The sequence below is a fragment of the Phacochoerus africanus genome, chromosome 4 (assembly GCF_016906955.1).
Source record: "Phacochoerus africanus isolate WHEZ1 chromosome 4, ROS_Pafr_v1, whole genome shotgun sequence".
Taxonomy (NCBI): Eukaryota; Metazoa; Chordata; class Mammalia; order Artiodactyla; family Suidae; genus Phacochoerus; species Phacochoerus africanus.
In genome coordinates, this window is record NC_062547.1 from 52,781,090 (window position 1) to 52,838,300 (window position 57,211).

General features: G+C 43.6%; 2 protein-coding genes across 3 annotated transcripts; both read right to left on the reverse strand.

The window, feature by feature from the left end:
• Positions 1 to 24,945: 24,945 nt before the first annotated feature.
• TRIM11 (tripartite motif containing 11) lies at positions 24,946 to 35,060 on the reverse strand. 2 transcript variants are annotated; one of them, XM_047776350.1, is made up of 6 exons: positions 34,373 to 35,059; positions 31,657 to 31,752; positions 30,739 to 30,969; positions 27,287 to 27,309; positions 27,100 to 27,200; positions 24,946 to 26,552 (listed from the first exon to the last, which is right to left on the reverse strand). In XM_047776350.1, exons 1-6 carry the CDS (start codon positions 34,778 to 34,780, stop codon positions 26,005 to 26,007), a joined length of 1,407 nt encoding a protein of 468 aa, XP_047632306.1. In that variant the 5' UTR covers positions 34,781 to 35,059; the 3' UTR covers positions 24,946 to 26,004. The 2 variants fall into 2 exon arrangements, with proteins under 2 accessions (XP_047632306.1, XP_047632307.1); XM_047776351.1 differs by lacking the exon at positions 31,657 to 31,752 and having other exon boundaries at positions 34,373 to 35,060.
• Positions 35,061 to 35,948: 888 nt separating this feature from the next.
• On the reverse strand, positions 35,949 to 41,299 carry TRIM17 (tripartite motif containing 17). The gene is made up of 6 exons (XM_047776352.1): positions 40,871 to 41,299; positions 39,297 to 39,392; positions 38,569 to 38,799; positions 37,168 to 37,190; positions 36,976 to 37,076; positions 35,949 to 36,654 (listed from the first exon to the last, which is right to left on the reverse strand). The coding sequence occupies exons 1-6, from the start codon at positions 41,297 to 41,299 to the stop codon at positions 36,107 to 36,109; spliced, it is 1,428 nt and encodes a 475-aa protein (XP_047632308.1). The 3' UTR covers positions 35,949 to 36,106.
• Positions 41,300 to 57,211: the final 15,912 nt, after the last annotated feature.

Sequence of the window (57,211 nt, forward strand, 5' to 3'; positions counted from 1 at the left end):
CACTTGGTCTATCGTTCAGGATCAGCTCAGGATAGAAAGGCTAACACAAGACTAGCTGCAAGCTGCTGTATGTCGACACATGTCGATTTCGACACTTCATTTTTCACGCTGGTACCCCTCGTGTGAACACGCCTTCCAGTACCCCGACTCTGTGCCACATACGACCTTCCTTTTGTTCAAATAAAGGACACCCAACCCCTCCTTCCCCAGGACACAGGGACTAGTCCAATTGACGTGAGCAACATGAATTAAATTTATAGGACTTTCTCAAAACTGCTTGTGATGCAAGATACTAATTCCAAGTAATTGAATATGCCACAAGTACGCAAAATGATAAATCATGCATTTACAATGAATACCTACCTCATTATAATAGATGTTTGAGAAATCTTACAGGGCGAGTATAATATTTTAATCTGCCATTCTCCTACCAGTGAACATCATGTTACTTCTAATTTTTGGCTATTACAAATAATGTTGAATGAGCTTTTCCATAGTTACCTTTTATTATATGTGCCATTTGTATTTCACTTTTCATGAATTATCTCTTTGTATCCCTGGGCAATTTTTAAAAATTTCAACTGCTTTTCTCTTTTTAGTAAGTATTTTTTTACTTTTATGAGTATATTAACTATTTATCTAGCAAATATGTTCCTCCAGATATTTAATGTAAAAAATACTGCTAATTATATTTGATAGATTTTCTTATAATGAATTCTAAAATTCTGAAGGCATTATAGTTTTAATAATTTCCTACACATACCTGAGAACAGCACAGTGGATAAGCACATGAATGCATAAATTGATGCACCAATGAATAATTCTTGGGGCCAAATTTTTTCCATCTTTATCTTCTGCCATCCTCAGCATCATGGTTTGTCCTCAGTATATCTTCTCAAGGTCACAAAATGGCTGCAGGGAATGTATGTATCATCCTCAATCTCCAAAGCTGGATGGAAGAGAAAACATCTACCTTCATCCCTCCCCCCCCTTTTTTTTGTAAATCTATGCATAATTTTAGCATAGACTACCAATGCACACATCTTAAGTGTACAGTTTGGTGACATTTTAACAGTTTTATTGAGGTACAGTTTACATAGCATAAAACCCACCAAATGCAAGTTAAAGTTTGGTAGGAGTTCCCTGGTGGCTCAGTGGGTTAAGACTCTGGCACTGTCACTGCTGTGATTTAGGTTGCTGCCATGGTGCATATTTGATCCTTGGCTCAGGAATTTCTGCATACCATGAGCACAGCTAAATAAATAAATAAGTTTGGTGATTTTTAGTAAATGTACATTGTTGTGCAGTTATACCAAAATCCAGATTTAGAATGTTTACTGAATTCCTAAAGTTTTCCTTATGTCCATTTCCAAGTTAATACCCTATTTCAGGCAACCAAAGTTCTGTTTTCTGTCTCCATGGTTTTGTCTTTTCCATAAATTCCATATAAATAGAATTATACAACATGTGATATTTATAGTGAACTTTTCTCACTTAGTATAGTGTTTTTAGATTTATCTATGCTGCAACTTGTTTAGTGTGTTTCTTTTCAAAGCTAAACAGTGGATATACCACATTTTGTTTAACCATATGCCCATTTATGTACGTTTGGGCTGTTTCCACATTTTTGCTATTATATAAAAGGCTGCTACAAATATTTATGTACAGATCTTTGCATGAACATACATTTTAATTGGGTATATACCTAGGAGTGGAATTGCTGGGTTCTATGCAAGTATATCTTTAGTATTTTAAGAGACTGTCAAAATGTTTTCCAAAGTGATGGTGCCATTTTTCACTGCCACTAGAAGTCTATGAGAGTTTCACTTTCTTCACTCCTTGCCAGCACTAGCTATATTTAGTTGCTTCAATTTTAGACACTCAGGTGTATCATGGTATCTTTCTGTGGTGTTAATTTGCATTCCCTCATCGCCAATGATGTATATTCTCATGTATATCTTTGCTAGCCAGGTGTCTTTTGTCTGTATGTCTGTATTCAAAAATTTTGCCCACTTAAATTATTATTATTGAGTCCTAAGGGTTTTTATATATTCAGAACACATAATACACACACACACACACACACACACAGCTCCAAGTCTTCACAGACCATTATGAAGAGTAATAGTTTTTCATTTTGATAGTCTGATTTGTTTTGTTAATTTTTTCTTTTATGAATAGTGCTTTTGTTGTTAATCTGAGAAATTTTTTACCATCAAGGTCACAAATATTTCTTCTGATGTTTTATTCTGGAATTTTTATAGTTTTATAGTTTTATCTCTATGTACTAATTATATTTTAATGTATTTTAAATATGGTGTGTTTCTCTCTTTTCTTTTTTCTTTCTTCTTTCCTCTCTTCTTTTCCCTTTCTTTCATCTTCTTCTTTCCTTTACTCTAAGGATGCTCAGTTGTTCCAGTACCATTTCTTGAAAAGACTACCCTTTTCCATGAATGCATGGTTCCACCTTGCTTCCACCTTGCTGTTCTGTTTACCTGTATGTCTAAGCTGGTACCAATACCTTGCTGTCTCTACTGCAGTTTTAAGTAAGTCTTGAAATCAGGAAATATAAGTCATCTGACATTCTTTTTTTAGAATCACTTTGAATATTCAAAGATACATGTTATTTTTATTAATTTTAATATCAACTTGACTAAACAGTTTGGGATTTTGATAGGGCTTAAACTGAATCCACAGATTAATCTGAGAACAAATGACGTCTCATCAATATTGAGTTTTCGGAGTTCGCATCATAAGGCAGTGGAAATGAATCCAACTAGGAACCATGAGGTTGCAGGTTCAATCCCTGGCCTCACTCACTGGGTTAAGGATCCGGTGTTGCCATGAGCTGTGGTGTAGTTTGCAGACACGGCTCGGATCTGGTGTTGCTATGGTTGTGGTACAGACTGGCAGCTACAGCTCCTAGTCAGCCCCTACCCTGGGAACCTCCATATGCCATGGGTGCAGTCCTAAAAAGGACAAAAGACAAAAAAAAAATTTTGAGTCTTCCAATCCAGAAACATAATTTAGGTCTTATTTAGTTTCTCTAAGTAATGTTTTGTAGATTTTCTGCTTACAAATCTTGCCCTTCCCTCACTGAGCATATTCATAAGTATTTTGTTCTTTTTTAATGGTACTATGAATGAGATTGTTTAATTTCAAATTTGGAAAAAAAAAACTGATTGTCATAAATTGATCCCTAGCTAAAATTGCTTATTGTTTATTGTTTTTTTGCAGATTCCTTAGGATTCTTATGTGCATGATTATGTTATCTGAAAATAAAGACAGCACTGTTTTTCACTTTCCAATCTGAATGCTTTTTATTTCTTTTTTGCTTTATAAGACAGCCTAGAACTTTCAACATAATGTTCAATAGGAGGATGAGACCAGACATCCTTGTTTTGTTCCTTGTCAGAGTGGTAAATTATTCAGTTTTATATTATTACATGGGAACTATAGAATTTCTGTAGATGTCCAGTTCTATTCATTTTCTAGTTTGGGAGAGTTTTATCATGAATGTTGTTGGATTTTGACAAATATTTTTTGTAGTACCTTGTTGCATTTATTTTCTTTTTCCTTTATTCTACTTATATTGTGTATTATATCAATTGGTATGGGGATGTTTAAATCAATTGTGTATTCCTGAGATAAACCCCACTTACGTGCATCCATCCATCACCCTACTCAAAATGAAGAGCATTTCTGGAGTTCCTGCTGTGGTGCAACAGCATCAGCAGCAATCTCTGAAGCACCAGGACATGGGTTCAATCCCTGGCCCTGCACAGTGGGTTAAAGAACCAGTGTTGCTGGAGCTGTAGCATAGGTTGCAACTGTGGCTCAGATCTGATCCCTGGCCCAGAACTCCATATGCTGCCAAGTGACAAACAAAACAAAAAAACATTTCTATCACCCCCAATTTTTCCTCATCCCCCTTGAATCTCTATACCCCATGGACCAACTCTGTTCAGATTTCTTCATCAAGTTTAGTTATACCATCTTTAAAATTCATGTAAATGAAACCATTTGTTATGTTTTCCTTTGTATCTGGTTTCTTTCAGTCAACTGTGCCTTTGAGATCAATATGTTATTATGCATATCAGTATTTTGTTATTATTGCCAACAAAAATTCTGTAGTAAAGACAAGCCACAATACATTCGTTCATTCATTCTCCTGGTTATAGACACTGGGTCCATGTACCATTTTAGCCTTCTATAAACTTTCTTTCATAAGTGTTTTTCTTGACATATATTGTAATTTTTTTTTTGAATACACACCTAGGAATAAAGTTGTTGGGCTATGTGGAACCATACTAATACATTTATCATACACTTAGATGGTAACTAAACATTCTTGTAATTACTTTGTAACATATATGTATATATATATCAATTCATTGTTGTACACCTTAAACTTATACAATGTTATATGTCAATTATATCACAATAAAACTGAGAAAAAAATTCAAACAATTTCCAAAAGTGGTTAATCAATTTTCAATCCCACCAGCAATGCATGAACATTCCAGTTACTCCACATCCCTGCCAATATTTCACATTGCCCACCTAAATTTTAGCCACCCCGTTGTTAGCAGGAGGAAGTGAGAGGTGGCAGTGTTTGTAAAGGTGGTATGTCCATGGATAAGAGTGAGGAATACTATTTCAAAAAGTGCTGACTCCCTTCAGATTTCCCCTTGCAAATCAATAGCCAGATTGTATCAGATGCCAATTCCTTACTTAGACACTGGGAGGGAATAGAATGATGACTGGCATAATCTGAAGACTTGTTTGCGCTAAGGTGACAGAAGAGCCTTTGTTAATATCTGGCCTTTTCTGACACCATTGACTGGTTAAAGGACACTGTAAATGGATGGGTTATAACTTGTACAAAATCAACTTCACCCCACGAGCATTGACTCCACAGGATAAACACAGAGTGGGATTCATAGTTCACAGAGCAGCACTTGGGATGTAATGAAAGGTTTGAACTGTCAAAAAACACTCAGAGGCAGGTATTACTTTTCCATTTCACAGCCGAGGAAGTTGAAAATTGGGTGAGTTTTCTTCTGCCTGAGGATAATAATCTAGACCCTCAGAGGGCAAGTCAAGTGCCTTTGTATAGAACTAGGAGAATAGAAATAACACACACAGAGGGTCCCTATTTCCAGATGGACCACAGGGGAGTCTTCTAAGGCTGCCAGAACCCATACCACTGACCCCGAGTTTTAAACCAGAGGAATATGATTTCTTAAAGTTGTGGACACAAGAGGTTGAGATCAATGTTCAGTAGGCCTGGTTTCTCTGAGGTCTCTCTTCTTGAGTGTAGACAGCCCTCTCTCCTGTGTCCTGCATGGTCATCCCTCGTTTCTGAATTTGTCCTACTCTCCTTTTGGATGGTGTTGATGAAAATAATCAATAATCAATCTATAACAGGAATAGAACAGACTTTTATTTGTGCCAAACTGAGGATAGCCTGAAAGACAGCCTCTTATATAACTCAGAGGAACTGCTACAGAGAAGTAGTTTTATGCATTATCAGAACAAAGATCAAACAAATTGGGGATACATTCCTTCAAGGTTTGAAGAAAACAAGATCTGCACATACACGGCAAGTCAGTATGGCCTTGGCACCTGGGGAGGGAATCTTAGCATTGGAGGAATCCCAGAACTGGTATCCCAGGAAGGGAGGCATTTAATCTCAAAGTGATTATATGTGTGTGTGTGTGTGTGTGTGTGTATGTATACATATCTATCTATATCTATATCTATCTATACCACACATTCTTTTTTATATTTAACAAGGATAATCTTATTTTTGGTCAATGTGCACTTTTCTTTAATAATAAGGCAGATCTGCAATATATGTTTGAGGGGCCACAAACAGGCTGTTCTAGTTAGAACAAAATTGAAATTAATTCATGTGTAAGCCAAAATGACTTCCCCATACCTCAGTATTTGAAAATTTCTTTTATCCTAGGAACATTTTTCATATTGGATTATGTTCCACCATAGAGATTGCATTTTATCTTAATCATTTCTTTATGACCAAATCTCCAAATGTGAATGTTCACATTCTGAGGTTCTGGGGGGTTAAGGCTCCAACGTATGAATTTTTGAGGAAACATAATTCATCTGTAACACTGGCCAGTGAAGGAGGAAATGAGGGACACTACTATGGAAGCGAGTGTTGGAATGAAGAAAATGATGGACTAGAGAGACAGGTAGGAGAGTTAACAGGGTGACTAGTTGTGAAGAATGAGAAAGAGTCCAGTGCTTGAAAGTCTCCAGGTTTCTGTCTGAAGCAAACAAGATAGATGTTGTGACACTGATTTATAATGAGAAATACATTTCTGCCCTTTGTCACATTCCTGGCACAGAACTCCTAAAACCCTTGGAATTTACTAATTAGTGAGAGAGCAGTAAAAAGTGTCTTTTGTTATGTTAATTAGATGGCTTTTGGAGCTCCCCTTAAGGACCAGGGCTGGTTGCTAGGGGAAACAACCCTGGGATTAGAGGATTGGAATTTTCAATCCCATTTCTCTGGGAGGAGAGAGGACCTGGAGGTTTAAACAATCACCAATGGCCAATGATTTAATCAAATGTTTCTGTAATGAAGGCTCCCCCCACCCCCCCAAAAAAGACAGGGCTAGAAAGCTTCCAGGTCAGGGAACACATAGAGGTGTGGGGAAGGTAGCATGCCTGGAGGGGGTATGGATTCTGTGTCCCTTCCCTATTTCTTGCCATAAGCATCTCTCCCATCTGGCTGTTCCAGAGTTAAGTCCTTTAATAATGAACCCATAATCTATCAAGTAAAGTATTTGTCTGAGTTCTGTGAACTGCTCTAATCAAGCCCAGGAAGAGGTTGTGCAACCTTCTTGCAGGTTAGAAGTCCAGGTAACAACCTGGATTTTCAACGATGTCTGAAGTGGGAGTGGGGTTCTTGTAGGACTGAGACATTAAGCTGTGTGGTTTGATGCTATGTCCAGGTACATAGTGTCAGAACTGAGTTGAGTTGTTGAACGTCCATGGAGAATTGCATTAATTGCTTTGTGGTTGGTGTGGAAAATAACATAATGTCTTTTCTATCAAAGGAAATCTTAGTTACTCCCTTTTGCTCCAGTTTTAGCTGAAACAACCCTGGGATCCCCTTCCTTTTTACCTTTTTTTCCAGCAACAATTTGTTTCAATTAGCCAACCAGGAAGAATGTGCACCCTGACCTGACCAAAGGGAAGGGGACAGGTAAATTACCTGCATTAGGGATAAATAGGGGAGGGTCCTTTTTTCCATGCACACGCTTTTTGGAGTACCCATGCCCTTCTGCAGAAGTAAAGATCCTTGTTGAGATTTCTCCTTGTCCATGTATCTCACTTTCTGACACTGACGACCCAGGTGAGAGTTATCTTAATTTCCAATGTTAGGGAAAAAAACCCCACATATTTGAACTGGGTAAAGAATCATAATGCTATATAACTGCTTTGCATCTTATATTTCCTCTTAATTTTTGAAGTTAATCCTTTAAGTCAGTTTTGTATACTGATTCTTTACATTCTTAGCTCTATTGTGTTCTCTTGAATGAATGCGTAATAATTCCTTAATCAATCTCCTGTTTATGCCCATTTAGGTGGTTGAAAAAGAATGTACCATAATGGTTAATAGCACAGACTGGAACCCCTTGGCTGGATTCCAAGTCCAACTTGCCAGTTAGGTGTTAGTTTGCATCTTATTCTTCTTTTAGATTTTTAATGTGCAGGTTAGAGATAAATGTTTGTACTTTTTCTTCCTTTTATTACACATACTCTGCTTATTAGCTCTTATACTGTGATATATGTGGTGAGTTTTTTTTTTTCCATTTTATTGTCTTCTAACTAGGAGTCATTGAAGAGACCACTTTATGCTTCTCAGATTTTTTTTTTAAAAACAGGCAGTTCATTTTATTGCTATTTAGGATAATCTTTAATGAGTTTTGAGTTTCAAGGCCGTAATCCAAATTTACTTTTTTCAAATGACTAACAAATTATGCCAGCGTGAGTTATGAAATTATTCATCTTTCTTTCAAAATATATAATGCTAATTTTATCATATACTAAGCAACTAATGCACTTGAATCAATTTCTAGACTCTTTTATTATTGATATCTATTCCTTTGCTAGTAAAACCATGTACCAGACCCTAAGTCCTTGTGTTTTAAAGTAAAAGACTTTTCCTTTAGCCTCCCAGGCCTACCCTCAGCCTCAAAAGGCTGACTCAAGAATTAATGATTAGGAAATATTGTTACAGATAAAAACTGGTTAAAACAGTTTTTTTATGTTATGCCCTGCCTTGTCCTATTAACTTATTATTAATGTTTACTTTCTAGTTAAAGTTATATTGCACCTAGTGTTTTCTTTTGTAATTGAAACACTCCGTTTCAATTACAACATGCATTTTCCATGAGCAGTCTTCTTTCCAGAGAGAAGGTCAAGGAATGATAACCCCAAAGACAACAAAAAAACCCATCACGGACGACTGACGCAGATAGATTTTGAAACTCTGAAATGATCTATGGATGAAGAATAATATAGACACTTAATCAATAACCCTGTCTTCTGAGCTAAACCTGTAAAACCCCTTATTATTCCCTTTTAAGAGAGGACTAGATTTTGAGGAATTAACTTGCTATGTCCTCCTTTGCCTGGCAAAGAGATTATTATCCAAAACCAGACAAAGATACCGTGAAAAAAGAAAACCATTAGCCAATATCTTTGATGAATTTAGGTGCAAAAATTTGCAACAAAATTTTAGCCAACCAAATTGAACAACATATCAAAAAGATCATACACCATGGCCAAGTGGGATTCATCCCAGGTTCACAACAAGGATGGTTCAACATACACAAATCAGTCAATGTCATACACCACATTAACAAAAGAAAAGTAAAAAATCATATGATCATCTCAATAGACGCAGAAAACGCATTTGACAAAGTCCAACATCCCTTCATGATCAAAACTCTCACCAAAGTGGGTATGGAGGGGACATTCCTTAACATAATCAAAGCCATTTATGACAAACCCACAGCAAATATAATACTCAATGGAGAAAGGATGAAAGCCTTCCCACTAAAATCCGGAACAAGACAGGGATGCCCACTCTCAACACTGCTCTTCAACATAGTTTTGGAAGTCCTAGCCACAGCAATCAGACAACAAAGAAATAAAGGCATCCAAATAGGAAAGAGAAGAGGTAAAACTGTCAATGTATGCAGATGACATGATACTATACATAGAAAACCCTAAGGACTCAACCAAAAGCTACCTGAACTGATCAACAATTCAGCAAAGTAGCAGGATTAACATTCAGAAATCAGTCGCATTTCTGTATACTAACAATGAAATATTAGAAAAGGAATGCAAAATACAGTACCTTTATAAAATTGCACCCCCCCAAAATCAAATACCTCAGAATACACCTGACCAAGGAGCTAAAGGACTTATATGCCGGAACTATGAACCATTAATTGAGGAAAATTAAAGAAGATGTAAAGAAATGGAAAGACATTCCATGCTCCTGGATTGGAGAAATTAAAATTGTAAAAATGGACATACTACCCAAAGCAATCTACAGATTCAATGCAATCCCTATCAAATTACCCAGGACATTTTTCCCAGAACTAGAACAAACAATCCAAAAATTTATATGGAACCACAAAAGACCCAGAATTGCCAAAGCAATTCTGAAGAACAAAAACCAAGCAGGAGGCATACCTGTCCCAGACTTCAAGCAATATTACAAAGCCACTCTCATCAAACAGTGTGGTATTGGTACCAAAACAGGCAGACAGACCAATGGAGCAGAATAGAGAACCCAGAAATAAACCCAGACACCTTTGGTCAATTAATCTTTGACAAAGGAGGCAAGAGCATAAAATGCTTGTCTATTCAGCAAGCATTGCTGGGAAACCTGGACAGCTGTATGCAAATCAATGAAACTGGAACACACCCTCATGCCATGCACAAAAATAAACTCAAAACGGCTGAAAGACTTAAATATAAGACAAGACACCATCAAACTCCTGGAAGAGAACATAGGCAAAACATTCTCTGACATCAACCTCATGAATATTTTCTCAGGTCAGTCTCCCAAAGCAACAGAAAGTAAAACAGAAATAAACCAATGGGACCAAATCAAACTGACAAGCTTCTGCACAGCAAAGGAAACCAAAAAGACAACTTACAGAATGGGAGAAAATAGCTTCAAATGATACAACTGACAAGGGCCTAATCTCTAGAATATACAAGAAATTTATACAACTCAACAGAACAAAAGCCAGCCACCCAATTGAAAGATGGGCAAAGGACCTGAATAGACATTTTTCCAAGGAAGATGTACAGATGGCAAACAGGCACATGAAAAAATGCTCAACATCCCTGATGATTAGAGAAATGCAAATCAAAACTACCATAAGACACCACCTCACACCAGTCAGAATGGCCATCATTTAGAAGTCCACAAATAACAAATGCTGGAGGGGGTGTGGAGAAAAAGGGAACCCTCCCTGCACTGTTGGTGGGAATGTAGGCTGGTACAGCCGCTATGGAGAACAGTATGGAGGTATCTTAGAAAACTATACATAGAACTACTATACAACCCAGCAGTCCCACACTTGGGCATATGTCCAGACAAAACTCTTCTTAAAAAAGACACATCCTCCCGCATGTTCATGGCAGCACTATTCACAATAGCCAAAACGTGGAATCAACCCAAATGTCCACTGACAGATGATTGGATCAGGAAGAAGTGATATATATACGCAACAGAATACTACTCGGCCATAAAAGAGAACAAACTAATGCCATTTGCAGCAACATGGATGGAACTAGAGACTCGCATACTGAGTGAAATCAGTCAGAAAGAGAAAGGCAAATACCATATGATATCACTTATAACTGGAATCTAATATACAGCACAAATGAACCTTTTCACAGAAAAGAAAATTATGGACTTGGAGAATAGACTTGTGGTTGCCAAGGGGGAAGGGGAGGGAGTGGGAGGGATCGGAATTTGGGGTTAACAGATGCAAACTCTTGCTCTTTGAATGGATTAACAATGAGATCCTGCTGCATAGCACTGAGAACTATGTCTAGATACTTACATCTCAACACAAGAGTGGGAGGAAAAATTATGCATAAATTATGTGTAACTTGGTCCCCATGCTGTACAGTGAAATAAATAAATAAAAGAAATAAAATAAAAACTTATCCAAGGAGATGAAAGTCTTGTACGCTAAAATTGCAAGTCTTTTTTTTTTTTTTGTCTTTTTGCCTTTTCCTCAGCCGCACCTGCAGCATATGGAGGTTCCCAGTCTAAGAGTCAAATTTGACCTGTAGCTGGTGGGCGCAGCTACAGCCACAGCAAACATAGGATCTGAGCTTCATCTGCAAACTACACCACAGCTCATGGCAATGCCAGATCCCCAACCCACTGAGTGAGGGCAGGGATTGAACCCAAAACCTCATAGTTCCTAGTCGGATTTGTTAACCAGTGAGCCATGACAGGAACTCCTAAAACTGCAAGTCTTATATGAAAAAAACTTATTAACAACAAATTACCTGAGAAAGAAAGAAAATGATCCTATTTTAATAGCATCAAAACCAATAAAAAAAACCCAGGAGCTAATTTAACAAAGGAGGAGGTGAAAGAGCTGTATGCTGGAAAACTTGGAGATGTATCCTGTATTCATAGATTGAAAAAATTAATATTGTCAAAATGTCCATACTACGCAAAGCCATTCCTTTCAAGATTCCAATCGCTTTTTTTCCTGAAATGGGTAAGAAAAAAAAATTCTGAAATATATAGATCCACAGAAGACCCCCCCCAAAGAGCAAAAGAATTTCTGAGAAAGGAAAACAAAGCTGAATGCATCACATGTTCTAGTTTCTAACTGCATTATAAAGTTATAGTAATAAAATAGTATGGTACTGAATAAATACATTAATGAACGGAATAAAGACTCCAGAAATAGGGAGTTCCCACTGTGGCTCAGCAGTAACAAACCTGACTAGTATCCATGAAGACATGTGTTTGATTCTTGGCCCACTTAGTTGTTTAAGAATCTGGCATTGCTGTGAGCTGTGGTGTAGACTGCAGATGTGGCTCAGATCTGGCATTGCTGTGGCTGTGGCATAGGCCAGCACCTGCAGCTCTGATTTGACCTCTAACCTGGAAACTTCCATATGCTGCAAGTGCGGCCCTAAAAAAGACTTCAGAAATAAAGCCATGCAAGTATGGCTTACAAATATTTGACAAGGGAGTCAAAAAGCTCAGTGGAGAAAAGACAGTCTCTTCAATAACGTGTGCTGGGGAAAGTGGATATGTATGTATAAAAGAATGAAATTAGACCCCATGTTACAATTCTCACAAAAATTAACTCAAAATTGATTAAAGACTTAAATGTAAGACCTGAAATCATAAAACATCTAGAAGAAAACCTAAGGGAAAAGCTTCTCGACATGGATCTTGGTAATGATTTTTTAAAGAACACCTAAAGGAGAAGCAACAAAACAAACAAACAAACAAAAAACAAACAAAAAAAAGTGATACTACATCAAACTAAAAAAAACTTCTGCACGGCAAAAGAAAAAAATCAACGTAGTGAAAAGACAACTAATAGAATGAGAAAAATATTTGCAAAACTATATATCTGATAAAGGATTAATATCCAAAACATATATTAGTATGAGTTATACAGAACTTAGCAACAATAAATAATCCAATTTAAAAATGGGCAAAGACCTGAATGGATATTTTTCCAAAGAAGATGTTCTAATGGCGAAACAAATACATGAAAATGTGCTCAACCTCATTAATAATTACGAAAATGAAAATCAAAATTCCAATAAGATATAACCTCACTCTGTTAAGTTGTCTGTTATCAAAAAGATGAGATAACCAATGTGTAGAAAAAGAAACACTTGTACACTATTTGTGGGAATGTAAATTTGTACACCTGTTTTGGAAAACAACATAAAATTTCCTCAAAAATTAAAAATAGAACTACCGTATGATCTAGTAATTCCACTTTGGTGTGTGTATCTAAAGAAAACAATATCACTATGTTGAAGAGATATCTGCACCTCAATATTCATTGCATTATTTATGGTAGCCAAGACATGGAAACAACCTAAGTGGTTTTTGACAGATGAATGGATAAAAAGATGGTGATATGTACACACACACACACACACACACACAACACACACACACACTATAAAATACTAATTAGCCATAATAAAGAAATTCTTTCCATTTGCAACATGGGTGAATCTTGAGGGCATCATGCTAAGTGAAATAAGTCAAATAAAGAAAGACAAATACTGTATGATCTCACATGTGGAATCTAAAAAAGCCAAAATCATAGAAAAAGAGATCGGGCTTGTGGTTACCAGTGGTGGTAGGGTGCATGGGGAGTGGAGGTGGAGAAATTAAGCAAAGGTGCTTTAGAAGTACAAACTTCCAGTTATGCGTGGTGGTGATGTAATGTACAACATAGTTACTATAGTTAAATTAACACTGCTATATACTATATTTGAAAGTTTCTAAGAGAGTAGATCCTAGATTTCTTACCACAAGTAAAGAAAAAATTTTTTACTATATGAGGAGTGGTTATAGATGTTAACTAAATGCATTGTTGTAATCATTTTGTAATATTTATGTCAAGTAATTTTGTTGTACATCTTATACAGTGGTGTAAGTCAATTACAATTTGTTAAAATTGAAAAAAAAAGATAAAACATTGCTGAAGGTATTTTAAAATGACACAAATAAGTGAAAAACATCCTATGTTCATTAATTGGAAGACAAAATTTTTAAAATATCCATACTACCCAAAGTAATCTGTAGAGTCAACAAAATTCTTATTTAAAATCCCAATGAATCCTAAATATCCAAAACAATCTTGAGAAAGAGAAACAAAGCTGGAGGGCTCATATTTCCTGACTTCATAACATATTACAGTAATCAAAACAGTATAGTACCAGCATAATGCTGGACATAGGCCAAAGGAAAAGAATAGAGAGCCCAGAAATAAATCCTTGCTTATGTGGTCAAATGATGGGTGCCAGGTCAAAGAGGAAAGTATGATCCCTTCACCAAATAGTAGTGGGAACACTGGACCCTTACCTTAAAGGATCTACAAAAAATAACTCAAAATGGAAAAAAGGAATAAACTATATAACTTTTAGAAGGAAACATAGGAAAAAAACTTCATGACAATAAATTTGGAAAAGAATTTATTGGACATGACACCAAAAGCACAGGAAAAAAAAAGTGAAAGTATACAAATGAGACTACATCAAAATTCAAAACTTCTACATAGGAAAGGAAACACATACAGAGTGAAAAGGCAACCTATATAATGAGAGAAAATATTTGCAAAGAAAAGGGATTAATATTTAGAATATATAAAGAATTTCTGTGGAGTTCCCATTGTGCCTCAGTGGGTTATGAATCCAACTAGAATCCATGAGGATGTGGATTCCATCCCTGGCCTCACCCAGTGGGTTAAGGATCTGATGTTACTGTGAGCTGTGGTGTAGGTTGCAGATGTGGCTCGGATCTGGTATTGCTGTGGCTGTGACATAGGCTCACAGCTGCAGCCCCAATTCCACCTATAGCCTGGGAACTTCCTTATGCTGTGGGTACAGCCCTGGAAAAGAAAAAATAACTTCTATAACTCAACAATAAATGGTAACCAGAAAAAAAATGTGAAAAAAACTTGAATAGACATTTTTCCAAAGAAGGTATACAAATGATCAGAAAGCATGTGAAAAGATTTTGAACATTACTAAACATCAGGGCAATGCATCAAAACCAGAGTGAGATATCACTTCACACTCACTAGGATGGCTTATTTAAAACACACACACATAGTATTGGCAAGGATGTGGAGAAATTTGAACCCTTCTGCTTGGCTGGTGGGAATGGAAAATGGTATGGCTCTTATATAAAATGATATGGAGATTCCTCAAAAAATTAAAAATAGAATCACTATATGATCCACATATCCTACTCCTAGGTATATATACAAAATATTTGAACACGGGATTTCAAAGAGACATTTGCACAACCATGTTCACTATAGCATTATTCACAATAGCCAAAAGGTAGAAGAAACCTAAAAGTCAATTGACAGGTAAATGGATAAAGAAAATGTTGATATACATTCAATGAAATGTCATTCATCTGTAAAAAGGAAGCAAATCTTGTCATACGCTACAAGGATGAACCTTGAGGACATTATATAAGTGAAATAATCCAGTCAAAAAAGACAAATACTGAGTGAATATTCTTCTATGGTATGTAAAACAGCCAAACTCTGGGAGTTCCTTTTGTGGCTCTTGCTTAATGAATCCGATTAGGAATCATGAGGTTGTGGGTTTGATCCCTGGCCTTGCTCAGTTGGGTTGAGGATCCGGCATTGCCGTGGCTCTGGTGTAGGCCGGCGGCTACAGCTCCGATTAGACCCCTAGCCTGGGAACCTCCATATGCCACAGAAGTGGCCCTAGAAATGGCAAAAAGACTAAATAAATAAATAAATAAATAAACAAAATAAAATAGTCAAACTCTTAGAAACAGAAAGTAGAATGATGGTTGCCAATGGCAGCAAGGAGGAGGAAAAGCAGAATTGTTGTTCTCTTTGTATAAAATTTCAGCTTTGACAGATGAAAAAGTTCTAGAGTTCTATTGAATAACAACATTAATATAGTTAACACTAATAAACTGTACACTTAAAAAGTTTAAGATGGTTAATTATATGTTATATGATTTTACTCCTATTTTTAAAAAAGTTAGTTGGTCCCTTAATACAAAAATAAAAAGATTTTTTAAAAAAGTATGATGCCAATGATCCATCAAATAATGAATATTAGTAATAAGATAGAAATTATAAACAAGAAACAAATGGAATTTCTGGAGCTAAAAAGTACCGAAACTGAAGTAATAAATTCATTAGAGTGGCTCAATACAGACTCAAGCTGGAAATAGATATAACTAGTGAACTTGAAGATATATTAATGCAGATGATCCAAACTGAAAAAGAAAAAGAAAAAAAATGGTGAACACTGAACAGAGCTTCAGAGACCTGTGAGACACTGTCAAATATCCAACATTTATTTAAATGAGAGTCCCAGAAAGTGAAAAGAGAGAAAAATGTTGGAAAATAATGGCCAAAAACTTTCCAGACTTGATGAAAAACATTAATATACATATCCAGTAATATGAATGAACTCCAAGAAGGATAAACATAAAAATATTCACACCTAGATGCATTATAGTAAAATTGAAAAAGGCCAAAAACAAAGAGAAAATCTTGAAAACAATAAAGGAAAAACTACTCATCACATACAAAGAACCTCAATAAGATTAACAGCTGACTTATCATCAAAACAGTGGAGGGCAGATGATATTAGATAACATACTTAAAACACCAAAAGAAACAAAAACTGGCTAAGAAATCTATAAATAGCAAAACTAGTCTTTAAAAATAGATATGAAATAATGACATTCCCAGATACATAAAAATTGAGAAAATCTTTTGCTAGCAGACTTGTCTAAAATAAATACTAAAGAAAATTCTTCAGACTGAAAGAAATTTAAAAGAGATGAAAACTCAAATCTATGTAAAGAAATAAAGAGCACTGGTAAAGATAATTATAAGTAGGTGTAAAAGACAGTATCAATACATTTTAACTGATTAAAAGACAGTCACATACAGTAAAAATAATAAAATTTTATTGTTGGGATTATAAATAATTATAAAATTTAATTTTTGAATTGTAATTATAGCATTATAACTACATATATATATGCAGAGGAATAGAGCTATGATAGAGAAAGGAATTGATACCAGAGAGTAATGTAAGTCAATAGGAATAAAAAAGTACTCAAAATGACAAATATGTAAGTTAATATAAATATTTCTGAATATGTCTCTTTTTTCTTCTGTTCTTTAAAAGCCCTAAGATTTGAGAGTTCCCATTGTGGCTCAGTGGATTACAAACCCAACCAGTATCCATGAGTATGCAGGTTTGATCCCTGGCTTTGCTCAGTGGGTTAAGGATCTGACATTGCTGTGGCTGTGGCGTAGGCTGGCAGCTGCAACTCTGATTTGACCACTAGCCTGGGAACTTCCATATGCTGCAGGTGGGGTCCCAAAAAAGGAAAAAAAAGCCCTAAGATTATGTAAAGCAATGATGATAACATTATATTGCAGCGTTTAAAATTATAGAAGTCATCTATCTGTCTACACACACACACCAGAGGGGAGAGAAAATGAGTAAATGGAACTCCAATAAACAAATGTTTCCATGTCTTACCAGAAAAAAGTAAGTATGATCTGAAGTAAATTGTGATAAATTAAGATGCATATTGTAATCCCCTAAGCAACCACTAAGTACTCCAATTAAAAAAAAAAAGAGTTAAAGTGGACCACTGGAAAACACTTATTTCATATAAAAGAAAGTGGTAAAGGAGCTGTAGAATAACACAGTGAACAGAAAATAAATAGCAAAGTGATGGACCTACATCAAACCATATAAAATATTATTAGAGTACATCACATACTCCAATCAAAAGGCAGAGCTTGTCGTTGGGACAAAAAAACAAACAAAACAAATAGATAAGTGGTGTTTACCAGAGACACACTTTGAAATTGAAATGGATTGAAATTAATAGAATGAGAAATGATAAACCTTCTAAACAGTAATAAGAAAGCTGAAGTCATTATACTAATATAGTATAGAATAAAAAGATACTACTCAGCCATAAAAAAGAAAAAATAGTGCCATTTACAGTAACATGGGTGGAACTAGAGACTCATACTAAGTGCAGTAAGTCAGAAAGAGAAAGACAAACATCAAATGATATCACTTACATTTGGACTCTAATAAATGGCACAAATGAACCTATCTACAGAAAAGAAACAAACTCATGGACTTAGAGAACAGTCCAAGGCAGGGGAGGAGGGAGTGGGATGGACTGGGAGTTTGGGGTTAGTAGAAGCAAACTATTGCATTTTGAGTGGATAAATGAGATCTGCTTTATAGCACAGGGAACTATATATAGTCGCTTGTGATGGAACATGATGGAAGATAATGTGAGAAAAAGAACGTATATATGTATGTGTGACTTCACTTTGCTGTACAGCAGAAATTGACAGAACAGGAGTTCCCGTCGTGGCACAGTGGTTAACGAATCCGACTAGGAACCATGAGGTTGCAGGTTCGGTCCCTGGTCAGTGGGTTAACGATCCGGTGTTGCCGTGAGCTGTGGTGTGGGTTGCAGACGTGGCTCGGATCCCCCATTGCTGTGGCTCTGGCATAGGCTGGTGGCTACAGCTCCGATTGGACCCCTAGCCTGGGAACCTCCATATGCCGCAGGAGCAGCCCAAGAAACGGCAAAAAGACAAAAAAAAAGAAAAAAGAAAAAAAAGAAACTGACAGAATATTGTAATTCAACTGTAATAGAAAAAATAAAAATCTTACAAAAATTATAAACAAAGAGGGTTATTTCATGATTAAAGGTCAATTAATTCATCAGAAAGATATAATAATTATAAATTAAAATCAGAGCCTCAAAACCCATGTAGTAAAAATTGCCAGGATTAAAGGGAGAAATAGACACTTCGACAAAAATAGTTTAAGATTTCAATAGCTTCCTTTCAACAAGGAGCAGAATAATTGGCTACAAATTGGAAGTTCCCATGTGGAGGAACACAGCTCACAGAATTCAGGGAAACTGTTTACAAGTTTATTATAAAAGGACTTAATGTACAGATGAGTAGGGCTAGGTATGTTGGAAGAGGCACAGAGTTATCATGTCCTCTCTTGGTGCACCACTCTCTATCACCTCCATGTGCTTACTAACCCAGAAGTTCCTCAAACTTCATTTTTTTTGGAGATTTTTTATGGAGGTTTCATCATGTAGCCATGATCAATTATTAAATCCATATCCAGACCCTCTCCCCTCTCTGGAGATTTGGGAATGGGGCTGAACATTCTCTGCTTTTATTTATGTTTGGTCTTTCTGGTGACCAGCCCCCATCCATAGCCCAACAAGACCCACTTACTTAGGACAAAAAATATTGCTATCACCTAGGAACTTCCAAGGGATTTAGGGACTCTGTGTCAGGAACTAGGATCAAAGACCAAGCATTAGAACAAAAAAATGTTATGGTGCTCTTATTACTTAGGAATTTGCAAGGGTTTCTAAGGAGCTGCATGTAGGAACTGGTTTAGAGACCAATATGTATTTTTTTCCATTAGCTCAAAGCATCTATTCATCACAGTGCCAAATTGTAGTGACTATATTTTCTTGTTTTCTGTAATTTTAATGTTCTGGCTTTTGTGTCTTTACTGACTGGGGAGAAACTGCCCCTTCCAGGGCTAGCCAAGTTTGAGAGATAGCAAGGGCTCACTTGGAAGCACATCTTTCATATGCAAACTAACCAATCCAGAGCCACATCCCCCAATGACCCCTTTTATCTAACTCTCACACACTAAGCCAATATTCCTCTGTCCAAATCAACCCAGGGCCAGGTATTAGACAATTAGAGATAGTCTCTACGCCCCAAAGCCTACTAGAATTATTCAAACTGGCCAATCTAAAACATTTATCCTCTTCTGCTTCACTTTTCCAATAGAAACCCAAATAAAAACTCTAGCTCTCTCCTCCTGCTCCTTTCTGCCTCCTTATCAAAACTGTTCCTTCCCCATGTGGTCCTATGTGCAATGGTATGCCTCCTTCTCTTGAGAACTATAAAAGTAGTAAATTCTTTCAATGGTGTTGTCAGTCACCTCCACAAATTAAGATCCTGTTAGTACAATTATTGATACAATAGAACATTCCACTGAATAGCTGCAGAATACACATTTTTTTCAAGTGGACCTGGAACATTCTCCAGGACAGGCAATATGCTGGGACAAAAAAAAAAAAAATGAACATCATACTAAGTATATGTTCTGACTATAATAGTTTATTCAAAAGTCAACAACAGAAGGAAATTTGAGAAAGTCACAAATATTTGGAAAGTAAACCACATAATTCCAAATAATCCATCAAAGAAGAATTCACAAAGATAATTAGAAAGTGTTTTGAGATGGGAAGAATAACAGATGTAACGGCATGCAGCTACAGCAGTGTGTAAAGGGAAATTTATAGCAAAAAAATGCCTTTGTTAGAACAGAATTATCTGAAATCAATAACCTAAGCTTCGAAGTTCCCATCTTGGCGCAGTGGAAACAAATCCAACTAGGAACCATGAGGTTGCAGGTTCTATCCCTGGCCTCACTCAGTGGGTTAAGGATCCAACATTGCCATGAGCTGTGGTGTGGGTGGCAAACGCAGCTCGGATCCGGCATTGCTGTGGCTGTGGAGTAGGCCAGCAGCTATAGCTCCGAGTAGATACCTAGCCTGGGAATCTCCATATGCCTTGGGAGTGACCCTAAAAAAAAAAAATCTAGGCTTCAATTTTAAGAAAAATAGAAAAAGAGCAACCTGAAGCCAAAGTAAGAAAAGAGAAGGAAATAATAAAGATGAGGGTGGAAATCAATTATAGAGAATATCAAATGAAATTAAAAAATGAAAAAAATAAAAATAATTTTTGACAAAATGTTAGTTTTACTAACCAAGAAAAAAATACACAAATTGCCAAAATAAAAAATGAAAGAGGAAATATTATCAACGTTTTAATAACTAAAAGGATAATAAGGAATACTTTGAACAACTTCATGCTAGAGATTTAGATAAAATGGGTAAATTCCTAGAAGGATAAAAATTCCTTACGAAATTAAAAATCTGAACAGGCCCTAACAAATAAATCGAAATAGTAATTTAAAATCTTTCCTCAAAGATAAGCCTAGAATCAGAGGGCTACAATGGAAAATTCCACAAAACATTGTACAAGGAAACAACAGTAACCTTTCACAAATTCTTTCAGAAAATAATGAAGGAAGGAGTAAAGACACCACAAGAAAACCACATACGAATTCCTTCCTAAGTATGAATGTAAAAATCCTGAACAATTATCAAATAGAATCCAGAAATTTATTTAAAAGGATCAAATGGTATTTATCTCAGAAATGTAAGGTTGGTTTGACATCTGAAAATCAGTTATATAATACTTAGAATAGAATAGGTGGGAGGGGTCTCTTTGAGGTGATGGAAATGTTCCAATATTGGATTGTGGTGGTGGATTTAGCAGAAATCACTGAATTGCATACTCGGAGCTGCTGGATTTTATCGTGTGAAAATTATAACACAATAAAGTTGTTACAAAAAATGAGTGATAGGGAGAGGAAGGTCTGGACTGAGCAGGGCAGTTTCCAGTGCAGGTGCCCCGGGCAGGGAAGTGAGAGAAGGGGTGCCAGGAAAGGCAGGGGGATGTGCAGAACCACCGGGAGCGAGTGATGAGAAGCACACAGACCGCGGGATTCAGAAGGGTATGGAGGTGCAGCACGTGGGACATGAGGCCGCAGCGGGGATGTGAGGACCACCATGGGCCTATGGGGCATGGAGAGGCAGAGGGCCCAGGGGATGTGGTGAAGTGCTTGTGGGACGCTAAGGGAGAGCCTAGAGGGAAGTGGGATGGAAGTAGAAAAGTGCTAGGCAGGAGTGGCGCAAGGGAGGAGGTGAGGAGGGGGCGGGGGTGGGGGTTGGGCACAGAGGGCCATGCGAGCACAGGAGCTTGGGGATTAGCGGGTTTCCGAGGGCATGAGCAGGGTGTGGGGCGTTGGAAGGCGCCTGGCAATCGCACAGCACAGATAGAACTAGGTGGGACCTAGACCCTTGCAGCTCCAGCAGCATCCTCAGAACCGCCCACTGAGACAGTTCTCAGGGCTTTTAGATACTGGGGGTACAGCTGCGGTAGGGCAGGCGAGGCAGGTGCAGCCAAAGACATCAGTGCAGGGCAGAAGGCCTGGCCCTGCAGGCAGCCGGCCAGGCTCCACTCTGGGAATGATTCCAACATAAGCATTGCTTATTGCTCAATGGAGAAGTTAATGAAAATCACAGAATTGCATGTTTGCAACGAGTGAAGCTAGGGTAGGAAAATTAGACCCCACTAAAGTGCTCCAGGAGATTTAGCTCCTCTCTCCTTTTGTCTCAGGTGTGAAATGGGATGTAACTGCACAGACTTGTTAGATGCGGTAAGTTAATGTGGAGGAAACATGTGAAAAGAGATCCTTTGTCTTTTAACCCAATCTTGTGGATACATTACATGCTCAGGAGAGGCACAGATTGGAAAGCAAAAGGAACTGACCAGCCACATTAGACCCAGGAGGGCTGTTTTTATTTTTCAAATATTCTTTTTACCATACTTACCAATACCTTAAGTATTGTAGTAGCCACAACCTGCTCCTTCTGTGTTCTCCATCATGCCATCCTGAGTATTTTTTTTTAGCACTGATCAACCCAGAATGCTTTTTATCTTCACTTCTTTCCTGCCTCCTCATTGATCTGCTGAGTCACCTGAGGGGAGGGGTTCTGGGCATTTTAAAACTTGGTAGGCAATACTTGTTTCGGAAACACCAGCAATGGCTGACCACATCCTGCACTGTCCTGGCTTATTCTACTTCCATCCAGCTTTATTTTTCTCCAGAAGGCATAAATAAGAGCTTACCAACTGATGGTGTATGAACCCAACTATTGCTAGTGCAGGAGGTCAACTGCTAGTGTAAATCATCCATTGCTAATGTAGGAGTCACCAACAGACAGCATTGTCAGCCCAAGAGCTCCTCTAGTGCCAGTGTAGGAGTTAACTAGAGTAGACCACATACTGCTAGTGCAGGGGCTCACCCACTGCTAGTGTAGGATATATCATAGATTGTTACCCATCATTCACAAAGACATCAGAGCATGAGCAGGAGTCTGTGTGTTCATGGTGGTTTCTCAGTGCCTAGAATATTGAGTGGTACCTCTGGGGATGCAGGAGTTAACTAGTGCAAAGTTGAAATTCAGGCTGTGTGCCAACAGGTGTCACTGAAGCTAATTTTCCCCTCAACTGGTGGTGGGTAGCAGAATGTCACCCAAAACATCACAGTTGGCATAAAGATTATATAACCAAGGAAGACCCTGCAAGGCCTCCCAGGACAGACCCCACCCCCATATCCTCAGCTATAGTTCCTCTCTCATGTAATTAGATAACAGTATATGATACACACTTGCTGAGTTATTTTGCAGATGCTTAAATCCCCACCAGGAATTCCCACTGTGGCTCAGTGGCTAAGAATCCCAGTAGTATCCATGAGGATGCAGGTTTGATCCCTGGCTTTGCTTAGCGGGTTAAGGAATTGGTGTTGCCAAAAGGTGCTACATAGGCTACAGATGCAGCTTAGATCTGGCGTTGCTATGGCTGTGGCATAGGCTGGCAGCTGCAGCTCTGATTCAACCCCTAGCCTGGAAATTTCCATATGCCTCAGGTGTGGCAAAAAACAAACACACACCCCACACGATGGAAGAAATTAACTACTAGATGACCATGAGCCCCCAAACCTACTGGCACCTAAAGACTTATGTTAACCACACTGTCACCTCACCATTAACCAATCCAAGGCAGATCACATTCTTTGACAGGCATCCCTCCCCTCCCCCAATAAATATGGCTTTTAAAAATCACTTGCTAAAACTCTGAGGAGCTTGGGGACTTAGAGACACCCATCCTCCTTATATTGGCGCCTTTATAAAAAATGCTGCCATTTTTCCTCACCATAACCTGGTGTTAGTAGATTGGCTTTACTGAGCTTGGGCATACAGATCCAAGTTTAGTTCCATTAACAATTAATTTGAGCTGGAGGCAGTTAAGAAGCAAATACAAGCTCCTTGCCTTTTCCCCTGTCTAAAAGCAGCACACACATTTACAGAAGTATCCTTTCCTCTCTCCAGAGGAAAGGTTTGGGGACAACTCAATACCCAATCAGTCTGGAGATATCACAGGGGGATATACATATAACAAACCTTACCAACTAGTCTTAGCTACCATTTGTTTACCTGCATGTTCTGCCACCCTTGGAAGTCTAAAACTGCTTTCCCTGTCCTGTCATTTCTCCATAAACATTGTTCTGTGTTGAAGATGCTATGTAAGCCAGAGATCTAGGCTGCTCCTCTGAATTACTCATTTTCCCAGGGTTTCTCCTATGCATACCTGAGATATATGTGTCAATACACTTTTTTGTTTTCCTCCTGTCTTTTATCACAGGGTCTCAGCCAAGAAGTCAGAAGGGTTAAGGTTAAATTATTTTTCCTACCCTATACAAAACTGGGTGTCCAGTTTTGTTCTAAAACTGCAGCCAGAGGCATCCCGGTGTCCTGGACACAGGTGTGTACTCACTCAACCCACAAGGCTGTCCCACAGCCTAGTTTCCAATGGCCATTGTGGAAGTTCCAAACCTTAAAGTCCAACTCTTCCTCCAGGCAGGAACCAAGCAGTATGCTCAGATTCTCAAGTGGGCCCAGTTCCTAGGGAAATCATGTGGGAATAATTCCCCAGCCAAAAAAACAGCCAGACCTTGACTTGATTGAAAAAATACTTTCCCCATGTACATAATTTGGAGGAAGTGTTGTTAAAGATATTCAAACGTGGTATATATGTAGTAACAATAAGAAAGAAGTCCAAGAATCGAAGAATGAGTCAATAAGTAACCAAGTAAATGTAAAAGCCTGGCTATTGAACACAGTGGAACATGGGAAATGTTTATCATGTAATTTGAAAAAAAGAAAAAAGATTCCCACAGGGCCTGCATGAAATTAACACACATGTTGAGCAAAGAACATGAGGACCACACCTGGGAGTTGCTGCACTTGTGCGGGCAGCAGCTACATCCCTGAACTTGCCTGTGAGCATCTTGCCTTTGTATCCCCTCCCCCAGGGTGGGCCTTCTGGAGAATTTCCCAACCCATCACCTTAAATATAACAGGACTCAGACAACTGTTAGTTTATTTACTATGAGAATGGTCCTTACAATTAATAAAATCTGGGGGTACAGAGACACTGGATCACACCTTCTTAAGAGGGATGAAGAAGGGCCAAACTTAACAGCAAAATAAATCCTGGATCCTGTAAGCCAGAGCTCTCTGTGGCCTTACCCTCTGCCCCAGGAAGGGGTGAGACTGGGTCCTGAGCTCAGGGACAGCCCCATGGGCTAGTGAAGAGATGTTTGTGAGGGCAACATCAGCCAAGTGTTCTCAGCACAGCCCAGATAGAAACTGTGAAGTTGTGTTATTTCTGAGCTTTGCAGTCACCTCCAGGATCCCAGAACCAAATCTCTACACTGGGTACCAGGGAAGGAACTTTATTCAGAAGCCCCAGTTGACCACCCTTGGGGGGAATTGAGGGTGCCTGTGTGTTCTAGTTAGTCAACGCCTTTATTTAGTGACTTGCTCCCAGTTGTCTTCCTTTGGCCTTTCCCATATCACCTGTCTCCTGAGGACTCTGTTGCCCTCCCACCACTGCCAACCCCCATGAGGCAACCACATTAAGAACCCCTACCAGTTTTATACGACCAGATTGCAAGACAGGCTGGTGGGCTTGGAACCACCTCTTGGCCAGAATTTCACAGGATGGCAGCTTTCTTGAGGTTTGCCCCCACACCCAGGGTTTGGGGTCGGGGTGGGGGGCTCAGACTGCAGCCTGAGAAAATTCTGTAGGCCCTGGTGTCTCATTCCAGACTGAGGCTGGATGGAGCTAGAGTACCAGGGCCCTGGGCTCAGGGTTCTGCAAATGGCTTGGGTAAACACATTGGTGAATGGGGTCTAGGGACCTGATGACCTTGGAGGGCCCCCAGGGAGGACACAGCCCAACCCCCACACACTTGCACATGGCTTCCTGGGAGTGGCAGTGACAAGAGTTCAGTTTTGCTATGCATAATCTGAGTGGTACTGCAAGTGCTTTCCACAGCTCAGAGGACAAGCACCCTCCTCTCAGTTTCCAAGTGGCTCGAAGGCTCAGAAGGCAGGACAAGGGGCTAAGAGAGGCCTGCTCACTGGGGAGCCAGCATGTCCCCAGGCCCACCTTTCAGCCTGCAGATGGTCATAGGGGTCGGGCTGCTGGACAGAGGTGAGAAGAGGGCCCTCAGGGTCCCAGAGAAGGGTGTCTCAGGAAAGGTATACAAGAGCGATCCATCATTAGCACTGTAGAAGGACAGATGTCCAGCCTCGTAGTCCAGAAAGATGCCCACACGCCGGGGTGGGTCTCGGAGAGGGGCAAAGGCCCGCTCAGAGGAGTTGTAGTAGCTTCCCAGGAACACGAGGATCCAGAACCCGTTACCAGCAAAGAGCTCGCCCTTCTCCTTACGGTTGGCGTTCTCTCTGCAGACGCCCAGGGCCCAGCTGGCCCGCTCCCCAACCTCCACCTCCCAGTAGTGGCGGCCAGAGGTTAGGGGCTCCCGGCCCAGCACACAAGGCCCAGGGTCAAACCGCTCGGGGCTGTCAGGCAGGGCCTGCCGCAGGTCCCCCCGCCGCACACTCCTCCTGTCCTCTGATAGGACCAGTTCAGGGTTGGCGGTGTCAGGATCCAGGGTCATGTCGCCTGCAGAGAGAGCAGTGGTCAACCCTCGAAGCTATTTTCCCTAGATATGCACACCCTTGCAGTTTATGAATGATCACAAACTAAACATGCCACCCTCCACTTGAAAAGATTACTTAACCACTTCTAGCTGCACCTTGGAACATTTCAGAAAGCAGTCCAAGCTTCCTTGTGATTCATCCTCCTTCAGAGGACAGAAAGAAACCCCAGAAGCTTTCCATGTCCATTCTTATAGTCCCCAGGGGGGAATCATGTGTGTTCCAGGCCAGCTTCCATCCCAGGCTCCCCATGCCTGGGGCCACATGAGTGCTCTGGCACCTGACACCAGAGGGGTGGTCCCACCTCCGCTTTTCCTAAATGCATCAGTGAACAGCTAGGACTTGACCTTTCCCTAGCTGCTTCTCCTGCCCAATGGCCCTGACCCCTCCTGGTTTTTCATCATAAACCTACCACAGACCCCAGTCCACCAGGAGCTCAGGACTAGCACTTCCTATGGACTGGAGACAGTGGGTGGGATCCCCCTGGCCTCAGCATGCTACATGGCACTCACCTCTGAACCTCCGCAAGGCCTCCACCAGCCCTGGGACCCTGCACACTGTCCTCATCTCCATAGGCACTATCTCAGGAGGCTGCAGCTTCACATCCTGGACCCTGGAGAGGCAGCACAAGTGTCACCCCTGCAGTGGGCCCACCTGGAACACTGCCCACCTCCCTTAGAGAGGGACGGAAGCTCCTACCTGCGCAGGGTGTCCCTGATGTCCTGTGGGAGAGACACACACAACATTTAGCACCCATCCCCTGGTCCTGGGCCTGCCCTCATCCCAGCCTGACCCTACACCAGAGTGCCCCTAAGCCTCCTGGATGGACATGCACACACTCAGGAAGTCAGAAACAACTATGGAGCTATCCTGTGTGTGGCTCAAATATGGGGATACTGGAGGGAAGCTCTGGGAGCAACCAGCCCTGCAGACCTGGCCCCATTCCCTCTGCACACCTGGAGGGCACAAGGTATCTGGCTGCTAGCTCTCTCACCCACTAGAATCCTAAGCGCCTCAAGTGCCAGGACAGGTAGGGCAGGTCCCAGCCTCCAGGGACTGAAAGCTGTCTCTACCTGAGCCAGAAGCCACAGCTACATCAGCCTAGCACTTCCTGACCCCCAGGCTCTGGGCACCTGGTTGTCTGGTGCCCTCGGCCTCACCTGCTTTTATCTGCCCACTTGTCCTGCAGGTGCTCCCACCCGGCCTGTGCCGGCTGCCCTCCCTCAGGTCCTGATTCACAGCCTAACTTCCTGATGAGGCCTCTCTGACTGGATCTTCCTCTCTCCCATGATGATATGAGAAAGCATTTTTCTCAAATTTCATAGGATGTCTGTGTCCTCCCAAATCCATGTGTTCGAGCCGAAGTCCCATGACCTCAGCATGGGGCTGTATTTGGAGATAAGAGTCTTTAGAGTGGTGACCCTAGACATTAAAATGAGGTCACCAGGATGGTGTCCTTTTATTGTAAAAAGATCAGAACACAGAAACATACAGAGGGAAAACTATGTGAGGATTCAGAGAGACGATGACCATCTACATGCCAAGCAGAGAGGCCTCAGGAGAAAATGACCCTGCCAACACCCTGATTTTGGACTTCCAGCTTCTGGGACTGTGAGACTACAAAAAAATACTTGTTGTTTGAGCCTCCCAGTCCTGTGGTATGTGTTACACAGCCTGAGCTGACTGAGACTCAAAATTTGGAACACTGGATCCTGGCAGCAAGTGGCCGGATCTCTTGTCTTTTTAGAGTAGCACCTGGTGAACAGCAGGGGCCTGGCCCACACTGTCAAGCAAATGAACCTCACATGTGGTCCTTCCAACGAACTGTGCACCAGCTACTGGACCAGAGCTGAGACACAGAAATAGACAAGACATTGTGCCCAACGAAGATTTCCCTTGAAGCAAGGGATCTTCACACACAGCAGCTGATTCTGGCGGGAAGGGAACACACTAGGCTTCAAAGAAAAATGGAGACATGGGTTTCCAAAGCTTAAAGAGGGTTCATCAGGAGATAGAGGGGACACGGTACAGGCCTGGGAGAGGCACATGCAAAGGACCTGGGGCACCAGAAGCCTGGGGTGGGTTGGGTGCAAAGCAGTTAGCTATTTTACCGAACAGGAAGGGGTGGCCCACTGCTGGCATTGGGAAATGGGAGAGGTGGTTTTGGTTGCCACAATGGCTTGCCTGCTCAGAAACAGCCTAAGTGGGAGTTCCCGTTGTGGCTCAGCAGAAACGGATCCGACTAGTATCCATGAGGATGCAGGTTCGATCCCTGGTCTTGCTCAGTAGGTTAAGGATCTGGCGTTGCCGTAAGCTGTGGTGTGGATCACAGACGCAGCTTGGATTCCGCATTGCTGTGGCTATGGTGAAGGCCGGCAGCTGCAGCTCTGACTGGACCCCTAGCTTGGGAATATGCTGCATGTGGGTGTGGCCCTAAAAAAGCAAAAAAAAAAAAAAAGAAAAGAAACAGCCTGTGTGTAGACACACTATATGCGAGAAAGGACAGCAGAAGAGGGACAGACCAGGTCTCTGCCTGTCCCGCGAAGGCCTCATGGAAGCCTCTGGCTTCTCTAGGCAGTGGGGACTCAGACCCATGCCTTTAGGAAGATGCTCTATGGTCATGAATAACAGCAACTGGGGGAAGCCTGGAGGGCAGCCAGAATCCCATTCTCTGCCCCAGCTGAGACCTGTAGGGGTGGGCTCCTGAACTCTCCCAAACTCCAGGGGATGCATGCACAACACCCACCTCCAGGCACCAGGAACCAGGAACTAAGGCTGGGTGCTCCCTGAGTAGGCTTCATGATGGACACTGTGGGCTGAAGGTACAAGCCCACCTGACCTCCCCAACTTGTCCCAGTGAACATGGGCAGTTCAGGGCTGCTCTCCCACATCCTCTGTGCAGCAGACCCTATCTCCACCCTAACACAGGCAAGAGGAGCTCTGGAGCTGGGGTGGGAGGAGGAAGATGGGGGCCATCCTTCCTGCAGCCAGCTAGCCAGCCAGGGAAACTGAAAGGACAAGGGAGTCAGGAGATACTAGCAGGTGGGAGAGCAGAGAGGGGAGTAGAGGACAGGTGAGAATTGGCAGGGGGCAGCCGAGGTCAGTGAGGTGTAGATGGGAGCAGTGGTGGACAGTAAGGACAGGTAGCAGGGCAGGCGGGGGCAGGTAGTGAGGTAGTGGCAAGCAGCTGGGGGCAGATGAGGTAGTGAGGAGCAGGTAGGGGGCAGTGGAGGGCAGGCAGCCACTCACTGGTATAAAATATAGCCAGGCCAGCTGAGATTAACCCCGTCCCCATGCAGGGACATTTCTGCTCAGACTCCAAATCGTATTTCATGTAAATCTGTGGTTCTCATCTCACTTCTGGGGCCAAGCCTTCCTCCTCCCAGAGCCTCTGCTTCCTGCAGCTTCTCCAGTATCCTTCACTCATCCTTGAGGGCTGCTCCCTATCACCTCCCAGCTGCCAGCCTAGTCCCCCATTTTACTGACCACAGACCACTTCTGCTCATTTCCCTCAATGTCTGCTATACTCTTGCCTGGGATTCTTCCTGCTTACTGGGCTTAAAAATCACTCAATGGCTCAGAAAAGGCCAAAGAACTCAATTTACAGCAGCCAGGAGCCTCTCACTGGTCCTCGAAAGTCCACTCAGCTCTTAGGCTTCAAGGAAGGTCACCTCCCACAGGAAGCCCCCTGGGTCACAAAGGCTGTGTTCTGGCTCCCACCTAATGGCACACACTGTTGGGGCCAGGAGCCGAGAAGATTCCCCAAGGGCAGCACTGGGCCCTGGCAAGAATCCTTATGAAAGACCTGCTGGCCTTTCCTCTCAGCCCAGTGGGCCTAAACCTTCAGAGAGCTGGGTAGAGACCCATTGGCCCTGGATCCTGGAATGCCACCCACCCTGTGGTCTGGCCAGCCCCCAGTGGGCTCCTAGACAGGAGCTAACAGCAGTTTGTGCAGTTCAGCATCAGTGTCCAACCCTCACATTTCACAAGAAGGAGACTAGCTGGTGAGGACCTGGGAGGTCTAGGAAAGCTCCAAAGTCAGTCAGCCTGCTCTGCTCAATGCCTCCTCTCCTTTGCTACTTACCTTTCCTACTCCTGGCCTTCCCCTGAGCTCCCCACAAGCCCACCCCCAGGAATGGGTGTCAGCTCACCTGCAGTAACCCCAGCGCTGGTAGCTGGCAGCGCCCCTCCAACTCAGTGATAAGCTCGGCCAGCTGGGCGCTCTGCTGTCCGAGGCGGGCTGCGCTCTCCCGCAATGGGGGCAGTACCTCCAGCTCCTCCTCCTCCAGCCTCTGCAGTAGCCGCTGCTCTTCCTCCACAAGCAGTCGGCGCAGCCTCTCGAACTCTGTCAGCACATTCTGCCGCTGGGTCTCCACCATTTTCTGTGGGGGCCGGGGAGGACAGCTGAGGGCCTGGGACCTGGAGCCACCATGACCCCCAATCCTGGTTCCCCTACATCTATCCCTTCCTGATCCCAAATCCACCACCTAGGGCCCCCATGCCATCCCTCCCTAATCCCCAAATCAACCACTCAGGGCCCTGCAATCCCCAAATCCACCACCTAGGGCCATCTAACACCAAGTACCTCCCCAAATTATTTTTAAATTTTTGCTTTTTAGGGCTGCACTTGTGACATATGGAAGTTCTCAGGCTAGGAGTTGAATTGGAGCTACAGCTTCTGGCCTACGCCATAGCCACAGCAACACCAGATCTGAGCCATGTCAGCGACCTACAACACAGCTCGTGGCAACACCAGATCCTTAACCCACTGAGGGAGGCCAGGGATGGAAGCCACATTCTCATGGATCCTAGTTGGGATCATTAACCGCTAAGCCACAAAGGGAACTTCCTACCTCCCCAGCTTCTACTCTCACCACCCAAGCTCCTCAAGCTCCCATTCCCTGTAGCTCCCAAATCCCAAACCCACCCTCTAAAGTGGATTCTACATGGGGTCTGGAGCAGGGGTGCTGCCTTATAAGAAGCATGAAGTTGAGTATGAACAGTAGCCTTGTGAGGAAGGGGCCCTCACATTCCCTGCCCCCGATCACACCGGGTGACTGGCCACCTGCCTGCCACAAGGAGCAAGTCTCCTCTGCCTGGGCTTGGAACAGTAGCGCATCCTCCATTTGCTTCCGCAGACGCTCCAGAGATTGCTCCAGCTTTCCCTGTAGGGAGGTGAGACCAGATGACCCCAGCCAGTCCAGGCCTTCTCCCTGGTCCATGCCCAACTCCAGCTAAGCCTCAACTCAGATGGCAGGGTCACAGAAAACTGGGTCTGGGACATGACAGGTGGAACAAACTCAAGTTTTCTGGGAAATGCCCTCTAACCATAATGGCCTTCCTACCACTGCCCAAATCAGCCACCAGCCACTGCCCCTTGTCTGAATTTCTTTCCTTTTTTTTTTTTTTGCGATTTCTTGGGTCGCTTCCGCAGCATATGGAGGTTCCCAGACTAGGGGTCAAATCAGAGCTGTAGCCACAGGCCTACACCAGAGCCACAGCAATGTGGGATCCGAGCCACGTCTGCAACCTACACCACAGCTCACGGCAACACCAGATCCTTAACCCACTGAGCAAGGCCAGGGATCAAACCCACAACCTCATGGTTCCTAGTCAGATTCATTAACCACTGAGCTACAACAGGAACTCCTGAATTTCTTTTCTCTGTTGCTCCCACCCCTCTCTCATCTCAGGGCAATCTTCCCACAACCCAACTTGCTAGCACAAAACCACATTTTCTTCTTCCAAACCCCTTTGCCTCTCTGTGCCCTGGGCTTTCTGAGTTTCAGCTAATTGGAACAAGCTGCAGTACTGACAGAAGGGCACATTTTTATCTGGCTGCCAGGTCCAGATTTCAAGCCTATGCCTGATGTTTACTTCAACACAGTTTGACACACTTGGCACCTGGGAGAGCCAGGAGGCCTAGGATGTAGGAGGGTCTGAAGGACCATCACAGGAATTGATAGCAGTGGTGCTTGTGGGGACTCATCCTTGTTCTAGATGCACCAGGCCCCTGGGAGGTTGCACTTTCTAAAGCCAGTACTGCCAGGCTGTGCAAATACCAGCCACAGCCCAGATAAGAGCAGTTTGCAGGGGCATCCCCAGCATTAAGACAAAGTGAGCACTTTGTATAGTGATGGGACTGGGACATGCCATCTCAAAATATGCCACTATGGCATCAAAATTTAGAGCTAAAGGTGACTGGAAAACAGTAGCTCTGCCCTCCTCCTTTCTCCCTAAAGGAAAGGCACAAATTTTCCATGAAAAGGGTGCCCACCCTGTACCAAGAAGGGGAGAGCACTCATCACCCAGAAAAGAGTTGTTGATACTGAGGTGACTCTATCTAAACAAATCTTACTCAAATAACCCCAATCTTAGTCCTCACAATTCATTGGCCCTAGAAGCCCAAATCCCCTTTCCTCTGCCTAGCTGCTTCTCCACAATTTATCATCCTTCCATTAAGTGTTAATGGAATATTAACCACTTCCTCAGTCTAACCAGTTCTTTCCTATGAAACCCTTATGCCATATATAATGTAAAACATGAATAAAATTATGTTTTTACTTGTTAACCTCTTTTGTCACTTTGACTTGCAAGCCTCAGTTATAGAACATAACACAGTAGAGAAAAGGTTTTTTCTCCCCTATGCTAGAGAGGGCTAAGTGCTATCCCATGAGACTCTATCAGGTCAGCTGGTAGAGGCCTCTAGAGAGCTGCTGGTTATTCTCTGCTCTTTTGGTCACTTTCTGCATTCTGACTGGGTACTCAGTGATGGGAGTGCATATATGCTAGACTGACACAAGGAATGAATGTTCCTGTATACATAACTCAAAATGAGAAGAAAACTGTAGGATTGTGTCAAGAGAAATCCAGTGATATAGGTTGGGCTATGGGTTTATCCTGTTGTCCCAGAAGCTTTTCTTATGATAGCGACATAGTATTGATTCTAATGTTGACTAAACTGTGTACTTGATATACTTCAGCAAACACTACTGGCTATTTAGCAAAACACAAGCAAAATCAAAAAGTGTGAAAGATACCACCCATGTACTCAATATCTTGGATTTCTGCAGCAAACTCACCAGCAGGCCAGTGAGGAATTTGGTAGGCAACTAGCTAGGGTGGGCCAGGTGAGTGTTCGCCCTGAGGCTCTTAGCAGAGTTCTGGTGTTGGTTTGGATTTTAAGGAAATGCATTTCCAGAACAGAGAAATAAGGCATCTCAACCTGGAGTCAAAGAAGGGCAAAGTATGCCACTGGGAAAGCCTGGGGAGCCCTGGCATCTGCCTCCCAGGGCAATGGCTCATTGTTCCCAGCCTAGAGCTCTGCAGTGGCTTTCTGACTGCCTTCCCCTCTCTTCTCACCAGGACATTAGCACTGGCGTCTGGCCATGGCCCTGCCTGGCCCACACCAGTCTAAGGGCTGAGTGCTCATCCGTGCACGTCCATCTGTGACCAGTCATCTCTGAAATTGTCTTCCCACTTTTTCCTGTTCCTGGCTCCATCGCTGCCAATGGTCAGTCAAACCCGCCCAGTCCCCGCCTCCGCCCCCGCCCCCGCCCCCGCCCCCCACCTCCCCGGCCAGACAGCCCTCTCACTGTCACTGTGGGACCTAGACCTCAGAAAGCACACCCACCCCCGCCCCGCCCAGGCCTGCTCCTCACTGGTAGGCGGGGCTCCAGTCCCGCTTGGGTGCCGGTTAGGGACAGGCTGGGACCTGGGCCCATACCATGGGCCAGGACGCGCCCCCACAACCGCTCCCCGGCCAGGCCCTTGATTTGCTCACACCTTGAGATCCTCTGCAGCGTCTTGCAGGGGCCGCACGCGGTGCGCCCAGTGCTCCCCCGAGCGCTCGCAGGCCGCGCACAGCAGGCGCAGCTCATCACTGCAGAAGGCAGCCAGTGGCTCGCGGTGTGCGGCACACACGCCCTGGGGGACGGGCGACGGTGGGTGCAGGCGCCGCGCCATCTCGGCCATCTTGGCGAGCGGGCGGTTGGGTCGCAAGTTCCTCTGCGGGGACAGTTCGCGACACTCGGGACACGCGTACGGGCCCTCGGGCTGGCCCCAGCAGCGCCGGATGCACTCGCGGCAGAAGTTGTGGCCGCAGTCGGTCATCACCGGGTCCGTGAAGTAGTCGAGGCAGATTGCGCAGGTGGCCTCCTCTTGGAGGTTGGTGGACAAGTCGGGGGCGGCCATAGCACCGATGTAACGGAGGAAAGCACCGTTCTCCGCCGAGTCGGGCGGTGGCGGGCCGCTGCCGGGACTTTGGGGAGCGCGCAGGGACGCGGGGTTCCAGGAACGCGACGTGCAGATACCAGGGGACTCGGGGAGCTTCGGGCCGCAGAAGCTCTGGGGTCCGAAGCTGTGTGACTACAGGGATGCGGAGTGTACAGTTGCGGATCTGCGGTGGCTTCGGGGACCCAGGGCCTAGAGCTTCCGTACGAGAGCCGGAAGAGGAACCGAAGGGGCGGAAGTAGGAAGCAGCTGTTTCTCCCCGCCCCGCCGCTTGGATTGGCTGTAGCCTGTCACGCGGCCCGCTGGCGAGACAGAATTGGAGACTCCTCCCCCGGTGACCTAGCCGTGGTCGCCTAGCTACAGGGGCTGCTCCAGTGTCCCGCTGCCCTGTGTCTTCCCTCGCAGTTGGCGAAAGGTCGGGGTGCAGAGGCCCGGCCAGGGGAGTACCTTGCACCATCACTAGGCTCTCTGCAAAGCGTAGAGACCTCAAAAACAAAAGGAGGCCGAGGCTGTGGTGGGGAGCCTTAATTCGTCCCCAGTGTTCCAGGGTGTCCTCATGTGCCCCCAGGCCAGGAGATAATCAGAACATATGGGGTGAGGAACTTGGCCTGCAGGGACTTTGGTCTTGTTGGGGTAGGATTACATTGATCAGAATTCTGGGGTTGCAGGCAACTGTTACCTGGGTTTTAGTGTTTTTGAAACTGCGGGGTGGGGACCACTGAGAGGGAGTGAAAGGAAAGGACCCTCCTTTGATCCTATTCTTTGAATTTTGTCCCTGCAAGTTCCAAGGGTAGAGGGTGCGCAGCTCTGAGGCTTTTAGAAGTTATGCTTGAAAAATCTCTTCACTTTCATTTTCCCTCTGTGAAGGACCCAAATACAGAATTTGGAGGAGGCAAAGAAAGTGAACACCTGAGGCCTTGGCTGTACATATAAGCAAACCCTTAAACCTCGGAGGAGCCAATGAATGGCAACATCCCTAAGAGGAGAGTCGGGGACATAGCTAAAGAAAACTGCACCACACTGTGCCTTGTACATATGTATTTAGAAAGGGACCCGCTATGAAACTTATGAAAGTTTTCTATGAAGCATCTCCATATAGAAAATATAGTCGCTAAATGTTTAACTGCTTTAATCAAGATTATATTTCCGTTTTGTGAAACAACTCTGCACAGCCAATGGCCCGCAGATGCTCCATGTGAGGTAAGTAGGGCAGATGGGCCTTGCTGAGCTGGACCACCTCACCTTCTGGAAAAAACAAGGCTGCCCAAGCTCCCCCTGCTTGACCCTCTATCCCTTCACCCACAGAGTCACTGTAGAGATGACCATCTGGCCCGATTTGGGGGCCCCAAGGCAGAAGAAGGGCTGCAGGGGGCCAGGAAAGGCGGGCTGGGAGTAGGTATGCAGGTGAGACCCATTGTTCACATTGTAAAAGGACACCTCTCCCGCCTCGAAGTCCAGGAAGACGCCCATGTGGCTGGGGGGCTCGGTAAGCGTAATGGGAATCAGGGCAGACATGGTAGGTGCATATCTCTTTCCCTTGCATAGTTGCACCACCCAGAACCCATTTTCAGGGGACTTGAGGACCCTGCCCCTCCGGCTCACATTGTCCCTGCACACGCCCAGGGCCCACAGTGCATCACCAGTGAGGTTCATGCCCACCTCCCAGTAGTGCCTCCCTGAGGAGAAAGTCTCTTGGCCTACCACGCAGGGGTAGGCTAGGAACCTGTCCTTGCCACAGGCTGTGCCATCCACTGGGGTGCTCAGGTAGCGTCTCTGGCGGCTCTCATACAAGAGGAGGTAGGGGTATGCGGTGGTGGGATCAGGCATCACATCCTCTGGAGACAGGCCCAGGGTGGAGGGGAGAGGGAACTTTCAGGGTCTAAGAGGGGAGGGCAAGGCCCTAACAGGGGCTGAATAATCCCCCATTCACCCTAACCCCCACCCAGGCTTCCCTTTGGCTGAGTTCAGCTTTGAAACTGGAGTTACTGCATGACCCCATACCCCAACTGTGGATATTACTGGTGCCAAGGAGATGGGCTGGGGAACCATTTGGGCATTGGGCGGTGTGTTTGAGACCTCCCTCATTTGGTGTCTCTTGCCTTGAGTGGCTAGGAGCAGGGCGGGGCATTGCCAAGAGCACCTGGGCCTCCACTTACCTTGGAAATTCTTGAGCACTTCTATCTGCCCTGGGACCCTACAGACTGTCTTCAGCTTGGTGGTTGTGGCCTCTGGGTACTGCACACTCAGGTTGTTCTTCCTCCGGTGGGGACAGGTATCACTCTCCCCTCTGGCCCCACTCGCAGTCCTCCCTGCACCCATCACCACCTCCACCAATGGTGGCCACGTACCTGCTGAGGAGGTCCTTCATATCCTTCAAAAGACATGAACAGGGGAAGAGAGATTGGTGAGGTCTCATTAGGAATCTGGGGTGTTCTGGAGCACCCCGTGTCGACTGGCAGGTAGAGCCTCCTATAGGAGGGGTTTATGATGTTTTCCCATGGCCCTGTTTCTAGTTTCCAGAGTGAAACCCTATCTTTTGGCTGTACACAGCGATCATGCATCTGACTCTCCCAGGCCTTCTGCTCTTCCCCATCACAATGAGTGAGGACACAGGGAAGCTGTCCCGCTTGTTATGTGCCATGGAGGCATAGGAGACCAAACTTTCACCCTGTGGGCCTTCAGCCTGAGTGGGTTAGGAGTCAGTTAGTCGGAAACAGGATGCTTTTTGATAGAAGACAAAATATTTCCCAAAGTCAGGGTGAGAGTATAGCCTGTTGTCTATACCAGGACACTTATGGGGGGACAAAACCCATAGAATGCCAGGATAACAGGCATAAAACTGGGACCGACCCAGGCACACTGGGAGATATAGATACCCTACATGTGGTATTTACTTCAGTTGTAAAAATATGTTCCTATGAATGTGTATGTAATGTAGTGTGAAACGTATTTTTTGCTGTGGATTCCACCACTCCACACACTTGATAGCCAGTTACCCACTTTTTGGCTAACATAACTGCCCTTTTCAGAGCCTTGGTGTGCAGGTCTATTCATGGCAGCCTTTTCCCTACTTCCATAGCTAGCAGGTGCAATCATGTATCTTGCTTCTGCATGTGAAGTCAGAAGGTTGTCTGTTTGAGCCATTGTGCCCCGTGTCACTGTGTGGAAGATAGCTGCCCTCAGGCCTCATCCCTGGGCTAGGAAGGGTATGGATACAGGTCTCTAGGATTAGAGCCTGTCATGGGCTGAATTGAGTAACCCCCCCCCACCACCACACACACACACCATTCATCTTCGTAAAGCCCTAACCCCCTAACTCAGACTGTAGACTGACTGTACTTGGAGATGGGGTCTTAAAGATGTGATTAAGATAAAATTAAGTCATTAGGGTGGGCCCTAATCCAATCTGACTGATGTCCTTATAAGAAGAGATCAGGGCACAGACATACAGAGGAATGGCCATGTTAGGACACTGGGAGAAGATGACTGTTTACAAGCAAAGGAGACAAGCCTCAGGAGAGATGATTCTGATTTTCGCCCACAACTTGATCTCAGGCTTCCAGGGTGAGAAATGTCTGTTGTTTAAACCATCTGGTCTATGGTATTTGTTATGCAGCTTGAGCTGACTGAGAGCGATCCCTGTTGACCAGTATCTGTTGCCACAGGTCAGGTCGCCCTGACTACAACTGAGCCAGAGCTCATGCCCACATCCCCACCCCTAGCCAGGTAAGCAGGTCTGCCTACCTCACCTGCAGCTTCTGAAGTGGTGTGCGCTCATTCTTGTCCTCCAGCTGCAGTAACAGCATCTCCAAGGAGTGACTCTGCTGCTCCAGCAAGGCTATGCTCTTCTGCAGCTTTGCTACCATCTCTTCCTCCTCCTTCTTCAGGGCCTGGAGGAGGCGCTGCTTCTCCTCCATCAGGAAGAGGTCCATCTTCTCAAACTCAACCATAATGTGCTCCCTTCTCTCCTTCACCTTCTCCTGCAGTGGTTGGGGGAAGGATCCTGGAAGTGAGGGACCCACCACCCCTAGCACCTGCTTCCAAGAACTTCACCCATCAACTGAACCCACCAGCTTGGAAAGGCAGCTCTGGCAACAATGGCACCTCTCCCCTGGACCCCAGTGACCCACAGAAAACCAGCAAACTTGGCAGGGGCGGGAGCTGGGCCATGTAGAGGCCCCCTGCCCTGTCAATTTTACTCAGCTCCAAATGGCAAGTCCAAGCATCTGTGCCCTTGCTCCTTGTGTTTCTGAAATGGCCAGTCTGTGCTGAGGGCACTGTTCTCAATCTTGACTCTGCAGGAATTCTGTGACCTGGGAAATGACTGCATTTCTGGGGTCCCATGTTCTTATCCACACAGGACAGGGATTCCCACCTCCAGAGTTTCCACAGGCTCAGGAGCTCCTGTTGGTGCTCTGGGGCCTGGCTGGGGCTTCCCAACCCTGTTCAGCTCCCATATGTGGTTCCCAGCACCTGCCTGCCACTCTGCCAAGGTCTGTTCCTCCTTGGCCTGCAAGTTCCCGGTTTTCATCATCTCTTCTCGCAGGTATTCCATGTCCTTCTCCAATTTAAACTGTGGGACACATGGGCCATGGGATTTGGGGTCAGTAGGCCCCACATCTAGATGGTGCCCTCTGAAGCTGCGTCCACCCCAAAGACCATTCCAGTGGGGTGCAGGGGATGGAAATATGCCACCTCAAATATGCCAAAGGATTACTTTGAGATGGAGGCAATTGAGAATCAAAGATGTAGAAAGATGCCTTCCCAGGGCTCCCATTATATGATGAAAGCAACTCTCTGGGGATATTTTGTGCTCATGAAGTAGATGGAAAATTGGTGCTAATGGAGTTCCATTGTGGCTCAGCGGTAACAAACTCGATTAGTATCCATGAGGATGTGGGTTCGCTCCCTAGCCTTGCACAGTGGATTAAGGATCCAGTGTTGTGAGCTGTGATGTAGGTCACAGACGCGGCTTGGATCTGGCATTGCTGTGGCTGTGGTGTAGGCCAGCAGCTGCAGCTCCAATTTGACCCCTAGCCTGAGACTTCCATATGATGCAGGTGCAGCCCTAACAAAACAAAAACAAAAAATTGGTGCCAAGATAGACTTGCACTAATAACCCTTCCTTTAGTTTCTCCCTATATATTTACTTTTACTGTGGTCTGAATGTTTGTGTCCCTCCCCCGCAAATTCATATGTTGAACCTCAATGTGATGGCAGATGGGGCCTTGGGATTAGTGCCCTTATAAGAGAGATTCCAGAGAGCTCCCTCTCCCCTTCTTCTATGTGAAGACACAGTGAGAAGTTGGCTCTCTATGAACCAGAAATGGGCTCTCACCTGCCTGTGCTGGCACCCTGATCTTAGATTTTCAGCCTCCAACCGTGAGTAATCCATTTCTATTTATAAGCTACCCAATCTGTTGTATTGTTACAGCAGCCCAAGTGGACTGAGACCCTTTGGCTGAAACCCTTTCCTACAGTCTGCCACCTTTGGGAGCCTGAAACTTCTGCCTTTGTCCTTTTGCTTTGGAATCTACTTGCAATTGTATTCTTAAGATGCTAGATAAGCCAAAGTTCTGACCTTTTTTTTTTTTTTTTTTTTAACACCTGCTGTTTCTCCCAAGTGACTCTTACCTCATGCACATGTTAATAAATGGTTTCCCTTTCTCATTGATTTGTCTTCATTCAGTCTAATTTATGGGCCCCCGGTCAAAAAGCTTTGGGTGGATGGAAGAAAAAGGCTTCCCTCCCCTGCCTAATATAAGGTTGCCTGGCCTGCCCACACAGATGAACGCATAAAGACCAAGGAATGTGGATGGGCTTGAGTAGGGGCTCTGTCAGTCTGGACTCCTGAATAATCATAGAGGTGACACTGTGATGGCCTGGCCACCAGCCTGTTTTGTCATGGGAGTGTGGGGACACATCCACTGTATGGTCCTGCATGTGGGGCTGTTTGTTACAACAGCTATTCTCCTGCCTAATACACTCCTTGACACGTGCACACACTTGGACCGACTTGTCCCCCTGCCCTTGCCCGCAGCCCAGGCCCACCTTGTATTCCTGCACAGCTTCCTCAATAGGGACCACCCTGTGGGGCCGGTGTTCCTGAGACTCCCTGCAGATGACGCAGATGGGGCTCTGGTCATCCTCACAAAAAAGTTTGAGCAGCTCCTTGTGCACCTGGCACAAGTCCCTGCTCTGTAGGCTGGGATGCTGCCGTGCCATCTCAGCCACCTTGGTCAGCAGACGGTTGGGTCGCAAGTTCCTCTGCGGAGAGAGCTCACGGCATTCAGGGCAGGGAAAGGAGCCCTTCTGCTTCCTCCTCCTTTTCTGGCCTTTGGCCTTCTCCCAGGTCAGCTGGATGCACTCTCGGCAGAAGTTGTGGCCGCAGGCAGTCATCACGGGGTCTGTGAAGTAGTCGAGGCAAATGGAGCATGTGGCCTCCTCCTGCAGTTTTCTGGCTAGTTCCACAGCATCCATGGCTCCTATGGAAGGAAAAGTGTCCCGCCACACCCTCTGCCTGGAGCTCTGGGCTCTCTGCAGCATTCTCTCGGCATCCTTTTGCAGATGGAGTGAGAACATGAGGTCATTAGGGCACCTCGGCTTATCTTCAATAAGAGGCACAAATGTTTCCCTAAAACTGACCAAGACTCTCTCTCTCACCAACCCCAGTCAGGTTTCCTGGAGCAGTAGGCCAGTCTTTGGCCAGCTCCAGAGTTTTAGAATGGGAGTACTGAGAATTTCACAGTACTCCCATTCCTCATCCCCCAGCTTTAATAAATATATGCCCTTGACCCTATATTAGGCCAGTTTAGCAAGAAGCCCCCTCCTCTGGTGCCTCTCAGTGATTTTCCATCACTGACCCCATCATCCTGCTCCTTGGATACAGATTCCCAGCTGTCTCAGCTGCATTCAGAGATGACCCCTGTTTCCCTCTGCTGTTGCTATTGTCTTTCATAAAGTCTTGCTTACCATTTTAACAAGCACATCATAGTAAGTTTGTCTTTAACAGAACACCCACAGGACAAAGGAAAAAGGGAGTTTAAGAGGGAAAAAAAAAATCTCTCTTCCGTTAGGGAGCAGGGTTGATAAATGTTTTCTCTTTGACCTAACTGCTCAGGCTCCCTGACCTTTCCAACCAGGGCTTTGGCTTCCATTTTTATCTCTGCATTATTCAAGTTTAGCAAGAATCCTGCTGGTTGGTTTTAACCATACCTTCTGTCCCCTGCTACTAAGGTGTTTCCTCTTAGTAATTTCCCATCACTCACTCCCTACCACCACTCTACTCTTTGGCTATAAATCCCCACTGGCCCATACTGTTTTCAGAGCTCAACTTTACATGGGGTTCTGCACAGAACTCCAGGTTCCATGCTGATCACTTTTCCCCTATTTCAATAGTCCTTAATAAAATCTGTTTTTACCCCTCTACCTACCATCCAGCTCTGGTTTTCCTTGATAAAGTGCAGTGCACAAAAGACAAAGGACAGTCATTGCAGGCACACATGCACACAAATACACATGCTGGCACATAAACATACTGACACATGCACGCATATGTTTACACACATGCATACATACACAAGGGCATATGCAGAGGCACCTACACACACACACACACATTCGAACACACACACATTCACACTTTGGGGTTGGAATACCCATGGCCTCAGGCAATGGCGATCCAAGTCTTCCTTGGCACACTTCACAGGGTGGTCACTGGGGCCAGAGTTAAAGATTGGATTTGAATATCATTTCTGAATTACAAGCACCGTGGTCCAGGTTCCCTTTTCTGCTGGATTTTCTGCTGGATTTCACAGATTCCTGAGCTCCTAACATTGGTTCACTTTGGAGCTATCTCTGTGAAGAGCCTTTGGGGTCAGTCTCTCCCTCTGCTCTCAGCTGCCTTTATTTAGGCTCAACTGCTACTCACCCAACAGAAGGTGGATCAGAGTGGGGCAGTCTGGTGGGGTGGGGATCTGGCTTAGGTTCTGCAGGAAGCCATCCAAGGGTTCTGGGTCAGTAACGGTGCATGGTTCTCCCTTTGACCTGGAATATTGCTCTATAAACGCAGGGCCAAAATAGTTGGCTCCTCAGGTTCCAATTTATAACCACCTTCAAAGCTGGGAAGGACAGTCTACAAGGACAAAGAGGTGCATGAAGTCCCAACTTGAGCCTCAGCACCCACAGGGTGACCACTTGCCTGCCCCTTCAAGGGCTGTACTCACAGGAGGCAAAGGGGTGCATGTGGCAACTCCCCAAGTGCCCCCAACCATGCCTGCAAACGAGGCCCAGGAAAGCTTGCGTTTGCGCGCTGGAGACCATCCCCGCCTGGCGCCAAGGCGCCAGGGCTGCAGGGCTTTATGGCGTCAGCAGCAGCCTGGGGGCCCAGGGGGTGGGGGTTGGAGTCTCTTATCAGAGTTGGGGCAGGAGGTTTTCTTGGTGGGAGATTGTTAGCAGCCTGAGAATGGCGACAAGATCCTCCTGATGGGCAAGGAGCCACACGGAGGTCCAACTTCGCTAGAGGGTGGGGAGTGGAGGAAAGTGGGGAGAGCAGAGGGTTTTGGTAGCTAAGCGGGGAAGGGAATGGGGGATGGGAGCCTTGTCATTCGTGGAGGGGGCGAAGGCATGTGGGGAGGCAGGGGATGGACTCCATGTTGGGAGGCGACGTGAGGACAGAATAGGCGGCAGGGGTCGGGCATCTCTTTGGGGAAAATAAAGGGCCCCAGGTCTCCAGCAACCCCTCCTCCCCTCCCTCCCGCACCCCCATCCCCCGCCCCCGCGAGTGCATGGTTTAAGTATATTTCTTGTGAAGTCTCTAGGATTGAGTATGGTGGTTCATGTTGCAGTGAATGTGAATGTGAATGTGTGTATGCCTGGGCATGGGAGTGGGGGTCAGAAAGGTTGTTGAATAAGGGAATATTTGTTGCTAATTCGAACCCCCTTGAAGCTCCTGAGCCTCCTCTGCATATAAGGTGATTCTGGGCTGAGGGTTTCTTTCAATTTAGAAAATAGAACCACAGGATTTTAAAAACATTTCTCTATCTGTCCTTTTCAAAAGTTTAAATCTTTTTAGTGGTTAAATAAGCCTCTGGTCCATCTCACTGTCAGGAACAATTCAAGGACCTGGGAGCCTCTCCTCTCATTTTCCAGAGTCCAGAGAGGAGATGGACCTAACTTGCCATCTGACTTCAAATCACCTCTAGTCATAATCATAGGAGAAAATTAGCAACTTTATCATGAAGACATGAAAGTAATAGGTTGTATCCACTTAGCGATAGAAAAGGATAAGGTTCCCTTCCATCTTTGCAATCCCTTTAACTGTTGCTTGTGGTCAGCATCACATTCTAGTTGAACACTCATTCAATAATAAAATTGTTCTCTGTCTCTTCTCTCTTTGTGGAGAGGTTTTCTGAGTTGGAAGCAAATTTTGTTGTACTCTATATTTTCCCAACATCAGTGTGCAGCAAAAGTTGAGAACTAATGGTGATCAGATTCAGACTCAGATGTCTTTGCCAAGAATATTGTGTACAGGTGTAGGTATGGTTACAGATGCTGCAGAACTAAAGTTTTAAAGTACTGGTAAGACTGTTAAACCTGCAATGGGGCTGGAGATCCCTGGATCACTGGTGAGAATTTGAGGAAGGGAGAGTGTGAACCATATCCCAGAATCATCTGTGCAGTTGGTTGGAAGCTCTGGGTGGGGGGAGGTGGCTGCTGGCCCCTACGAGCTTCTGCTGCTGGCTGTAGCACCATGCCCTTGCTCAGAAGGACACATGGACCCAAATGGTCCAGGTAACAGCACAGAACATGCATCCTCCCAGAGCCAGCTTCTACTGCACAACACCCCCTATTCTCTTTCCAATGTGGAAGTAAATGGAGACAACCCAAATGAGAGCAAGCAGGGGCTAATTATTCATAGCTCTCTGCAGCAATGGAGTGGGCCACCATTACTTGCATTTGGAAGCAATTCAGAGGCAGTCAGTGGGGTGGGAGGGCTTCCTTGTGGAAAAAGAGAAAGGTTCAGATGTGCCCGGGTAGAAGCTATGGGTTTGGGCAAGTGGAGCAGCTGTATAGAAGTAGGGTGTCCTGGATTGTTGGTAGAGACAGTAGCCTGATGTTCTGCAAGTCTAACTTGCATCAGGCTGGCTTCCTGGACTGGTTAATGTAGATGGTACTTTGGTTTCCCGGACAGGTTAACTATAGACTGAATGCGTGCCCCTAAAATTTGTATGTTGGTGGGAATGTACATAGGTGCAACCACTATGGAAAACAGTATAGAGTTTCCTCAAAAAACTAAAAATAGAATTACCATATGATCCAACAATCCCACTCCTGGGTATCTATCTGGAGAAAACCTTAATGGGAAAAGATACATGCACCCCAATGATCATTGCAGCACTATTTACAATAGCCAAGACATGGAAGCAACCTAAATGTCCATCAACAGAGGGATGGATAAAGAAGTGGTACATATGGGTTACCATAATGGGTTATACTCAGCCATAAAAAGAAGGAAATAATGCCATTTGCAGCAACTTAGAAACTATCATACTAAATGAAGTTAGGCAATGAAAGACAAACATCATGTGATACCACCTATATGTGGAATCTAAAAAAAAAAAAAAGAATACAAATGAACTTATTTGCAGAATAGAAACAGACTCACAGACTATGAAAACTTATGGTTACCATAGGGGACAGTTGGGGGAGGGTGAGAGGAATGGAATAGGGGTTTAGGATTGACATATGCATACTGACATATATGGAATGATTGGCCAATGGGGACCTGCTGTATAGCACAGAACTCTACCCGGTATTCTGTGATAATCTATGTGGGAAAAGAATGAGAGAAGGTGGGTATGTGTTATATTGATGACTGCGTCACTTTGTTATACAACAGAAATTATCACGGCCTTGTAAATTAACTATACTTTAATAAAACTTAAAAAAAAAAAAAAAACATGGGAGTTCCCATCGTGGCTCAGTGGTTAGCGAATCTGACTAGGAACCATGAGGTTTCAGGTTTGATCCCTGGCCTTGCTCAGTGGGTTAAGGATCCGGCGTTGCCTTTAGCTGTGGTGTAGGTCGCAGATACAGCTCGGATCCCAAGTTGCTGTTGTTGTGGCTCTGGCATAGGACGGTGGCTACAGTTCTGATTAGATCCCTAGCCTGGGAACCTCTATATGCCGTGGGTGCAGCTCTAAAAAAAATAATAATAATAAAGACAAAACAAACAAACATAGAAATGAGAAAAAAAATTCTGTTATGTTGAAACTTAACCCCTGGGAAGTGGGGCCTTTAGGAGGTGATTAGGTTGGAGGTGGAGCCTTCATGAATGGGATTAGTGCCCTTACCAAGGAGACTCCACAGAGCTCCTTTGCCCCTCCTACCAGGTGAGGACACAGCAAGAAGATGGCTATCTGTAAACCAGGAAGCAGGCCCTCTCAGATACCAGATCTGTTGGTGCCTTGATCTGAGACGTCCATTTTCTAGAACTATGAGAAATAAAGTTCTGTTGTTTATAAGCCACACTGTCTATGATATTTCTTTATAGCAATCTGAGCAAATTGAGACATGGCTGCTGCAAGCTGTGGGTCAGAGTTCTCTTTTTATATATGGTCTGTCCATTTGTATGTTCACTAGAATGAAGCTGCAGGGAGCTTGTTTGACCCTGGGAAAGCTCATCTTATCACTGTTGCAGTTTCCAGAATGTTGTCAAAATACCAACTGCCTCTGTACACTGATGCTATATAGAAATGCAGAGACAGAGTTGGAGGAAACAGAAAAAGTAGCTTTAATTGCCAGGCAAAGAGGGGAACACAGCAGGCTAGTGCCTCAAGGACTGTGCCCCCCTTGGAGGGGATAGTGAGGAGTCTTATAGTGTTTGAGGAGCAGGGTGTAATCAGTTCATGGACATTTTCCTGATTGGTGGGTGGTGAGGTAACTGGGAGTTAGTGTCATCAACCTTCTGGTTCCATCCAGTCTGGGGTCTATGTGCTTGTGGGCAACATACAGTTGGCTTCTTCCACCTGGTGGAGGTTTCAGTACCTGCAAAACAGCTCCAGGGACATGGTTTAGACTATTTCCTGTAGTCTTTGAAGAAGAACTAACTAAAAGTCCTTGACTTAGTCGAATGGCTAAACTATTATTCTGTCTTGCTTGACTGTTTTCGTTTTCCTCTGTATTTTCTCACTTTTCTGATTAAATTCATCCTTTTACTAAAGTTCTTCTATAGATAAAAAGGCAGGTGGCAGACACGAGTGGGGGTCCACTCTGGGAAGGCCTCCTAGTGTCCTGCTTAGTTACAAGAGAAACACTTTGAGACCACATGATGGGGAATGGTCTTCTCCTCATCTCAAACTGTCCTGGGTGGTTTCCTCCACCCTGCCTGGCTAGGTGGGGAGCTCAACCTGGTGGGGCAGCTGCACAGAATCAGCTCAGGATGCGGTGCCTGTAGATAGTAGAGGAAGGCTGTGTACCCTAGAGGAAGTTGGATGGAAACCCAGGTGGTAAGGCTAAGGAGTACTTGGTGCTGAGCCTGTGGCCTTCAGATCTTCACCTCACCTCATGCCTGATGACATGGGTGCACAACTGAATTTCTAGCTCTTTTTTCTACCTAGTTACTTCTGTAAAAATTGAATCATTTTATTTTGAGTTTTTGTTTCCATCCATATTTGCCACTCTTAGAGGGCCAGAAACAAAAAATTAAAATTGAACAATCTTTTTTCAAAATCTATAAAACTAAGCATAAAAAGAAATATAAATAAACTTTAGTAATTTGTATGTGTTTGTAGCATTTATTCTTCTGAGGTGTAGAGGGGGAAAAATATTTTCCTTTACCCTCTTAGATTATGTACCTGGGGAACATGAACTAATCTGATAAAAGACAGAATAACAAGAAAAGCATACACATTTTTTCTGATGTTAATTTTTAAAAGATTTATGTGCATGGGGGCTTCAAAGAAAATAGCTGGAGAACCCAGAGAAAGGCACTGAGGGGCTTGTGTCACCTTTTACAAAGGGTGATAAATTGTGAAGTAACAACAACAATGACAAAAAGGGAGCTTGGGCTTCTTGGTGTGGTGAATTGTGGGAAGGTAAATATATGAGATAATTAAAGATAGGTAGGGGTTATTTGGCAAGTTTTGCTTATGCCGGCTCATCTCTGTTGTCTCCCTCTTAGGTGGTCAGGGTTATTTTCTCTTTTCTGATACACGGATTGTTGGGGGGGACACCTACACTAGTGGGATTTATATGCCCTGCTTTTAGGCATATAGAGGGCAGGAAGCTCATCCTGTGTCTACTTTATCTCGGTAGATTTCAGTTCAAAATTATCCTATGGCAAAGTAGGATTGTGGTGTAAAACCTGACAGTTAACTTTTCTTTTTGTAGTGCAAGTGCCTGACTTAAAGTTTGATTGCTGAGGCATCCACTTAAAAGTGACATTCTGAAGGCTATCTCAAATAAATACTGCCAGCCACATGACTAGATAAAGAGTCAAGACTTAAATATTCCCAAAACCCCTCTCCAAGAGGCTTCTTTGTTTTAGAGATCCTGGTTGTTTAGTTAACTGGCCATTTGGGCTGCTTGGTTTTTGTTTTTATGTTTGTTTTCTCTTTTCTTTCCTTTTTCTCTTTCTGCAACTAAATTCTTACTCTTACATTGTACATTTACACACACAAAAGTGAGATAATGAAAACCTAACCCCCTACCCTTGACTCCAATAAAAGCAGAACAAGGCCACTAGGCCATTCATTGCCCCCTATGCCAGAGACCTTGCTGTGTGCCCCCTAGCATGACTTCTATGCTCCAGGAACTGTAATTAAAATAACAAATTCTTTTTTTTTTTCTTTAAAGTTTCCTAATGGCTATTGATGAAGAACATCTTGCAAAATCGTAAGAACCACAAGGGTTGATTTGGTTGTAACATGATATGGAAAGGGATGATGTATACGAAGCTCACAGGGCTCAGGTGAGTGCCCCCAGGCATTTCTAACCAATAGCATTACTATTAACAGGCTGAGAACTGGCATGAAATAGTTGTATTTTGAATGATGTATTCAAATCCATTTCAGAGGTCATTGTCAAAGACAGAGCCAGACACAAGTTAAAGGCGGTAAAGACAGATTTCCTTCTGTCCTATTGCAAGAGGGGAAAGAGACTTCAGTATAAAATTGACCTCAACTCTGAATACAGCAAAGACAGCTGGGAGTTGTGGCCTGTGAGTGGAAAGAGGGTGTCAGTGAATGGAAAATTACTAAGAAGAAACATCAGCAAGAAGGGGGGACATTGGTAGAAATAATCAAGAAACAATCTATAATAGGAATAAAAAAAAAAGAGTTTTATTTCAGTCAAACTGAGGGCTATATCCTGGGAGACAGCCTTTCAAATAACTCTGAGAAAGTGCTCTGGGGAAGCATATTTTTCAGCAGAGTTTTATATCTTGTCAGGACAAAGAACATCAAACAAGTCAGAGGTAACTTCATTCAAGGCTTGGGAAAAAAAAAAGATCAGCACCTTCACAGTGAGTCAGTATGTCCTTGGTGCCTAGGAAGGGCATTTTAGCATTCAAGGAGTACTAGCACTGTTGTCTCAGGAAGAGAGGCATTTTGTCTTTATCTTTTAATTAGACTTCCTTTACTTCTGGTCAATATACTCTTTAATGATTGAAGCAGATGTACAATGTACGTTTGATAAGCCACAAACATAAAATTAGCATAAAATTCAAGTTAAATCATGTATAAGCCAGAATGACTCCTCCATAACTCAGTATGTGAAAATTCCATCCACCAGGGGGATTCTTGTTGCCTAACTTGTTATTCTTAGTCAATCCAGTCGGCTACAATAGGATATCATAGATGAGTGGCTTATAAACAACAGACAGTTATTTCCCACAATTCTGGAGCATGGAAGTCCAAGATCAAGATGCCATCAGATTTAGTGTCTGATGAGAACTTATCTCATGTTTCATGGACTGTACATTCTCACTGTGTCCCCAAATGGGAGCTCTCTGGGATCTTTTATAAGATCAGTAATCCCATTCATGAGGTCTCCACCCTCTTGAACTATTTGCCTTCAAAAGGCCCCACTTCTTCATACCAGCACCTTGTGGATTACATTTCAATATATGAATTTTAGGGAACCATCAGGTGATTGGCAGCACTGACCTAACAGGATTCTTGCTCAAGGCAGGTCAAGGTTACACATATACACCAAAGTTGGGGGATGAAGAACTAGACCAGATATCATTGTAATAGAAGAAAAAGCATACACATTTTATCTTATGTTTTTTATGAGTATGTGAGCTTCCCAGAAAATCACTGAAAACACAAATTGATGGCCAGAGTCTGGGGCCATCATGCCATCTTAACAAAGGACAATAAATTGTGGAAAAGCAACTAGACAAAGGAAAGGGGGTCTGGAGTTCTGGGGTAGAGGTGGGAATTGTGGGAAGGTAACTAAGGAAATGTATGGGAACTAGTGATAGAAAACTGTTGTTTATGCAGATTCATCTCAGTCCCATCTCTTGATGAGTCCCTCTCTTTCTGGTGGGGGGGGCATCTTTACAAACGGAAATTTTCTTTACAAATGGGAAACTTCTGCCCTGCTTAAGATGTTAGGAATCAGGTAGTTCTTACATGTCCTAATAAATTGTTAGATTTCACAAAAGGCAAGTTGTAGCACAAAATGCCATCATTTAGATAAAAATAATAATTAGATTATTGAATATGTACCTATTGAAGTATATATAAGAAATACAAGTAGGAGCTGAGGAAACCCCAATTGAAGAAGACTCAAATTTCCTGTAAACCTTTTAGAATTCTAAAATTTTATACCATTTTCTCAGTTGCCTTTCTGAAAAATATTTAAGGAACAACAGCAATGTAAATTCTGAAACATGTCTCATTTCTACTTTTACAAGTAAGTATCACTTGAAATTACTGTAGTCTTTACTTGAATAAAGCCAACACGGGTACATATTTAAACAAAAGGCCAATGTCTGCTTTTTCAGATGTTCCTTCTTTTCCTTGTTTTATGTCTAACAGACTAACACCGTGAAGTTACTTAAAAACCAACATTCCCCTTACTGTCATCTGTAGTCACTGAGCCAGCTTGTCTTTTTGAGTTCTCACAGACTGGTTATCCCCCATGGCATCTTCACAACACTTGTGCCTTAAAGCTGCAGGAAACCGGCATGATTTACACCACTAACCATGTTTGGGGCCAAAATGTGAGGTTCTTCTCCTCTGGAGTGACATGCTGCCCAGTGCAAAGAGCTGTTACTTCCTTTTTACTCCAAAGAGACTCCAAAGAACCTTCTTTTATATTTACTTATTTGTTTGTTTATTTATTTTGCATTACAGGGCCACACTGTAGCATATGGAAATTCCCAGGTTAGGAGTTGAATTGGAGCTGCCGCTGCTGGCCTATGCCACAGCCACAGCAACATGGGATCAGAGCTGAGTCTGTGAACTACACCAAAGCTCATGGCAATGCTGGATCCCCAACCCACTGAACAAGGCCAGGGATCGAACCCACATCCTCATGGATACTAGTCGAATTTGTTTCTAATGCACCACAATGGGAACTCCCTAAATTTATTTTTATTGACATATAGCAATGCATAAGTGTAAGGTGTACAACGACTTAATTTGATACATTTATATATTACAACATGATTACCACCATAGCATTACCTTAACACTTTTATCACATTTTAGTCTTTCTTATATGTGGAAGGAACACTTAAGTAGTCCTTTAGCAACTTTATAATACAGAATTTGACCATAATTGCTGTGCTGTGCTTTAGACCTCTAGAACTTTTTATCTACTGGTTACAAGTTTATACTTTAAACAGCATCTCCCCTTATAGAACCTTATGGGCAACTCCCCTGCCCTCTCCACAGGAGCTGGGCCCAGGAAGCTGGGAACTGGAATTCCATGCAAAACAGAATTTTTCCAATGGATCACTGCCTGCAAGTTCCCCCTCCTTATGAGGACATGCTAGCTGCCTATCTGATGGACCCCACCAAGGACTCTCTCTGATGGCATACCTGCCCTGTCCTTAAAACGGAGTACAGATAAAAACTAGAGCAGACTGGAGTAAGGAGCCCTGTCTCATGTTCATCACTTCCTAGGTAGAAAGAGTACAAACTGGACCAAGAGGCACAGTGGCTTTTGGTTGTGAAGCAGGGTCTCCAGAAATGGGTAGCAACAGATCCTGTTTAGACAGGAAAATCTACTATGTCTAATAAAAACAACTCTGGACCATCATTGACTAAAGGTTCTTCTATCATCATGCTGTCTTTTTCCTAGGAGACCCTGCACAGCCCCTCTGCTGTTGTAATGAGCCTACAAATCCAATGGGAAGTCCAGGCAAATCTCCATGTTCTCAGTCTGCTTGGTCTGGGAGGTCCACTGGGCTGCTGCCACTTCCTAAGGTATCTGAGGCCCAAACAGATGCTGCAAGCCTTCACTAAAGAGCCCTGTGGCTCAGGGCCCAATGGCTCTAAATAACTGAGAAATTTGTTAAGCCAGTGACCTACTGGCATTTTCTGGAATAACTGGCTTTGAAAGCTGTTGACATCCATTCTGGAAATTGGCAATATTCCAGCTGGAAGAGACCATGAACTGGCCTCCTGAGGAAGGACACCCTGCAGAAAAATTCCCAAGAGGCTGAAAGGGATCAGGACATGCTACCCAAAAATATGCTACTTCGGTACATTGATGGTTTTGAGCTGAAGGCAACTAAGAAATGGCAAATATAGGAGGAGCTCTCTTCTCTTCCTCTCTTAACATCTTCATAGTTTCCCCTTTTGAAGCTAATAAGATTGTTTCCAGTAAGTTTACCATGAAGGTGATATATTTCTCAGCCCAATAACCTGGGACATCCAAATAGGGCATTAATAATGAATATCTGGGGTTGGGGCAGCATTTTTACAGCTACTTCTTGAATATCCCACATCACACTGGTGTGAGGTTGAAAGGCAGAGACCTATGTATAAGGGAAAATACAAATTAAAAATAAGAGGCTTATTCACCCTTTTGACATTAAGGGAACACTTCCTTCCTTCTCCCTTTTCTTTCATAAATTCTTCCTCTATCCTTTTGAAATGTATGTAAATCTTTTCAGTGGCTAAACTTGCCAGTCTCACATCTTAGGAGTATTTTCCCAGGGACCAGGAAGCCATCTCTGAAATGTAATTTTAGGGGAGGAAAAAATTTTTCCTCTATCCTCTTAGATTCTGTGTATGTGGCCTGCAAATTAACAGGACCAGTCAGATTAACAGGAAAAAAAGGCATACACATTTTATTGGTGTTAGTATTTTTGACATGTTTGGGGGACTCACAGAAAAGAAGTAAAAATCCAAGAAATGGTTAGTCTCAGAAGGTTATTATTTTTTTTTGTCTTTTTTTTTTGCTATTTCTTGGGCTGCTCCTGCGGCATATGGAGGTTCCCAGGCTAGGGGTCTAATCAGAGCTGTAGCCACCGGCCTACACCAGAGCCACAGCAACGCGTGATCTGAACCGCGTTTGCAACCTGCACCACAGTTCACGGCAATGCCAGATCGTTAACCCACTGAGCAAGGGCAGGGACCAAACCCGCAACCTCATGGTTCCTAGTCGGATTCGTTAACCACTGCGCCACAACAGGAACTTTTTTTTTTTTTTTTTTGCTTTTTAGGGCTGCACCCAAGGCATACGGAAGTTCCCAGGCTAGGGGATGAATCAGAGCTGCCACCTCCAGCCTGCCCCACAGCCACAGCAACATCAGATCCAAACCACATATGTGACTTACACCACAGCTCAATGATGGATCTTCAACCCTCATCCTCATGGATACTAGTCGGGTTCATTACCACTGAGCCACAATGGGAACTCCAGTCTCAGAAGTTTAGATACCATTTTACCAAAAGGTGTTAAGTGGTGAGATGGTGAGTAGGTAATATGTGGTAGACAAGTGTTTAGTAATTGTTTTATACTTACCTTGATGCTAACTATCCATCTTCTTCATGGCCATAAAACTCTCCCAGAGAAGACAGTCCTAATTTCTCAGAAGATTTTACTTTTGGTTATATAAGAAAAGCTCTGAGAAGATTTCTTCTGCAACTGTTGGATGGGTTGCATCCACTCAGCTCTATGAAAGAGTGAGATTTATTTCTGTCTTTGCAATCTCTTTGCAGGTTGCCTGTGATGCACATCATGTTCTGTTTTTGTGCTAACTGAATAATGAAATTGTTTTCATTTTTTTTACTTTAATTTTGTTTTTTTTATTATATTTCTCCAAATGCAGAGTGGAATACTGGCACCACCACTACCCTTTCTTTTGGGGGGTCCTCTAGGCACTGGCCACCAGAGCTCACTGTACTAAAGTTAGAATGCATTTTAAGTCCTTTATCTTTTGTAGTTGTGAATCATTAGAGGAAATCAGTCCAGTCACCATATATTACCATATGTCACAATAAGGACAGTGCTATATTTCTTAGGACTCTTGGTTGCAAATAATAAACCCCAATTTAAACTGGTTTAAAAGTATGGCATGTTTGTTAAAGGCTATTAGGGCTTTCACCAAATAGGCCCCTGGAAACAAGGAGAGCATAGTCCCTAGTACCAGCCTTCTCTGTCTGTCGTCTCCCATCTCTGGTATTTCAGTGCCTACTGATCCATTCTGATTTTTTCCACATGACAATAAATGCTTTGACCAACAACTCCAGAGTCTCATGCTTTTGAGCTTTATCCACTATAGCAAGAGTAAAGAAAATAGCTTTTGTTCCCAAAGTCAAAGCCCCACCACTGGATAGGATGGAGAGAAATAACTAATACTAATGCTAATTTTAATTATAATTTACTAGCCACCTCAAGCTGGGTAACAAATACTACACACAGTGCAGCTCAAACAACAGACATTTATTGTCTCCCTGTCTTGGGGGCTGCAAGTCTGAAATAAAAGTGTAACAGCCCCAGTTTCTCCTGAAGGATCCCTCCTTTGTGTGTAGATGGTGGTTGCTATGGAAAAACACACTACTGTATGGTTTCCTTTACTCTCAATTTTCTAGTTCACTTCTGATACTTCTGAATACTAAATGTGTGTGTGTATGGGTGTGTGTGTGTGTGTGTGTTGGAGGTGGTGGTTCCCAAACTATCAAGCAATCCTCCACACCAACTAATGTCCTACAATTCAACTCAGTTCTGATGCTATCCACCTGGAGATAGTGTCAGACCTCCCCCACTCCCTGCAACCAGTTAAGGGCTCAGTCCTAAAGACTCCTCCCCTTCAGATGCCAAGTGAAAGTCTAAGTTGTCTCCTGTGCTTCTGACCAACTGGCTACAGATCAGAAATTCCCATGAGCCCTCCTTGGATTCAATTAATTTGTTAGAGTTGCTCATAGAACTCAGGAAACCCCAAGTTTACTCACTAGATTATAGGTTTATTATAAAAGATATGATAAAAGGTGTGGATATAAATCAACAGCCACATAAAGAGATATGTAGAGTTAGGTCCCTGAACTCAGGATATTCTGTTCCCATGGAGTTGTGGTCCCCCTCCCCTTTGCACATGTATGAATTCTTGTTAACCAACCTGGAAACTGTCTAATTGTACTATAGGGATTGATTATCATGGAAGTTTTATTAGGCAGATTGATTCAATTATTGACTAAGGTGATTGAACTCAACCTCCAGTGACTGTCTTTCCTGGAGGTAGGAATGAAAGTCTAATCACAGGGTTGTTTCCTCTGTGCAACCAAGCTCCCCTTGTCCTTTCCAAAATCACATAACATAAACTCATTAACATAAACTCTGAGGAGTGGAAACGAATCTGACTAGGAACCATGAGGTTGCGGGTTTGATTCCTGGCATTGCTCTGTGGGTTAAGGATCTGGCATTGCCATGAGCTGTGGTGTAGTTCACAGACGCGGCTCAGATCCCGTGTTGCTGTGGTTGTAGCATAGGCTGGGGAGCTGTAGCTCTGATTAGACTCCTAGCCTGGGAACCTCCATATGCCAGGGGAGTGGCCCTAAAAGCAAAGAAAAAAAAAAAGAAAAGAAAAGAAAAGAAAAAACATTAAACTCTGCTGTGATTGAAAGGGGTTTGTTATGAGTAACAAAAGACACCATCATCACTCTAACACTTAAGAGATTCCAAATGTTTTAGGATCTCTGTACCAGGAAAGGGGAGGAAGAACAAATATTTATTTCTAATTGTAAATCATAACATTACAGCTGTTTTCTCCCTGTGTGTCACCTGGCCTTCTGTGTGTCATAATCTCCTCTTCTTCTTATAGCATGCTAGTGATATGATATTAGGACTCACCATAGTGACCACATTTTTACTTGCTGACCTGAAACAAATAAACTAGTTTTCTCCAGCAAAAATGAGTTTATTCCAGATTGGTAGAGAATTTCAGTTCTGGGTCTGCAACCATGGTAAGCCATGTGCAAGTCTCCCAGAGGCAAAGGAAAGACAATGCTTTTATAGAGAGGGAAAGGAAGTTGGAAAGGCTATAGTTTGAAAAAAAACCAAAAAAATCCATGTATTTTCATTGCCTGAGCCCTTGTTGCAAAATGAGTCTTTCTTTTTCCCCCAGAGTCTCTGCTGTCATCTCAGGGCATGAAAGCTCCCCATTCTGTTTTCCTAAATATTTAATTGAGGTTTCTGTTAATTTTTTACCTTACTCCTTTCTGATCAAGATATTTCTCTGAAAGCATTGCTGATCATGAGTCAGGTTTTCTAGTTTCAGTGACTTTTGTCTCAGTATCAGAAAGTACTCTTCCTAGGTGTATATTCTCACATCAGAAAGAGAGTGAATAGACAGAAACCTATTAAGGTCATATTTGAGTAACAGGGATGGGTAGCAGGGAGACCTCTCAGGAACTTTTAATCTAAACTCCATATCAATAGGTTCTCAGGAGAATGGATGAAGCCTGGAATGTGGCCTTGAGAATTGAACAGCAAAAGACAACTGTCTATGGGAAATAACTGCATATAAAGATTAACCACCTATAAAGATTAACTGCCTCCTATACGTTAATTCCTGTTGTTGCACTTATCTGGTCGTGAGGCTGAGACCACAACCATATTCTCACATTGTGTAATTTTTCCTTTCCCTTATAATTTTCCCTGCCACAATCACTTGGTCATGGGACTTGACCCCCCCACTCCTTCCCCAAATTGTGTAACCTTTCTTTCATTGTCCTTGCCACAAATTCCCACCATGACCCTTTATAAGACTAACTTCTCTTCACAGTCGGGACTAATGCTACCTTCAGCTAAGCCCATCTGCCATTTATGGGTGCCTTAATAAATCTCTCTTGCTTTATTGACTTGGCCTTATGCATTCCTCTTTGGGTGAACCCAACACATATGTTACCAAGATCATAGACATGGGAGATA

What these genes read in the sequence shown, in the direction of transcription:
- TRIM17 (XM_047776352.1), bottom strand. Translation starts at nt 41,299, where the DNA reads ATGGATGCTGTGGAACTAGCCAGAAAACTGCAGGAGGAGGCCACATGC. An exon ending in AAGCTGTGCAGGAATACAAG is followed by an intron (nt 39,393 to 40,870) that starts GTGGGCCTGGGC and finishes TGTGTCCCACAG; the next exon opens with TTTAAATTGGAGAAGGACAT. An exon ending in AGTGCTCAAGAATTTCCAAG is followed by an intron (nt 36,655 to 36,975) that starts GTAAGTGGAGGC and finishes GCCTGTCTCCAG; the next exon opens with AGGATGTGATGCCTGATCCC.
- TRIM11 (XM_047776350.1), bottom strand. Translation starts at nt 34,780, where the DNA reads ATGGCCGCCCCCGACTTGTCCACCAACCTCCAAGAGGAGGCCACCTGC. An exon ending in ATCAGGGACACCCTGCGCAG is followed by an intron (nt 27,201 to 27,286) that starts GTAGGAGCTTCC and finishes CTGCCTCTCCAG; the next exon opens with GGTCCAGGATGTGAAGCTGC. An exon ending in GGCCTTGCGGAGGTTCAGAG is followed by an intron (nt 26,553 to 27,099) that starts GTGAGTGCCATG and finishes CTCTCTCTGCAG; the next exon opens with GCGACATGACCCTGGATCCT.